At 37.4% G+C, this 72,089-nt stretch overlaps 1 protein-coding gene across 50 annotated transcripts; it reads left to right on the forward strand.

Moving 5' to 3' along the window:
* Positions 1 to 2,892: 2,892 nt before the first annotated feature.
* PWWP3B (PWWP domain containing 3B) lies at positions 2,893 to 35,127 on the forward strand. Of its 50 annotated transcripts, none has more exons than XM_060407894.1 (10): positions 2,893 to 3,017; positions 6,646 to 6,686; positions 7,333 to 7,402; positions 9,133 to 9,212; positions 10,884 to 11,017; positions 11,733 to 11,831; positions 13,183 to 13,375; positions 27,579 to 27,710; positions 30,118 to 30,196; positions 31,208 to 35,127. In XM_060407894.1, exon 10 carries the CDS (start codon positions 31,433 to 31,435, stop codon positions 33,515 to 33,517), a length of 2,085 nt encoding a protein of 694 aa, XP_060263877.1. In that variant the 5' UTR covers positions 2,893 to 3,017; positions 6,646 to 6,686; positions 7,333 to 7,402; positions 9,133 to 9,212; positions 10,884 to 11,017; positions 11,733 to 11,831; positions 13,183 to 13,375; positions 27,579 to 27,710; positions 30,118 to 30,196; positions 31,208 to 31,432; the 3' UTR covers positions 33,518 to 35,127. The 50 variants fall into 50 exon arrangements, with proteins under 50 accessions (XP_060263877.1, XP_060263881.1, XP_060263883.1 ...); XM_060407898.1 differs by having other exon boundaries at positions 10,889 to 11,017; XM_060407900.1 differs by having other exon boundaries at positions 10,912 to 11,017.
* The last annotated feature ends 36,962 nt before the right edge of the window (positions 35,128 to 72,089 follow it).

Consider the following 72,089-nt stretch of genomic DNA (forward strand, 5'->3'; position numbering starts at 1 on the left):
GAGTAGTCTTTTTATGAGATTATAATCCAAAAATATGCAAATCAGAGAGAAGACAAATTGGAGCACTACTTGGACTATGAGACTATAAAGCAGAGATCTCCACATACTTTTTTTGTCATCACTACTGTAAAAGACTCATTGATACCTCCCATAGTTCAATATTTTATAAAGTATGTGATTCTTCAATACAAATAATTTTTAAGAATATTTAAAAATACTTATAAAGTTTTTGAAAGAAAAATGAAAATAAATTAATTTTGATTATATACTTCATATATCCCACTGGATAGTCTTATATGTGCTCTGGAATATGCATAGCTTTCTGTGGGGATCATTTCTCTACTACCAGTTTAGACATGTAACTCTGCTGTTTGAAAACCTGAAATGTTCTCTATCAAACACTTCCCAAAATATTGGTTCCAATTTACATTCTAGTAGTGGATGTTTCTTCAAGTTGTTCTTCATCCCTTAACAACAACTGAAATATTTGATATTTTATATTTTGACATATCTTTTTTCTATATTCCGCTAATTTCTTTTAAAACCATTTTAATGCCAAAGAAAATTAAAATAACAGCAATAAAAGAGCAACCCTCAGAATAAAATCTTTTCATTCTAAATATCAAAGTTTCTCAAGGTCTTACAATTTTAAAGAACAAAGTTTATCCATTCTCTGTTCTCGATATTGTTATATTACAATGAACAATGTTTCTTAGTATTATGTCCTTGATAAAGAGCAGAACTGATCCCACAATTTTGCAGAAATTCTCATGAAAAGAAAGCTGCTTTGATGGAGTGGCAGTATTGAGAAGCCTTGGTTTTTGAAACTGTATCAGAGCACTTGAGAGAATGTGCTGGAGAGAATGTGCTGTTAGAAATCATATTTGACACCAAGAGCCCAAATACATAGACTTTAATCTGGGAGAGCTCAAAATGCCTTGTATGCTGTAAGAGCCTCAGGAAGAGCTGGCCATGCTTAATCTCACTTCTGTTAAAGCTAAACAAAATTTTCTTGCTTGCATACTCGTGTATTTCTATACATTTCTACAGTATTACACATTTTGAGGTTATTTAGTGGGTACACAAAAGTCTACAAAATTGTCATGTCTTGAAAATAATGAACAAATAAAAATAAAACAAATGGAATAGCAAATGAAAGCAAAATGTCAGCTTTATTAAGAAGGGAAAATAAATCGCAGAATATTGCTCATTTTGGGGTTTTTCCAAGTGGCCGCTAGTGGTAAAGAAACTGCTAGTGGTAAAGAACCCATCTGCCAATGTAGGAGATGTAAGAAACACAGATTTGATCCCTGGGTTGGGAAGATCCCCTGAAGGAGGGCATGGCAACCATTCCAGTATTCTTGCCTGGAGAATCCCATGGACAAAGGAGCCTGGCAAGCTACAGTCCCACGGCATCACAAAGAATCAGACATAACTGAAGTGACTTAGCATGCATGCACTCTCATTATGAGAATAAATATGTAATAGAAACACAAATTTAAGCAATTTATTCATCACCTAGAGGCCTTTCTAGTCTAGAAGAATCAAAGAGAACCTAGGAGTTTCACTGCTTGAACTTCTTAATAGGGAAGTAATAGGACCTTCCCAGGTGGCACAGTGGCAAAGAAACCACCTGCCAAAGCTGGAGACGTGGGTTTGATCCCTGGGTCAGGAAGATCCCCTGGAGTAGGAAATGGTAACCCATTCCAGTACTCTTGCCTGGAAAAGTCCATGGACAGAGGTGTCTGGCAGGCTGCAGTGCATGGGGTCGAAAAGAGTCAGACAAGACTGGGCACACAAATATCAGAAGTAAGAAAGAACATCTTACATTGTCTGTGAGTGTTCTTTGCCTGATTCTACTATGTTGATCATTTCTTTCTTATTGAAATATAACAGCTAGTTTAAGGATATTTTTGTTTATCCAGTCACATACATTCAAAGCATCTCTGCTTGTGGTTGATATTTGACTGTGGCTTATTGTGATTTTACCATTCTTTTTTTTTTTTTTCAATTTCAGTATAGTCAGATTTTGTTTGGGGATTTTTCTTCAGAAATGGCCAAAGTAAGGACGTATTCAGTTCAGTTCAGTTCAGTCGCTCAGTTGTGTCGGACTCTTTGCGACCCCATGAATCGAAGCACGCCAGGCCTCCCTGTCCATCAGCAACTCCCAGAGTTCACTCAGATTCATGTCCATCGAGTCAGTAATGCCATCCAGCCATCTCATCCTCTGTCGTCCCCTTCTCTCCTGCCCCCACTCCCTCCCAGCATCAGAGTCTTTTCCAATGAGTCAACTCTTCGCGTGAAGTGGCCAAAGTACTGGAGTTTCAGCTTTAGCATCATTCCTTCCAAAGAAATCCCAGGGTTGATCTCCTTCAGAATGGACTGGTTGGATTAGTAGACGTGAATGAAAGAAGAGACATACTGTAATGTGGTCCAGGTTCAGATTCAAAATTGTAAAAAATTAATTCTATCTAAAATAAAGTTATTAATCCACTACAATCCCAGTCAAGACACTTAGCATGATTTTAGTGAAGCTTGACTATCAGGTCTTAAATTTACCAGAGATAATGTACAAGAGAAAGCCTGAAAAAATATGTAAGGAACATTTAACTGTATCTTTATTATATGAAAAAGAGATTTGCTATCTCTTTTTCTTTCTCCTTTTTTCAGGGAAATACAGACCCTAGGGGTTTGAAAGAAAATTGAACAGGCATATGTTTCCAATACACTTTAAAGTTCTTTAAAATGAACACGTCTTTCCTTTAATTGTATTTCAGTTCAACTTGGAGATTCTCCTCCCTCTAAATGAGGGAAGGACCTCCTGCTTTCCCCATCACAGGCAGGGGGGCGGAGCATCCTCTAGAAGCTTGGAAGAGTGAGCCGGCCCTGGCCAGTCTTGGGGGAGGAGCAGCGTTAGACTTCGGAGGCCTCGCAGAAGAGAGAAGAGAAGCTTGGAGGTAATGGCTGTCGTGGAAAGATAGTTATTTTCGGAGATTTCTGGAGACTTGGCAGTAAAGGTGAGAAAAGAAGGGACTGCTGCTTTGGAGTCGTGGAAAAGGAGCTTTGTTTTGTGAGAGTCGTAGTTTCTTTGAGGGAATTTTGACTGAATTTTGTATTCCTTTGAGATATTTTAAAACTCCACACTTTAAGAGTGGGGGAGGTGATCAGATTACACCTGCGGAAAAAAATACGTCTGGAGGTTGCAAAAGCTGACATTCGAGTAGGGCATTTTATGTTTCAGTCAAAAAGCAGTAGTAACAGGGATAAATGATGAAACAAAACTTGAAAAATTAATCTTCCTTATTTAAAAAAAGAGATTATGCTGTGATAATGCCAAATGAGAGATGAAGTTATTAGTTGGGAGTGTTGGGTTTTTATATTACTTTGTTTGTTGATTGTATTTCCAACAAACCTTGCTGTTTTGGCGGAGTTTGTATAGTAATAATCTGAAATAGTGTATAACTGCGAATTTAAGTACTGAAGACAGTAGGAAGTTTAGTTTATTGTCAGGGAATACTCAGTGTCTTAAAAGAATCACTTTGTTTATGGATGTGTAAAGGATGATCATTGTCTATGTCTCTACTTAGCTATCAAAAGAATGATATATTCCAATTTATACTGTAATACAAAAATATCTGTAAGTTCATGAGCTGAAAAATAATAGGCTTATACTGATATAATAAAACACAATAATATGTCTAGTAATATGTCTAGTAATCTAACAATATATTTAGTAATGATGTCTAAGGAAAAAAAGAGGAAATTTTCCACTACTTTGCCCAGATTTCACTTAGCGTGAGTAGCTATGTCAGCATAAAAAAATTGAGATGAGAATTTAAAAACATGGGGGAAAAAGCTATCTGCCAAAAAAATAAGTAAATATGGAAACAAGGAAAGGTGTTCAAATTTGTTAGTGGAGAAATATAAAGTAGTGTATTCTAATATGTAGAATGAGGAAAAGAATATATATATATATGAATACATTATTTGAAATTACATATGTACACAGACAAACACATATGATGAGGGAAAAATCAAGGGGATTTTGCTCAAATATAAACAGTAAACCAATTCAGGGGTTGGAGTAAGAATGATGTGTATTTTCTTCTTTAGACTTTTATATACCTTTAGTTTTGTTTTTTTGTTTGTTTGTTTTTGGAAGCACGGGATGGAGCTGAAAGAAAAATCCATTTTGTTACAGACATTTAAATACTCAAACATACCCCATTGTCTTTAGCTAAAGGTGGATTTTTCTGTGGGTCTGAGAAAGCTGGTTATCTGGTTGCTTGTGCTTTGCTTGCAGTTCAAATATTTAAACTACTGTCCAGACTTTGGTTCAAGCAGAAGATATTTATTTGTATTTTTATGTACTTTTGAGAAAGAATTAAAAAAATGTTCAAAGCATATTATGGAATAGTCATGTAGGATAGTTCACCATAATTTTGAATACTATGCAGCTATAAAAAGAATAAGCTAATATAGTGAGCTAAGTGCAAAAAATAAAAGATATAGAAGGTATATTCTAAAAATAAGCACGTTGCAGAATGGCCTGTAATAATATTGGTACATTATATGCAAGAAAATTTTGGAAATATGCATGTACTTTATTAATTGGAGATATATAAGTGTAATTGCCATTTCCTTCTCCAGGGGATCTTCCTGACCCAGGAATCGAACCCGGGTCTCCCGCATTGCAGGCAGACGCTTTACCATCTGAGCCACCAGGGAAGCCCCAAGTATAATTGGAAACAGAACATTTCAACTTTTTATATATTACATTTCTCCATTAAAAAAATCTTATTCTGAAAATAGTGAGCTTGAATCAGATTCATTATGAGAAAATGAGATAAAATTTGAGAAATGTAAGATTATCTTGTAGAAGTTATTCACAAAGAGATGATGTGGTGGTGGTGGTGAAGTCACTAAGTCATGTCTGACTCTTGCGACCCCATGGACTGTAGGCCACTAGGCTCCTCCGTCCGTGAGATTCTCCAGGCAAGAATACTGGACTGGGTTGCCATTTCCTTCTCCAGGGGATCTTCCTGATCCAGGAATCGAACCCAGGTCTCCTACATTGCAGACAGGTTCTTTCCCAACTGAGCTATAAGGGAAGCCCAAAAGATGATGTAGAAAATATTTATTGATGTGAGAAGATGTTAAAATATGTTATTAGGAAGGATAAAGGTCTGGTTTCCAAAAACATGCACATTTATTAACATGTTTAAGAAAAATATATAGAGCAAGTCATTATATTTTGACCATTATTGTGAGAACTTGCTTTCTTTCTTGAAAAATCAAAAGATGAAGGAAGATACACAATATGCACGAAGGATATAACAACAAACATTAAAATGAGGAAATATAATCCCACTTTTATATGACATCTACACAACTCTGAAGTTGAGAATGAACAAGTCTAGAAGCAAGAAAACAAAACCAAAAAACCCATCTAGAAGCCTGAGAAGGCTACAGTCTGGTTGGTACAGTTCCTACCCTTCCTGCCCGAAGACCTGAGTGTCTGCAGTAGTTCTGGTTCTAGTCACAAGATGGCACTCACCAGGTGTCCTAAATTTTCTTTCAGGCAACCATATTTATGAAGTGGACAGACAAAGCAATGAGAAATATTTTCCGTTATGAGACAATATGTAGAATGTGATTGCAGTTCGTTGAAAAATTGCACATGTATAAAATAAAAACACACCAAGACTGATATGAGAATTCAAACAGAAAGCATTAAAAAAAGTAGTTACACAGATTAAGCCTATAGAGATGCACAATTCCCTTTTTTCCTGTCCCCAAAGCATACTTTTCATGAGGGAGATTATTTTAGTATCAACCTAATAACATAACTGTGTCACAGAGAACATTTCAAATACCAAGAACAAGAAGGAAAATAAACAAGGCCTCTGCATCACAGTTGAGATTTTTATCTCATTCGTATGTTTCAGAAGAGCATGCCTGCTAACGTTTTGGTAGGGAAGCTTCTTTACAGCTTTTCCATTTAATTGGTATGCTTCCCTGTCTCCTTTTGGACAGCTTAGGTTAATGTCTGAGATGCACATGATCTGGGGAATCTGTGTATGACACCAGTTGAGCTTCAGAAGGGCAGCACGACCACAAAACGGCCAAACAGGGAGAAGGCTCTGCTGGACAAACAGCTGGAGTGAGAATAAAAACAACCAGATCACAGGGGCATACCCTGCACGATCCATGTGATATTGGATAAGGTTCTTCCCATCTCATGAAATATTTCACATTAAAAACGTGTTGAGAACTTGGGGTATAAGAGGTATAGTTTATTTTGTTTGCTGCTCTGTAGCCATAACATTTTAAATTAAAAGACACATTTCATACTAAAATTATGTTAGGTTGATAATTGAGATACAATTCTTTTGCCCCTGTTCTGTAGCCTTAATGTTTTGTAATTAAAAGCCATTGCTTCTAGTTTTGGGGAAAATATCTCATGTGTTTAACCACTATGAAGAAAGAATTGGAGAGGCTATTCAGCTGTCTACCAGAGGTTGCAGCCAGGGACCTGACTCTCTAATCCTTGACAGCTTTGCTCAGTTGTTGTCACCACATACTAGACAGCATGTTGTTGTCATTTAGTTACTATGTTGTGTCTGACTCTTTGTAACCCTGTAGACTGTAGCCCACCAGGCTCCTCTGTCCATGGGATTTTCCAGGTAAGAATACTGGAGTGGGTTGCTATTTGTTTCTCCAAGGGCTTTTCCTGACCCAAGGATTGAACCCACGTCCCCTGCACTGGCAGACAGATTCTTTATCACTGACTCCCCAGGGAAGCACTAGATAACATAGTTACAAGTACTTCTTAAGACCTGCCTAAGGTCTCACAGCCTTCCTCAAATAGACTTCCGTACACTCTCTTGAATAAGGCTATTGATGCCGAACCTCATTATCTGTGTCCATGAGATCTTTGATTGCTTTGGACAGGCAAGGCAGCACTAGCAGCTTTGGAAACATTAAAGCCCAGAATTCTGTTGTGATAACCCTGTGGGATTTAAAAGGCCCAAATTATCCAGGAACACAAATAATGTCCTGCCACTTCCAAAGCCCCTCCCACATGCATTCTTTTCTCAGAGTACAACAGAAATAATAAAGATGTGACATTGGGTTTGTGCTATCATAATTCTTCTTGTTTTTCTTCCCCTCCCCTCCAAAAGATGTCCATGTCTCTAATCTCTTCTCTCTGATATTATTCTTCTGATTTGTAGCTTGTCTCCATCATCATTGTCCATGTTCTTTCTGCTTAGGGTAAACTTCTTATCTGATCCTTTTTTTTTTTTTTTGCCATATTTTAATCTAATCTAGTTGGCGCCTGTTGAAAACACTTTATTCCAGCTACTTTGTGGTTTCAGAGGATAAGAAGAGGCTACAGCAGGTGAGTGCCATTTACTAGCCCTACTGCAGTAGAGTTAAGGGCCCTTCAAAAACTGCTTTTCTAGAAAACTAGGCAGCTAGAACTGGATCAGTGTCCTGAGAAATTTTCCAGGACACTGCATATCTGTTGATTGAGTTCCTGTCTATATCCTGGTGCACTAACTGAGTATGTTGCAAATCCAGTTTCTCTGTGGTTAATAAAGATTTCTTTTACCCGTTTCCATATCCTTCCTGTCTCATCTAGCTCTCACTACACACTTAGCTACTAAATTCTTTTTTTTTAATTATTGTACCTTTAAATGTGGTTTCATATTTAGACAACCTAGGTTATTGTCAGAGATGCTTTTGAGTTATGCGTGTTTCTTTCTTTCTTTTATTTTTTTGAGATACTCAGGCTGAAGACTTTATTTTCCAGGTCTGGGGACCATGGCTCAGCTAATGCCAGTATCCTTGTTGAAAGTCAGTTGCCCATAGAGACGTGGTTTTACTCCTGAACTCTTGGATCTCTTCCATTGATCTGTATTAGTACCACACTCTCTTGATCATTGTTGCTTTCTAGTAAATTTTAAAATCTCAAAATATGTGTCCTCCTACTTTATTTTTTCCTGATTGGGATCTAGTATGGAGACATGACAAGTTAGCATAGTTATCAAGGATTTGAAAATTTTCTCTCCACTCAGCTAGTAAAGGTCTCAAACCCACAACTGTCTGCCTGCTTCCTTGTCATAATGCCTCTGTGACAAACTTAAAGGCTAAACATTGGGTTCTGCTGAGAGAAATCCATACCTCCTCACTAAAGAACCCTTGATGTCCTTTACTCAGATTGCTTAATGAAATAATTTTGATCTAGCCTGACCCTCCTGTTATATGTCTGTGAAAGAATGATGGCTTCTCTCTTTACAGCCCCTGATGCACAGTTTTCTTCCTCTCTGTTTGTTAATCACAGGAAGAGCTGTGTCATACTGCAGCTCTGTTTCTCTAACCTGAATTAGTCAGAGGTGCCAAGAGACAGGGGTCATGTTTACTTGTTCATCGTGATGATGGATGGTGTTGTGAGGGCTTCACCAACTTTACCTACCTTTGATATATATATATATAACTATATATATATAACTATATTTATATATATATATATATATTGTTTTTGAATTAGCAAAACATTATCTTAAGAGAACTAACCCTCAGAATGATCCATTTGGCAGTATATAGGTTTTATCACTTCCTGGGAAATGACACCCTTAGTTTAAAGGCAATAAAAATCTAAATTTAACTCAATTTCTTGAATATTTTGTGAACAAAAATGCTCAGTAAAGAGGATATTGAATTGCAAACAACAAAAGCACAAGAACAAGGAGTTGCCAATTGTAAATGAGGATTGGATGAAATGAACACTTCTCTCCATAACCAATGATTATCAATTGTCATACTGCCAGGTCCCTGTGACACAGAAGAGATATGTTGTAACTAGTCTACGGTTGAGTGAAACTATAATGCAGATATGGTCAGTGTAAGAGCATAGTGCAGAAATATATTTTTTAATTTGTATGAGAATGTGGATGTATGTGAAAGATGGGGAGTTCATAGATAAGTATGGCAATTATTGAAAATTGTTGTGTTTCACCAGCATGTTCACCAAGAAGGACATAGATTAAGTAACACTCACTGGGGGTTGCAGTCATTAATTCCCCTACAATCAGAAAGTGAATGACATAATCTTTTGTTCTACTCCAGAATACTCAAGAGACAGGATTCCAAGTGCAGAAAGCCGTGAGTACTGATCAAGAGAACATATCTTTCTGTGTGGAACTCAGGTAAAACTGGGTTTTGGGTGTTTTGTTTTGTTTTGTTTTGTTTTTTAATTTACCATCTTAACCATCTTTTTAAAAGTCTGTGTTGGATTTGTGACAGCACTCCTTCTGTTTGATGTTTTTGATTTTTGGCCACGAGAGATGTGGTATCTTAGCTGCCTAACCAGGGCTCAAACCTGTGCCTGCACTTAGTCACTCAGTTGTGTCCGACTCGTTGTGACCCTGTGGACTGTAGCCTGCCAGATTCCTCTGTCCATGGGATTTCCCAGGCAACCATACTGGAGTGGGTTGCCATTTCCTTCTCCAGGGGATCTTCCCAACCCAGGGATAGACCCAGGTCTCCTGCACTGTGGATTCTTTACCATCTGAGCCACTAGGGAAGCCCTCAAACCTGTATCCCCTGAATTGAAAGGTGACATCTTAATCACTGACCAACAGGGAAGTCTCTAAGACTTTTGCCTTAATTTTCTTTTGCCCTCTTCCCAGCTTTGTGACCTTGCCCATGAGCAAGAGTACCCATTTTCTGTTTTCAACTCTCCATTGAATCATTTTTCCCCCACTTCATTACAAGTGAAATTTAAATTTCATTGCTGTTTACATTTGCATTTCTTTATTAGGGAAGGTGAATATCTTTATGGATTGTTTAGTTTTAATTTTCATTTTGGATATTTGAGTTTTGAGGAGCCCCATTGAACAGCATATCCCCTTTCTCTGCTGAACAAATTGAACAAACTGATATAAAACAAATGGAATTGCAGATAGAAGCCTAAACATCAGCTTTTGTACAAGGTGAAAGTAAGCTGCAGGGCATTGATTATTGAGGCAAGTGGACTTTAAAACAGCAAATTTAAACAATTTTACCAAACAGCCTGGAGGTTTGCAACTATATGGGAAGGACAGAGGTCCCTGTAGTTGCACTGTATGAGCTTGGTCACAGGGAAGTTAATATTGGGTAAGAATTTTTCCCTCAGAACATTGTGAATTGTCTATTTATGTCTCTTGCTCGTTTTTTTAAACTTCACTCTTTTCCTTATTAATATATAAGAGCTACTTTAGGGCTATTTTTTGATTCAGAACCAGTTTGTCAAATTTATTCTTGTGTTTTCAACTTGCTTTATAGTGTTTTTAAACCATAAATAGTTGTTTTTCTTTTTCAGTTTTAGTATGTTCAGAGATATATTTCTCATCTCTCTCTTCATTAAGGATTTTGGTAGATGTTTATGTTTAAAAAATGACTTGACTTGAAAAACGCTGAAACTTTCTGAAGCATGAATGAGAGAAACTGAGTAACAGAGAAACATATCATGTCCCAGGGCCAGAAGAATTAACACTGTACAGTTTTAATTCTCCACAAAACAGTGTATTCATTCACTGTAATCACAAGCAAGGACTTAGCAGGTCTTTTTAGTGGACCATGACCAGTTGAGTCTTAAAATCTTTTGTAAAAATGTGAACAGAAAGGGCAGGAAAATATGTAAGAGATATTTTCAGCTGGATCTTTACTATATGATAAAGGGATTTGCTGTTTCCCTTTAGGAAGTCATCTACCCTTGTGGTTTGAATGGAAATGAGAGACACAAGTTGCCATTTCTCTTTCAAGTCCTTTAGAAATGAACGTTTTTCTCCTTTAAGTGAATTTCAGTTAACTTGGCTATTCTCCTCCCTCTAATTGAGGAAAGGCCCCCTCCTTTCCCCATCACAGGGAGGGGGCGGAGCATCCTCTGAGAAGCTTGGATTTGAGCTGTGCCTGGCCACTCTTGGGGGAGGGGCTGCATTTCACGAGGCTGCAGCTGACAAGAAGCTTCAAGGTAATGGCTGTCTTAAAGCTAGTTTTTTTCTGGGGATTTCTTTGGGCTTTAGTGTTACGGTGGAAGAAAATAGAGGCTGTTGCCTGGGAGGGGTGGGAATAGAATATATTTGGGGGGAAATTCCCGTTACTGTGACAGAATCAATCCCTTGAAAATTCAGTTTCTCCGATATTTTTTGAAGTCCACAGTGTGGGAATGGGTGATCAGATTACCGCATCTAAATTAAGACTTCAGTGAGGCATGCTGTTCATGTTAATTTTTTACATGGCATTCCATGTTTCTATCTTTGGTACAGATTTTATTGAAGTGTTTATTATTCTACAGAAATAACTGACAGGAAAAATGTAACCATAAAAAGTGCTTGACATGTAAAATATAAATGTACAAGGAACATGGAAAGGATTCAGATATGCTGTTGAGTGATCAACAATTTGTTTTAAAAAAACGTGTTATTAGTAACTAGATTTCCATGTTAATAGTCAGCATCTCTGGAGTATTCAGATTACTGGGGATTTCAAAATACATTTTTAACCAGTTTCAGCATTTTTAGAACTGTTTTATTCCATGATCATTTTTATCATTGATAAATGATTTTTTAAAAAGTAGAGCAAAATGATACTGAAACAAATTTGTACACTTTTGTTTTAGACACATAATCATTCATAAACACACAGACATGCAGCCATAACTAACCCCCCCCATCTTTTGCCGATAGTTGAAATTTTCCTGGACCTGATCAAGTGCGTAGCCTGATTGCTGTGTTGACTACAGCCCTGTCTGTGTCCTCCTTGCAACTCATTCTTTCAGACAACAGGTATGACCATGGTCAGCAATAACCATTTTTCCTTATCTTTAAAGTTGGATTGTTTCTACTAGCCATTTACAAAATATGTGACATGGTACATTCATACAGTTACATTGAACGTTTTATAGCTGACAGAAGTATGAGCATGTTGTGATTTGAAAAGATGTCTGAAAAGTAGTATTAGGTGCAAATGAAAATCGCAGAATGGCAAACACCATACTATGTCATTTAAAGATAGAGGACTGTGTTAATACAATATGTGTAACATCAGGAAAAATAGAAGGGTACCTTCACTAAATGGGATTATTTGTATAGTTTGAGAGACAGTACAGTCCTTACTCTCTCTATTAAAAAACATTTTTTAACAATATCAGAAAAAGAGTTTCAGGTAAAATGTTATAAATTAGGGGGAAATTACATTTGAAGTGATTCAAACAAAATCACTTTGGAAATATTTATAAGGAAAATTATTCAAACTGTGCTTGAGCACAGTAAAAAGCTGGTTTTAAAGTAATATGTATTCACACACACATATATATATATATATAAAGATATTGAAAGATAATTCAGGAAACAATGATATTGATTATTTTTACAGAATTGTACTTTCTTTTAAAAATCATATCTTTTCACTTTTCAGTAACCATGCATATTTTTGTCAGACCATTGCAACTAAATGCATTAGCATTCCATTTTTTGTGATGCATAACGAAACTCTAAATTTTAGTATGGTATATCCTAGAAGCCTGAGAAAACTGCTGGCTTGCCAGGATATAAGTTCCCACCCTTTTGCTCTAAAGATCTAGTAGTAACAGGATGCAACTCTGGTACTGCTCACAAGATGGCGCTTCCAGGATTTTCTAGATTTTCTCCAGGCAACTAATTTTTTGAAGTGAGCAAACAAAGCTGTGAAACGTATTTTATATTAGCAGACTACAAGACAGCTTGTAGAATTTGGTTTTAGTTTCACTGAAAAAATTGTATGTGTCTGGAAGACAAAGCCCCACCTGAGGACTGATATGAGAACTCAAAGCAAAAAAAAAAAAAAAAAAGAGAGAGAGCTACACAGATTTGGCCTATAGAAAAGGATAATGTAGTTGTTACTTTCCTTCTTTCCTGCCCCCAAAGCACAGTTTTCATGAGGGAGATGATTTTAGTATCAACCTAATAACATAACTGTGTCACAGAGAACATTTCAAATACCAAGAACAAGAAGGAAAATAAACAAGGCCTCTACATCACAGTTGATATTTTATATCATTCTTGTTTCAGAAGCACATGCCTGCTAAAGTTTTGGTAGGGAAGCTTCTTTACATCTTTTCCATTTAATTGATTTGCTTCCCTGTCTCCTTTTGGACAGCTTACCTTAATATCTGAGATGCACAAGACCTGGGGAATCTTCAGGAATCTGTGACACCAATTGAACCCCAGAAGAGCAGCGCAACCACAGAAGTGCTGAGCAAGGAGACGGCCCTGAGGTGGACAAGCAGCTAGAGTGAGAATAAAAACAACGGAATCACAGGGGCAACTCTGCATGGTCCATGTGACATTGGGTAAGACTCTGCACATCTCTTGTTAAAACATGGTTAAATTGAGAATATGGAGTGCAGTTTGTTTTGATTCTGTTCAGTGACCATGTTTTAAATGAAAAATCACAAATTATATTCAGTAAAGAATTAGACATATTAAACTCCTGTAAGGAAATTATACAAATGACACAGCCCCAGTCCAGGTCATAACACCCTTGTGTCCCCCAAGGCCTGTGGTGGCCATCTGAGGAGAGCTGCTGGCTGAGATTGATACCAGGTAGAATATTTCTGTGCTTTGAAGTTAAAGTAGGTATCTTCTTTTAAAAAAAAAAAAAAAGAAGAAGAAGAAGAAGTTCTGCAAATGAGTATGATGATGTCTACTTATGGAAGACTTGTAGGTTTCAGCCAGCTGTCTGACTCTCAATAAATTCTTAAAAACCACCCTGTCCAATAAATAGCCCTGACAGTCATTCCAAATATCTGATTCCTAAGCTCATCCTCTTAATGAGATCATTGTGCTGTTGTCTGAATGCAAGAGACACAAACCTCAGGATCTGTGTCTGGCTGCCTTGGGTAGATAGGGCAGTATGATATCTTTAAAAAATTAAAAGATTACCTTAGAATAAACCTCGAGGTCCCAAAATTTCAAAACACCCTGTAAAAGCAATGGTGTCCCTGATGCATTTCATTGTTCAACACTCCCCTTCCTGAAGCTCCTGTCATCACACACTCATTCATTCTTTATATTTAATGGCTATAATATGCCTAAATACAGGGGCATTATAGAGCTATTTCTCTTTTCTTATATTGTTATTTTCCCCAACCACAGTATGTTTCTTTGGTGCCCAGTATTTATTCATCTTTTTGTCTGCTCTATTTTTATTTTCCACCTTCCTTCTCCTTTGACAGGGAAAACCCCTTTGCTTATTCTCTTTCCTTTTTCTTTAAGTGAATATCGCTCATTCAGAATTGTTTGTTTAAGCTTCCTTGCAAGTTTTCAGGAGGATATGTATAAGCACAGACGGAGGAAACTAGTTAGTAGCCCTAAGGCAATGTATGTGCCTTTGTGTGCTCAGGCACTCAGTCGTGTCCAACTCTTTGTGACATATGGACTGTAGCCCACCAGGCTCCTCTGTCCATGGAATTTTCCAGGCAAGAATATTGGAGCAGGCTGCCATTTCCTTCTCCAGGGGATCTTCCCCACCCAGGAATCTAACCCCTATCTTCTGCATCTCCTGCACTGGCTGGTGAGTTCTTTAGCACTGAACCACCTGGAAAGCCCCAGACCTAAGCAATAGATGCCTCTAAAATTACTGTTTTTGTGGTTAACCAGGCACACAGACCAATGACCTAAAGATTTTTCTAGATGATTCGGAGTTCACTGGTTGATTTCCAGTTTATATCTAGATGTACCAATCAATCACATGCACATTAAGATCATCAGTGGCTCATTTTGAACATTTTTTCCCCTTCCTCCTTATGTTCATATCTACTTCTTGCTATGCACTTAGACTGTTAACCGATCTTTTACAAATTATTTTAACCTTGTAATCTGTTTTAATATATGGTAGTACCAGTGGTTTCTTTGGTGAGCTATTAAAGTTAGAACTCAGTCCCAAACCCATGCCTGAATATGTTTGAGAACTTCTAACACATAACAGGAGAAGGCGATGGCACCCCACTCCAGTACTCTTGCCTGGAAAATCCCATGGGCGGAGGAGCCTGGTAGGCTGCAGTCCATGGGGTGGCGAAGAGTCAGACACGACTGAGCAACTTCACTTTCTCTTTTCACTTTCATGCATTGGAGAAGGAAATGGCACCCCACTCCAGTGTTCTTGCCTGGAGAATCCCAGGGACGGGGGAGCCTGGCGGGCTGCCATCTCTGGGGTCGCACAGAGTCGGACACGACTGAAGCGACTTAGCAGCAGCAGCAGCAACACATAACAACCTTGCCATAACACTTGTCTGAGAAACTCTGAAGTTTAGAGAGTATATCTTTAACAGTCTCTCATATCTCCTCAGTAAAGAACTGATAAGTACCTTTATTCAGAGTGCTGACAGGAATGAATTTGGTCCAGCCTGGATCTTTCTTTTACTATGGATTCTCAGAGGATGATGGGGGTGGGGCTCACAGTAAGAAGGGAATTCCCTTTATCTTTAAATCCACCAAGGCAAATCCAATGAAGATCTTTCTCTTTGCTTGATAATCCTGTGTAGAGCACTGCAGCCTAGTTTATCTGCTTAAATACTGAGAGAGTAATAAAATTTATTTGCTGTGTGCTGTGATTATTACATTGTGGGGTCCTCATCTATCTTTCTTTCATTTCATTTCTTTTAATGTTTTCCATCCCATCATCCTAATTTTTGAATTCCTAGTAGCATCATCCATGGGCACTTTGTTAAGTTTTTGTATTACTCGGGAAATAAAAAATTCTCCAAACATGGCAAGTTTATATTTTTGTGATCTCTAGGTCACTGGTTGGTCTTTTTTTCTTTTTTTTTTCCTATCATGTTTACATACATTTGACCAGAAATTATCATGTCCCTTTGGCCCTGGCAGTGATTTTCTGTCTGGCTTGCCTTTTTCATACCTGAAATGCTCACCCTTAGTGAGTTTTCTTCTGATGTCCTTCCCCTTTAGGTGGACTGGCATTTGACCAGTTCAGTTCAGTTCAGTTGCTCAGTCATGTCCGATTCTTTGCCACCCCATGAACTGCAGCATGCCAGGACTCCCTGTCCATCACCAACTCCTGGAGTCCACCCAAACCTATGTCCATCGAGTTGGTGATGCCATCCAACCATCTCATCCTCTCTTGTCCCCTTCTCCTCCTGCCCTCAATCTTTCCCAGCATCAGGGTCTTTTCCAATGAGTCAGCTCTTCGCAGCAGGTGGCCAAAGTATTGGAGTTTCAGCTTTAGCATCATTCCTTCCAAAGAAATCCCAGGGTTGATCTCCTTCAGAATGGACTGGTTGGATCTCCTTGCAGTCCATGGGACTCTCAAGAGTCTTCTCCAACACCACAGTTCAACAGCATCAATTCTTCGGTGCTCAGCTTTCTTTATAGTCCAACTCTCACATCTATACATGACCACTGGAAAACCATAGCCTTGACTAGACGGACCTTTGTTGGCAAAGTAATGTCTATGCTTTTTATTATGCAGTCTAGGCTGGTCATAACTTTCCTTCCAAGGAGTAAGCGTCTTTTAATTTCATGGCTGCAATCACCATCTGCAGTGATTTTGGAGCCCCCAAAAATAAAGTCTGACACTGTTTCTCCATCTATTTCCCGTGAAGTGATGGGACCAGATGCCATGATCTTCGTTTTCTGAATGTTGAGCTTTAAGCCAACTTTTTCACTCTCCTCTTTCACTTTCATCAAGAGGCTCTTTAGTTCTTCTTCACTTTCTGCCAGTGAATATTAATAATAAGAACTTGACTTTGTTTACAGACAGTTGCAACTCTTTGTGCCTGTGCCTTAGCAGTCATTCAGTATTTTGAATATCCATTTAGAATCTAAAATATCTTGCTTTACCTGTGCTCATGGCCCCCTCGTGGTATTTGGTAGTATTCCAAATGTACCATTTCTACTCTTTTACATGGACCTTATAAACTAAAAAATATTGACATCTGTTTATTCTATAGCCATTCTGTCTCTCATATGTTATTTGGCTTCCACTTTCTCACTGGGGATGTATTCTTAACCAGACCTCTGTCTCCAGATTATAGCACTTTGGCTTCTGCTCCTTCCTTTCCTTCTGTTCATATGGTTGAATGGCATGCCAGAATGTCAGTGGAGTTAAAGACTGCCAATAAGGATAAATTTCACAAGCTGTAGAGTACTGGTGTCCTCCAGAGTCTTGACATTTGTCTTGTGTTAACTAACTTAAATGAAAGAGATACTTAGTGGAGATTTGAATTTGTGCAAAGAGTTACAGAACTGCATCAAAAGTCAGGTACCCAACAACATTTTTAAGGCAAATACAAAGATAGAAGTTAATAAAAATCAGTTAACACATGGAAGCAACCTAAATGTCCGTTGACAGAGGGATGAATAAAGAAGATGCAGTCCCTATATACAATGGATTATTACTCACCATTGGAAAGAATGCAATAATGCCATTTGCAGCAGCATGGATGAACCTAGAGATTATCGTACTAAATGAAGTAATTTAGACAAATATCATATGATATCACTTATATGTAGAATCTTTTAAAATAATACAAGTGAACATATATACAAATCAGAAACAGACTCACAGACTTTAAATACAAATATATGGTAAACAAAGGGCAAAGGTGGGGAAGGGGTACCTTAGGAGTTTGGAATTTACATATACACACTACTGTATATACTAATAGATAATCAACAAAGGACCTGCTGTATAGAACATGGATCTCTACTCAGTATTCTTCAGTAATCTATAAGGGAAGAGCATCTGAAAAAGAATGCATACATTAGATGTATAACTGAATCACTTTGCTGTACCCCTGAAACGAACACAACATTGTAAATCAACTGTGTGCTCAGTCGTGTCCGACTCTTTGTGACCCCATGAACTGTAACCCGCCAGGCTCCTTTTTTCATGGGATTTTCCAGGCAGGAATACTGGAGTAGGTCACCATTTCCTCTTCCAGGGGGTAAATCAGCTGTATTTCAGTATAAAAATTAAAAAAAAAATAGGATATTATACATGTTTCAATGCCATTCTTCCAGTGGGAGGGGGGTTCAGGATTGGGAACACGTGTACACCCGTGGCGGATTCATGTTGATGTATGGCAAAACAAATATAGTATTGTAAAATAAAATCTGGAAAAATTAAAATAACAAAAAAAAATTAAAATAAAGATGCTAAGCTAAGTAAGCATAACAAAAAAAATCACTTTAAGAGGTTAAACAAATAGAATATTTAATATGTTCTTTATACACTACAGAGGATATTTTTACACATACCTGTGGTACTCACAACCTCTTTAAGTAATCATTGACCAAAGTACAAACAAAATTCCTGTATATATTCCCGTTATGCTCACTGTAAAACATCAACTTGTTATATAGGTTATATTCTGATTGGACACCTTTTTAAGACTCAGATTTATTAAGGTGTAGTTTACATAGAGTTAAATTCAGTCTTTTTGGTATGCAATTCAGTGAGTTTTGACAAACATATACAGTCATATAATAACCAGTACAGTCAGGCTATAGAATAGTTCCATTACTTCAAAATGTTCCTTACTGCCTCACTGTAGTCAATACTCTCTCTCTACCCCGGTTCCTAGCAACCACTTGTCCGATTTCTGTCCCTATAGTTTTCGTTTTCCAGAATATCATATAAGTGGAATTATATAATATCTACCCTTTTGCATCTATTTCTTTCACTTACCATAATGTTTCTGATAATTTACTCATGTTGGTACATGTATCAGAGGTTTATTTCTTAAATTGGCTTACAGGCATTCTGTTATTTTACAACTTATATATTCACTCACCAGTAGATTTATAGTTTTTGCTGATTATGATTAAAGTTGTTGTATACATTCCAGAGGCCTTCCCCAGTGGCTCAACAATAAGGAATCCGCCTGTGATGCAGGATACATGGGTCTGATCCCTGGGTCAGGAAGATCCCTTGAAGGAGGGCATGGCAACCCACTCCAGTATTCTTGCCTGGAAAATTCCATTTGAGCTAATTCATTTTGAGCTAATTTTTGTGTATGGTCTTATCTAAGGGTTCAGGGTGAACATTCTTGCATATAATGTCTAATTTTATGCCATTATTTGTTGGAAAGACCATTACTTCTCCATTTAATTACCATTGTCATAGACCATATTTGCTGGTCTGTTTCTATTTTATTTATCTATATGTCTATCCTGTGCCATTCAATACACTGTTTTGTTTACTATAGTTTTTAAATCAGGTAGTGTAAGTCTTCCTACTTTGTGTTTTCTTCTCAAAACTACTCCCTTCTCCTAGTTCCTTTGCTTTTCCATATACATCTTAGAGATACCTTCTCAGTTTCTACATAAAGCCTGCTGAGATTTTGATTGAAATTGCAATGATTCTATAGATATGTTTGGGGAGAAGTTATAGCCTAGAAATAGTTCATCTTTTAGTCAATGAACTTGACATCTTTCTCCATTTATTCAGCTCTTCCTTAATTTCTCTTACCATTTTTAAAGTCTTCAGTGTGCAAATCATGCACATATTTGTTAGATTTATTCTAACTTAGTATTTCTTTGGGTTTGATATTATAAATGGTATTTTGTTAACTTTCAACTTCTAATTTTTATTCTATAGAAATAAATTATGTTGGCCTTATAGCTGATGATATTGATAAACAAGTATTAGGTTTAGTAGCTTTTGTTTTCTTTTGTTAAATTCATTGGGATTTTCTGCATAGATTATCATGTTGTCTGCAATTAAAAACAGCTTTATTTCTTCCTTTTCATTCTGCATGTCTTTATTTTTCAGTTGCTATTTATTGTTTAGGATCTCTAATATAATGTAGAATATAAGTGTTGAAAGCAGACATCCTTGTTCCTAATTTTAGGGGAAGAACATTCCATATTTCACTATTAAGTAGGATTTTAACTTCAGGCTCTTTTGTAGATGCCCTTGATCAAGTTGAGGAGATCCCTTTAATTACTGGTATGCCAACATTTTTTTATCATGAATGTCTGTGGAATTATGTCAAATGCTTTTCTGCATCAGTTGAGAGGACCTCTAATATTCTTTATTTAGTCTGTTGATATGGTGAATTACATTGATTTATTGGCAAATGTATAACCATCCTTACGCATCCAAGATAAACACCATTTAGTCATAATATTTTATCCTTATGATTTATCCATAATGATTTTATAATCATTTTCTATGTAATTCTATATCATTTCTGTATCTGTATCATTGGATTTGTGTCTTTGTTTCTGAGGCACAATTGATCTGTAATTTTCTTTCCTTTTATACTTTTTCCTCTAGTATGAGGTTAATACTGGTATCATAAAATAAGCTGGAGATTGTGTCCTCCTTTTCTCATTTCATTACCATCTGACTTGCATAACAAACTTTTTGCTTAGAGTGCAGCCTGAATGCCAGAGGCTTTTTCTCAGTGGTCTTTTTCAATTCTAAATTTTCAATAGTTCCTTTACATCTGTGCCACATGTTGGGGAGGGTGGTGTCTCTCTTCATGCCCTTGCCTGTTTTCCAGCAGTGAGCTGCTGTTATTGTTAGATGCTAGGTTCCTGGTGAGGCAGGGAGTGTTCTTTGTGTGTTTGTGTTTTTTTTTTTTTTTTTTTTTGGTCCAGCTTCAGCTTTAGGGAGGATCTGTGTAGCTAGATCTGATGGTTGCACTTTTCTCAGCATTCTTTCCTCTCCAAATGGCAGCTAACCTCTGATTTATATCTAGTGTTAGTCGCTCACTCATGTCTGACTCTTTGTGACCCCATGGGCTATGTAATCCACCAGGCTTCTCTGTCCATGGAATTCTCCAGGCAAGAATACTGGAGTTGGATTGCCATTCCCTTTTCCAAGGGATCTTCCCGACCCAGGGATTGAACCCAGGTCTCCTGCATTGCAGATAGATTCTTTACCATCTGAGCAACCAGGGATCTAAGGTTGATATCTTGCCCCTTCCTCAGCAGTAGCTGACCACTGCTTTTTATTCATAGAGAATCCTGAATTCAAAGGTTTCTTGCTCCTCCTCAAGGGCAGAGGTTTTTTGCTTTGACTGCTCCCCAGTAGCTATGGATTTCTGCCTTTGTCTTGGGGATAGAAGGGTTTCCTATCTTCCCTTCCCTGGGAAGGTGGCTTTTGATTTTTCCCTGGTGGCTTAAGACTTTTGCTTCCCATCATAGAAGGGTTTGTGTAAGTGTGTGGGGTTTCATGTCTGTCTGCCAGCAACAGTTGATTGCCTGCTGCATACCTGAGCCACTGACATGGGCTCTTTGGGTCTTCTGCATTGTCCACAGTCATGTTTGTGTGCTTCTGGTTAAGGACTGAAAAATAACTTGGCAGTGAATGTATAAGTGTCTTTGGTGCCACATATTCCAAACTACTGAGACACTAGCCCATTAAGAGTTTAAGATTTTAAAAATTCATTAAGTGTTCAGCTGACTTTTTTTTTTTAAACTTGCTTGCATGACAGCTACTTCTGTCTCCATGCTTTGCAAAAGGGGCTGGTTACCCTTTGGAATTCATTTTACCTCAGTTCTGTGATGAGCTCAAGGGATATTATGGTTTTGTGGATTACTTACATTTTTTATCATTAAATTATGGGTGACATTCTCTTATGGCTTATTGTATCTTAAGTCAAAATGGAACTGATGCTTTCTAATAATATGTGTATGGGTGTTATTTTTGTTTTCTTTGTTATGAAATCTGCTTCAGGAAGAAGCATCTTTCTAAGGCATATTTTTATAAATAGTTTATTTTTCTACAATAATTATTAAATTTTTCCACTTAAATTTTTATTTGTTATATATGTTATTATCATATATGTTTTTATATATGTTAAAATCATACTTAAAGCATCATACACAATACATGATTTTTTGTATACACTTCTTTGGATTTTACACATGTGTAAATTCATAAAATCACTGTCACAGCCAGGATGTAGAAGATTCTATCACCCTGACAACTTTCTGTGCCAACCATGTGTAGTCACACCCTCCATCTACCTGTAATCCCTGACAGCCACTGATCATGTCACTGTGTTTTCCTCTTTCTGAAAATGTCACATGAGTGGAATCATACAGTATTGTGGTGGGCACACCCTAAGTGACCCACCCCCTTATGTGATTCCTTCCGCTTAAGTATGGCCAGAACCTATGACTTGCTTCCAATCAGTAGACTATGGCAAAAGTGATGGGATGTCACTCACTCTTATAATTATGTTATAAAAGACTAATTTATGTTAAATTAGATACAGGATTCTCTATTAAGTTTCCATGATTTCTAGTACATAGCTATTTCAAATTCACTGATTAATTCACCATTCATCCAGTTGACGTTTATAGAGCATTCTTCATTTGGATGAGGTAGGTTCAGTGTGTTTTAGTGATTAAAAGCATGGACTCTGAGAGTCAAAGTACCTGGATTCCAATCCTGTGTGCCCAGTAGTCTCTAGGTATCCTTGTAAAAGTTAGTTAACCTCTCTTATGCCTCATCTATAAAGTGGTAATACTCAGAATGCCCACCTAACAAGATTTTGTGAGAACAGAGGGAGATGGCATAAACAGAGCACTTGGCAGAGTGCCTGGCACATGGTAAGAAAACACCTGTGGTCTCTGTCATGCTTTGTCATATTATTAGTAATATTACTACTCATGTTATGCAGAATGACTCGGGCATGGGACTCTCCTACCTGAAATAGCCATCTAATAATTCAATAAAATAATATGTCAAGTACTGGGAACAATACCTGGCACATGGAAAACTATAGATGTTAGATATTATTATATCTGTAGTTATTCTATATCTTCATTAATAGTAGTAGTAGTATTAGCATTAATTATTATTGGTTATCCTTCTTCTCCCACTCCTTCTATAGAACAAAGAAACATAAAATATTATCCAAGGAGTTAATCTTTTCCTTTGTATTTTGTTTGAAAAATGGTGAGGTGTTGTAGTATTTTCTGATTTAACCCAAGTAGCTCAGTGGTAAAGAATCTGTCCCTGCCATTTCAGGTGACACAGGAAATGTGGGTTCAATCTCTGGGTTAAAAAGATCCCCTGGAGAAGGATATGGCAACCCACTCTAGTATTCTTGCCTGGAAAATTTCATGGACAGAGGAGCCTGGCAGGATACAGTCCATGGGGTTGCCAAGAGTCAGACATGACTTAGTGACGGAGCATGCAATATAGAAAATAGAAAAAATAAACACAGAAGAGTATAATTTTAATGTAATGACCATATTTTGTGTGCACTTGACTTTTCTAAAACGTGTGAAATGAGAAGACAGAATGAGAAATATTATTTGTAAAATATATAATTGAATATATCTCTTCATTTAAATAAATTCATATTTATACTAACCTGGTAATCCTCTTTATGTAATAATAATTTGAAAGCTTTGAAAAGATTAATTCTATAATAATATTATTATTTTTGTTGGTAAACATATATAAGATCAACTTTTTTTCCTACTACTAGAGACTAGAAAACACAGTGGCCTAGGTAAGATAGAAACGTATTGTTCCACTGGGTTAAAGTGATTGGAATGGGATGGACCCATTATTCAGGGATTCAGGATCTTTCATCCCTAATGAGTTGCATCCTTTTTCTAAATCACTTCTTGGTCCAGAATGGCTGTCTGAATCCTGTTGTGGTCAAACTCTAATGGGGAGTAAGAGAAAGAGGGAAAGTGAGGGAAAAAGAAAAAGCCCAAGAAGACAGTTTTCCCCTTTGGAGGTACCTTCTCTAGAATCTTCACAACTATTTCTGCTTACATTCTTCGGCAAGAATTCCATCTTGTGGCCAGGGCTTATTTGGAGGTTTATGGGGAAAAAAATATTTTAAGAGTTTACACTGCCACCTTGAATGCAACTGGAGTTCTGTTAATGACAAAGAATGCAAAAAGTGATTGTAGGGTGGGCAAATAGAAATGTCTGACCTGGTCTTTATAAATATGATACACAGCCGAAAAAAAAAGAAAAAAAAAACATTAATCAAACAACAAAAGTTCATAAAAGATGGAAAGGGAAAACTTCCTCTGGCAGAGAGAATGCTACCTGTTCACCAAGTTGTGTTTCATTTTCCTCCTGAGTCATAAGGAGACTACATTCCCCAGTCTCTTTAACGTTTTATCTAGTTGACCGTGGCCAATAGTGATATTTGCCGGTCTTGGCCTCTGAAACCTTTCCTGGGATTCTCCAATGGCCATCTTCATGAGATCCTTTGTAGTTGTTGTTTAGTCACTTTTAAGTCATGTCTGACTCTTTTGTGACTCTCGGTAGTGAGGTGCAAAGACTGTGGAGGACTTAAAGGCCAAAGAAGATGGTAGGGTCATAGAATGGAGGAAGTTTTGAGTCTTTTAATGCCTGCTTAGAATGGAGACTCCTCTCCCTCTCTGGCCGCTTGATAACCTCTGTTGAACTTTGACATCAGCATTAGAAACTCTTTTGGGGCTGAGCCTCTGAGATTTAGGGGTGGTTTATAATACAAACAGAGAAGGCAATGGCACCCCACTCCAGCACTCTTGCCTGGAAAATCCCATGGATGGAGAAGCCTGGTGGGCTGCCGTCCATGGGGTTGCTACAAGTCAGACACAACTGAGTGACTTCACTTTCATTTTTCACTTTCACGCATTGGAGAAGGAAATGGCAACCCACTCCAGTATTCTTGTCCATCCCCCTAGGGACGGGGGAGCCTGGTGGGCTGCCGTCTATGGGGTCGCACAGAGTCGGAGACGACTGAAGCGACTTAGCAGCAGCAGCAGCAGCAGCACAGTACAAAAGATTACATACTGTAATCATTAGAGCCATCAATAAAATACTAGCCTGGGGATTAGCCTCATTATTATCACATATTTTCTAATATTAATGCTTACATAGAGGTGGTTTTACATACAAACACATTTATATATAAAATAAAGTATATAAAATAAAATTTATATATAAATATATATATATTTATATACATTTACATATTATCTAATACAGAGGCCAAATAAAACACTGCATCCCCCAAATTATCACAATGAGATACCACCTCCCACCTGTCAGAATTGCTATTATCAAAAAAGAACACAACAAATTTTGATGAGGATGTGGAAAAAAGAAAACCCTTGTATACTGTTGGTGGGAATGTAAACTAGTGTAGTCTCTTTGGAAAACGGTATGGCAGTTTCTCAAAATAACTAAAAATAGAAGTACCATATGACCCAGTAGTTCTACTCCTGTGTATATATCCAAAAACAAACAAACAAACAAACAAAACAAAACCACTAGTTTGAAAAGTTAAATGGATAAAGAAGGTGTGGTATATGTATAATGAAAATTTTACTCTTTTTTATGGCTGAGTAGTATTTCATTGTATATATACCACACCTTCTTTATCCATTTATTTGTTACGTACAGTTAGGTTGCACTCATATATTGGCAATAGTAAATAATGCTGCTGCTACAAACACTGGAGTGCATGTATCTTTTCAAATTAGTGGGTTTTTTTTTTGTTTTGTTTTTTGGATACATACACAAGAGTAGAACTACTGAGTCATATGGTATGGGACTTCCCTGGTTGCTCAGATGGTAAAGCGTCTGTCTACAGTGCGGGAGACCCAGGTTCGGTCCCTGGGTTGGGAAGATCCCCTGGAGAAGGAAATGGCAATCCACTCCAGGACTATTGCCTGGAAAATCCCATGGACAGAGGAGCCTGGTAGGCTACAGTCCATGGGGTCACAAAGAGTCGGACACAACTGAGCGACTTCACTTCACTTCACTTCATGCTAAATGAAAGACAAATACTGTATAATATCACTTACATGCAGAATCTAAAAAATACCACAAACTAGTAAATATAACAAAAATGAAGCAGACTCACAAGATACAGAGGACAAACTAATGATTACTAGTGGAAATAGAGAAGTGGGAAGGGGCAGTATAGGAGTAGGGGATTATGAGGTATAAACTACTATGTATAAAATAAGCTACAAGGACTATTGTACAACAAAAGGAATATAGCCAGTATTTTATAATAACTGTAGATGGAGTATAATCTTTAAAATTGTGAACCACTATGTGTGAAAGTTGCTCAGTCGTGTCCAACTCTTTGAGACCCCATGGATTATACAGTCCATGGAATTCTCCAGGCCAGAATACTGGAGTGAGAAGCCTTTCCCTTCTCCAGGGGATCTTCCCAACCCAGGGACTGAACCCAGGTCTCCCACATTGCAGGCAGATTCTTTACCAGCTGAGCCACCAGGGAGCCTGTGAACCACTATAGTGTACACTTAACAACAAAAAATGTTTATGTATTTTGAGTGCTAATATAGAGTTGTTTCCATAGATACCTAGTCAAGACTAATAAAAGTGTTTTCTAGACATCTCTAAAAAAGAAATAAAGTAGAACTTACTGCAGATACTCACCAACCACAGAAAACTAAGGCCTTGGCTACTTTGTCAGAGGGATACCTAACATCATCCAAAGTTTGGGAGAACCCTAGAACTGAGGTCTTCACAACCCATCATATCTTGTGTCCCTTTACATCTCACATTCTGGAGTTGAAAGTAGCTTACACATTGAATGCTGTCAGACATTTGTTAAGTATGTGTATTTCTAGATGTTGAATTGGGTTCTAAATTAATCAGGAGCATGTAGTCATTCTCTTAATGTATTAGTTTACTTTTACTACATATATATAGTGTGTGTTTATTTAGTTTATATAAATAAACTTTATATAAAATAAAATATATAACAATAAATTTATATATAAATATGTATTAGATAATACAGAAGGCAAAACACTTCATTCCCAAATATTTTCATTTCCAAAATTATCCCTAGCAATATTTTAAATTAGCTTTCTAAGTTAAATCAGCTGAATTTTAATCTAACACAGGAGAATTTTAATGAACAAAATGTGCAAGATATGTTTCAGACATACAGAAAAACAAATACATGCAAATTTTTAAAAATTAATTTTCCCCACATTGATTTGTGTGAATGAAAAATACTAATAAAATATAAGAAGGAGGATTTGCCAGTTATTGATTAGGGTATATGAAATGGGCATTTGCCTGCAAACCAGTGATTTCCAGCCTCTGGTCAGAAATACCCATGTTCCCTTGAAGATATATCTAGAAATTTCTGAAGCATTTAAGAAAAGAACTGAATAAAAGGAGAGACATACCATGTCCTGAAAACAGATTTAAAAATTACAAGTCATGTTCCCTAAAACGGTGTACAGTTTTAGTGCGATCCAAATAAACATCCTTAGTGAACTATTTTAATGAAGCATGACCAGCTGGGTTTTAAATTGACCTACCAAGGTAAGATGCAGAGAAGGCAAGGAAAAAAAAAAAAAACCATGGTGAAGTAGTTTAAATCAGACTCTTTTTTAAAGTAAAGTGATTTATACCTTTTTTTTTTTTTTCAAGAAATCACCACCCTAAGTAAGGGAAATTAAACAGACACTTGTTGCTAATTCACTTTCAAGTTCTTTAAAAAGGAACATTTCTACCCTTTTATACTTCAGCTATTTAATTTGGCAATTCTCCCTCTCCTAATTCAGAGAAAGACCATCTGTCTTCATCACAGGGAGGGGGCACAGCATTCTCTGAGAAGCTTCAGAGTGAGCTGTACCTGGCCAGTCTTGGGGGAGGAGCAGCATTTCACCAGGCTACAGCTGACAAGAAGCTTCAAGGTAATGGCTGTCTTAAATCTAGGTATTTTATAGGGATTTCTCAGGAACCTAGGATGAAGATGAGAGAAATAGGAACAGTGGTCTTAAAGTGGTGGGAAAGGTGTGTGGATTTGAGATAACTGTTGGCATTTTGAAAGAATTAATCCTTTGGAATTTGTGTATCTCCCAATCCTTTAAAAGTCTACAAGTGTAAGAAGGAGTGATCAGATTACAGCCTCTATATTGACTTCAGTGCAGCACAGGCATTCATGCTAATGTATTGACTTGGCATTCCGTGTTTATATTGCTAGACATTCTGTTACTGTTTGAATGTTTAAGCATTTACTAATTTACACAGAAAATGAGGATAAAAATGTATGGCAGCATGAGGGGAATACTTCTATAATTTGATTGGCACATAGACTATGTGTGTGTCCCCTGTACATGAACATGGAAAGGGGAACAAGTATGTATCTGAGTGAAGACACTTTCACATATATATGCATGTATATTCACATGATTTAAAAAATCTGGGAGAAACTAAGCTCCCATGTTATTCAGCATTTCTGGATAGTCGTTACTATTTTAATATTAATTCTTAGCCAATATCAGCATCTCCCCATGATTACTTTTACAATCATGAAAGAAAAATGAAGCTGACAGCATATCCAGTTTGCTTCAAACACGTAAGGATTCACAGACACACAGAGACATGCAGACATAACCCCCCATCTTTTGACAATAGTGGAAATTTTCCTGGACCTAATCAAGTGCATAGCCTGGTTGCTGTGTTGGCTACTGCCCTCTCTGTATCTTCCTTGCAATTCATTCTTTCAGATCACAGGTATAGCTGTGGTCAGCAATAACCATTTTCTGTATCTTTAAAGTTTTTTTAAGACTGAGACAGAGGATTTGGTTTATTTCTGTTAGCAGTTTTAAAAAATATTATAGGCCATGGTGCATTCATACAGTGGAATACTATGTGTCTGGAAAATAAAAACGTAAATCTCTATATGTAGAGATTTGAAATGTCTGAGAAATAAAGTGAAAAAAGTAAATTGTAGCATACAATTGTAGCATTATCTCACAAAATTAAATATGTGTGTTAGCAGAACATATATATGCTACTATATAGTTCATGCAGCCAATTCTGGGATAACATACCTGCCATACTATTAACATGAATATTTATTTGTGTAGTTGGACAGACAGGACTAGCTTTACTGCCGTCTAATTTTAGAGTATTAATATATTCTTACACATTTACTTGTTTACATCATCAGGAGAAATACTGAGATAAAATGTTACAAATGCGAGAAAAAAACTCATTTAAAGTAATTCGTAAACCATGTGAAAAACACTTAGGTAGAATAATGTTCAGACTGTTCTTATTGAGATCTGATGTTGTGTTGAAATGGTATGCATTTATCTATACATGTAAAAAAAGTCTGGAAAATGGAAAATATTCAGATTATTTATATAGAAGCTTGTACTTAGTTTTACCTACATCTTTTTGCATCTTTTTGATTTTTAATAAGCTTCTGCATGTTTTATAACCAGAAAGATTATAGTTGAAGACATTATGATCCTCTTATCCTACACAGCAAACCCCTTGACATTAGAAAGTTCTATAAGCCTGGAAAGACTCCTGGCTGGCTAAATGTAGTTCCCATCCTTCTCTCATAAGAAAAATCTGGACTTAGCTCTGCATATAGCACCTGCAAAATCTGCAGTTCTGCTTCTGGTCACAAGATGGCGGCGGCCAAATTTCCTAAATTTTCTCCAGGCAACCATTTTTATGAAGTGGACAATAAAGCAATGAAACGTATTTTGTATGAGTGAACTGTGAGACAGCATGTAGAATAAAATTCTGTTGAAAAAATTATATGTGTAAAGGACGAAAAACTCACATAGTGGTTGATTTGAGGATTCAAACAAAACCTGTAGTCTTGTTCATAGTAGTGTGTTATGTGTTTAGTCGCTCAGTCATGTCTGACTCTTTGCGACCAGGTTCCTCTGTCCATGGGATTTTTCAGGAAAGACTAATGGAATGGGTTGCCATTTCCTTCTCCAGGGTATTTTCCCCTGGGATCGATTCCTTGTCTCCTGTGTCTCCATTGCAGGCAGATTCTTTATCCTCTGAGCCATCAGGGAAGGGCATAGTAGACACAAGGCAATTGTTGCTTCCCTTTCTTGTCTTTGCCTCACACTTTTCCTGAGAAATATGATTTAAGCATGAACCAGATATCATAACTGTATCACTGAGAGAGAAGTTAAAATAATATAAACAAGGAGGATAATAGACATCGACATCATAGATAAGATTTCATTTCATTCCTCTGTTTCTAAATGACATGTGTGCTCAAGTTTTGGTAGAAAAGTTTATTTATGCCTTGGCCACTTAATTTAATTCCCTGTTTCCTTTTAGACAGCCTGTCTCCTTTTGGAGTAAGAATCCAGACAGCCAGATCACAGAGCCAGACCCTTCCTGATCCACGTGACATTGGGTAAGGCTCTTTTCATTTTGCAAAATACTTCACGTTAAAAACATGTTGAGAACGCAGGGTATAATTTATTTTGCTTTTTTCTCTAAAGCCTTAGCAGTATTAAAAACTACATTTCATATTAAAATCATGTTAGGATGAGAATTTAAGATGTAATTCATTTTGCTCCCTGTTCCGTAATGTTTTGTAATTAAAAGTAATAGCTTCTACTTTGGGGGAGGAATCTCAGGTGCCAAACTTCTATGAAGAATTCATGCCAGAGACTAATCAGATTTCACCTGAAGTCCTAGCCAGCCACCTGACTCTCAAAAAATCCTTGATAATTACCCCATCCAATATGTGAACCTGACAGCCATTCTGAATCTCTGCCTTTTAAGCTCAGGCTATTCACAAGGTCATTGTGTTGTGGTCTAGGTTCAAGAGATACAGACCTTATTATCTTTGTCTGCCTGCTTTGGGTAGATAGGGAAGCATTTACAGCTTAAAAATTATAAAGCTCTGTGTTTAGCTAGAACAGTGCTTCCAGAGTGTTCTTAGACAAGTAGCCTCAGCATCACTTGATAACTTATTAGAAGTACAAAACTTTGGATCCTGTCCAGAGCATCTGAATACAGTTCTCAGGATAGGGCCTAGAAATCTAGTTTTAATAATTCTCCAGATGAGTTGGATGCACACCAAGTTCAGAGTCCTGCTTCTCTAGGTATAACATTAGGAGCACCAGTCCCAAACATGTTTAATACATAGAGTTCCTGACACACCACTTCTGTCATCATGCACATAGAGTCACATTTTAATAATCATGTGCAATAATGAAAGTAAGTTCTTTGAGATGTTATAAAAACACTTTTCCAGTTCTTATCCTGTACCTTATATTATTCTGCATTTTCCTCCTCCATCTGATGCCCCAATGAGCATTGTCCTTTCATGTGTCTCTTCTCTATTTGCAATTGCTCACCTACTTTGGCAAAATGATTTCATTTGCTGATACTCTTCTTTTCCTTTTTGCTATTTCAGTATCTTCCATATTGTCCATTCAAACGACGTGTTCAAGCATCCTTGGGAAGTTCAGCTGGAGGAGAACAGGCCACACAAGCTATAAACACTTTGTAACTCTTTGTAGTTCTAAAAGGGGCATTGGTCAAAGTATTGTTTGTGGTAGGGACTTCCTTCATAGTAACGAGAATAGCCAGACACGTAAATCTCTGATATTAACCTCTTGGCACATAAATCTAAATCATAATGGATGCTGAGTATGTCTTATGCAATTGGCAAGACCAGTTGTGGCCAGCAAAAGTTTTGTCCAGATCTGAGGCTTCATCAAATAGTAAGAGAAAAAAGGTATTTTTCCTGGAAGTTCAAATACTCTCACTGGATGAAAAAATTCAAATGGAAAGCACAGAAACAAAGATCCTAACTAAATCTCAAGTTGAAGCTATTGCCTCCTCACTAGCCACACAGTCAGAGGTCAGTGACCCACCTGGAGAGGAAACAGCCTATGCCAGGTCACTAAAAATGGCACTAGATATTCTGAATGCGAGAACAAATTTGATTCAAGTAAGCAGTTCAGATGAGGAAGAGACCACTATACTGTCTCAAAACATACCACAAAAGCCATCTGATTCACCCCCTCGTAAAAAGTATCGGAAGCATGAAGGAGAAGGAGACTTACCAAAGTGTCTGGAGGAAAATGAAAATTCAACAACCCTGTTAGTATCATCAGAGAGTGATGATTCCCTGTATGATGATAAATCACAGGTGCATGCAATGATTGATAGTATTCCAGATGAAATGGAAACAAAATCATCACAAAACCTCAGCTGGTGCCAGACTTTCCCTTCACTTTCAGAAGATGAGGATGAAAAAGAGAGCAAGAAAAAGATTGACCTCTCAATTTTGCCTTTGCTTTCCACAATTAAAGAGGAAGATGTGTATGTTAAAGAAGAAAAATTCAGTTCAACTTTACCATCAGATGGCTTCATTGTGCCCAAAGCTTTAAAAGAGGATCCAGAAGACATCTACCCAGAGGCCCCAGCCACTTCCTCTGAATGCTCTGCCCTCTCAGAGAATATTGATGATCCTGGAGAGGGTCCCTCTGATCCATGCTCAGTTGCCAGCCAGAATCAACCTACTGTGGAATCAGAGATGGGTGCTGAGGCATCCCCTCAGCCTTCTTCACGGGAACATCAGGTTTCATTTAGTGCCTCTAGCCATTCCGGGGATTATTCACTCCTCGGGAGTAATGAAAGAAATCTTCAGAGACTGGATTTTGAAGAATTTGAGGAAGAATTTCAAGCTTCTGACAAGTCAGCACGTGCAAGTTCGATTGCTGCATCCATATTAGATGACGATGAAGAAGATGAAGAACTTCCCCGTTTCCTTTTTCATTATGAGCAACGTTCATTTGAAACAGGGATGATTGTCTGGTTTAAGTATCAAAAATATCCATTTTGGCCATCAGTGATAAAAAGCATCAGGCGAAAAGAGAGAAAAGCAAGTGTGATTTTTGTTGAGGCAAATATGAATCCTGAAAAGAGAGGTGTTAGAGTGCCTTTTAGAAGGTTAAAGAAATTTGACTGTAAAGAGAAGCAGGCACTAGTGGAGAAAGCCAGGGAGGAATACAGTGAAAGTATTGACTGGTGCATCTCGCTTATTTGTGACTACAGAGTTAGATTAGGTTGTGGTTCTTTTGCCGGCTCATTTTTTGAGTATTACGCTGCTGACATTAGTTATCCAGTTAGGAAAATAATCAAACAGGATACCTTCAGGAATTTATTTCCAAAGCTGCAAAATGAAAATACTGGGAGATCAATGTCTGTGATTTCCCAGACCAAGAAAATGTCCTTCCAGAAAATTCTTCCAGACCGAATGAAGTCTGCTCGGGACCGAGCCAACAAGAACCTAGTGGACTTCATCGTGAATGCAAAGGGAACAGAGAGCCATCTCTTAGCCATTTTAAATGGCACAAAAGGGTCCAGGTGGCTGAAATCATTCCTGAATGCACATAGATTCACACCCTGTATTGAAACATACTTTGAAGATGAAGATCAGTTGGATGAGGTGGTGAAATATTTGCAAGAAGTCTACAAACAAATAGATGAAAAAATGCTGACTCGGATAAGAGATGATAAAATTAAATTTATCCTGGAAGTTCTTCTGCCAGAAGCAATCATCTGTTCAATTTCTGCTGTTGATGGATTAGATTACCAGGCAGCAGAAGCAAAGTATCTGAAGGGGCCGTCTCTAGGATACAGGGAAAGAGAATTATTTGATTCAAAAATCTTGTTTGAAAAGAGGCGGAAACCGTTAACAAAGGAAGATCATTAAATCTTCTGAGGGTCCAGTAACAGGGAGCTTCCATAGATTCTAGCTTAAAAGAAAAATCTCTGATTTATTCTAACATATTTTTTCCAGAAATGGGAGACTTTAGGTGATATGTTCCCTTCTTTTTGCAGTATCTAGAATCTATGACCTGTTCTGCATCTTCATTTCCTTTTCTTTCAATTCTTCAACATCAAATTATTAACATATTCCAGCAGTTCTACTTTCCTGTGCATTTTTAGAAAGCATAATTCCAATATGATTAATAAAGGAGAGTACTATTTTGTTTTTTGACATTTTTGTGTCTATGCTGTATAGTTAAATATAGTGTGCGCAATTGTTTTAATATTAAAGTTGCACCGGTATGAGATATTAAGCAAGATAATTAGAAAAAAGCATCAATCATATATTTTTGCTTAATTTTTATAAAATATTAGACTTTCTCTTAAGATAGCTGAATTATTTTTCCTGCCAAGCTTATTTATTTTTGGAAAAATATCTCTGAGATATAGAACCAAAGATAGAGATGCTTTGCTATATATTACAACTGAGTGCAATTGCTTTTGCAAGAAAACAATCTGGACTTCAAAAATAAAGTAAATGGATTATCTGCATGCAGTCAGTGTGTGTGTGAATAACATCACAGCATACAGGAAAGAATTTCGGCAGCCTTGAACAGGATTATTCATTCTACAGTTCCATGAAGTTCCATGTGTGGGAGTGTCTATGGTTCAATAGCCAGAACAGTTTCTTAAAACAGACAGGCTTTCGCTTGCCTTCATAACTAACATTGGCTGTATCTTAATATAGCCTTCTGACCACATATAGAAGGCAGTAGAATCATTGTATTCATGGTCTGGCTACTCTAGATGTATGAGTCCAGACTGACTGCTTAAGAGCCCACCTCATTTGATATAAACTGTAGAAAATGCAAGCACTTTGTTCTGAATCTTGTATTTCCAAATACAGACTTGCTTGCTTCAAACCAAGCATTTTTTTATCATCTGGCTTGTTTGTACAGTAGTTCCAGTTGCTTTCAATAATATAAATTCCAACTGGTAAATCATTCCACATTACTAGAAAGAATAGATGGACCAGAATCTGTGAACTTGGAAATGGGTCACATAAAAAGTCTCTGTTTGGACAAATATGACAATTATCCCAACATGTTTAAAAATACACAATTGAAAGTTAAAGTCTGAAGTCAATAAACTTTATTCTAACTTGAAACAAGACTTTTAGAATAAATATTGAGAGCTATTTTATTTTAAAAACTTGATGTAAAATTAAATCCTAAAGGCTTAATATGAACCTGTCTGCATTTTTCAAAGTGAGACAAATGTCACTCCTGGGGTTTTGTTATGTGTTCACATGGCCTTGTGTTTATGTAAAAATTGCAGAAATTTGATGTTTTGCTTTTCAATAAAACTATTATACCTTTCACCTTGGATGTTCACTTCACCATAGTTCAGATTGTGCAGCTACAAAAGTGGTGTCTCTGCATACATGCACACACACACATATGATTTGTTTGGAATTTTTGCTTATTGCAGTTGTCATAATTTTAGTGCTGTTATACATTATCTGTCATTCTAAATAAATACTCACTGTTGTGATTGATTTTGTGTTATTTTAAAAGAAAACCTTCAAAAGTATATAAGCTTCAGATTCCACAGAACCTTTTCTAGACCCTGTCTCCTGCCTGACAATGACCAAGACTCCTCGGGCGTACAGCCTGAACCAATCCACATCGTTTACTCATGATCCTGAGGATCATTTGACAACAGACCATCACCACAGTATATGTGGGCCTTATATCCTGGGAAAACACACACTGTATTTGCTCTATAATATTGTGTTCCTTTGAATATAATATATTACCCACCTTCTGTTTTCTCAGTGGAGCTAACTCTATCTCCTTGGTTCTCATATTTTCTTTACTACCTAGTTTATTTATTCATTCATTTAGTCATACGCTTGTGAGTCAGAAAAAAAGCAATGTGTGGTTTAAAGCTCTGCTCTGGGTATTTAAGATGCCAGATTTAAAGTGAACCAGATGACCTTCAGTTCAGTTCAGTCGCTCAGCTGTGTCCGACTCTGCGATCCCATGAATCCCAGCACACAGGCCTCCCTGTCCATCCCCAACCCCCGGAGTTCACTCAAACTCACGTCCATTGAATCGGTGATGCCATCCAGCCATCCCATCCTCCATCGACCCCTTCTCCTCCTGCCCCCAATCCCTCCCAGCATCAAAGTCTTTTCCAATGAGTCAACACTTCCCATGAGGTGGCCAAAGTACTGAAGTTTCAGCTTCAGCATCATTCCTTCCAAAGGAATCCCAGGGCTGATCTCCTTTAGAATGGATCTCCTTGCAGTCCACGGGACTCTCAAGAGTCCTCCAACACCACAGTTCAACAGCATCAATTCTTCAGCGCTCAGCTTTCTTCACAGTCCAACTCTCACATCCATACATGACTACTGGAAAAACCATAGCCTTGACTAGACGGACCTTTGTTGGCAAAGTAATGTCTCTGCTTTTGAATATGCTATCTGGGTTGGTCATAACTTTCCTTCCAAGGAGTAAGCGTCTTTTAATTTCATGGCTGCAGTCATCATCTGCAGTGATTTTGGAGCCCAGAAAAATAAAGTCTGACACTGTTTCCACTGTTTCCCCATCTATTTCTCATGAAATGATGGGACCAGATGCCATGATCTTCGTTTTCTGAATGTTGAGTTTTAAGCCAACTTTTTCACTTTCCTCTTTCACTTTCATCAAGAGGCTTTTTAGTTCCTCTTCACTTTCTGCCATGAGGGTGGTGTCATCTGCATATCTGAGGTGATTGATATTTCTTCCAGCAATTCCAGCTTGTGCTTCCTCCACCCCAGCGTTTCTCATGATGTACTCTGCATAGAAGTTAAATAAGCAGGGTGACAATATACAGCCTTGAGGTACTCCTTTTCCTATTTGGAACCAGTCTATTGTTCCATGTCCAGTTCTAACTGTTGCTTCCTGACCTGCATATCGGTTTCTCAAGAGGCAGGTCAGGTGGTCTGTATTCCTATCTCTTTCAGAATTTTCCACAGTTTATTGTGATCCACACAGTCAAAGGCTTTGGCATAGTCAATAAAGCAGAAATAGATGTTTTTCTGGAACTCTCTTGCTTTTTACCTTAGTCATCTTAGATCACTTCTTCCTCATAATAGTGATACACTTCATCATAATAGTGGGAAATATTTCTTAACATTATAGACTGTCTCTATTTGAAAAATAGAGCCCAAAGATTCCCCATATTTGTGAGTTCCTGGGTGTCTGGTTTGTGGTAAAGGAAAGTGAAAGAAAGTGAAAGTGAAGTTGCTCAGTAGTGTCCGACTCTTTGCAACCCCATGGACTGTAGCCTACCAGGCTCCTCAGTCCGTGGGATTTCCCAGACAAGAATACTGGAGTGGGTTGACATTTCCTTCTCCAGGGGATCTTCCTGACCCAGGGATCAAACCCAGGTCTCTGGCATTGTAGGCAAATGCTTTACCGTCTGAGCTACCAGGGATTGCACATTGGGATAAAGGAAAGGCACCTAAATAGCTCTTAGGATGTTTTTTATATTGTGGCATATATTGAAGTAAGGGAGATGTGCCTCAAATATACATTTATTTTCCTCCTAAAGGCTATCCACTCCAGTATTCTGCTCTGGAAAATTTCATGGACTGTATAGTCCATGGGGTCACAAACAGTCAGACACAACTGAGCGACTTACACTTTCACTTTTGAGTAAGTTGGCATGAGTTTGACTTCCAGCTCAGAGTGAATTCAGAAATCCCTTTCAGCCTCGAGTGGTTTTTAGAGCAGGCTCTAAGAGTGCCCTAAACTGGATCTGTAATCTAGGTTTGTGTGTCTTAATGGGAATACACAGCCTGTCATTTACCCTAATCCATTGGATTAAGAAAATACTCATCACCAGTCATAAGACAGAATGCTGAATAGCAGACCCTGATTCTAATTGCAAGGTTGCAGACCTGCATGGAAATTGTATTCATAACACTTCAGTTTAGTTCAGTCGCTCAGTCAAGTCCGACTCTTCGTGACCCCATGGGCTGTAGCACGCCAGGCCTTCCTGTCCATCACCAACTCCCGGAGTTTACCCAAACTCATGTGCATTGAGTAGGTGATGCCATCCAGCCATCTCATCCTCTATTGTCCACTTCTCCTCCCACCTTCAACCTTTCCCGGCATCATGGTCTTTTCAAATGAGTCAGCTCTTCACATCAGGTGGCCAAAGTATTGGAGTTTCAGCTTCAACATCAGCCTTTTCAATGAACACTCAGGACTGATCACCTTTAGGGTGGACTGGTTGGATCTCCATGCAGTCCAAGGGACTCTCAAGAGTGTTCTCCAACACCACAGTTCAAAAGCATCAACTCTTCTGCGCTCAGCTTTCTTTATAGTCCAACTCTCACATCCATACATGACTACCGGGAAAACCATAGCCTTGACTAGATGGACTTTTGTTGGGAAAGTAACGTCTCTGCTTTTTAATATGCTGCTTAGGTTGGTCATAACTTTCCTTCCAAGGAGAAGTGCCTTTTAATTTCATGGCTGCAGTCACCATCTGCAGTGATTTTGGAGCAAAAAAAAATAAAGTCTGACACTGTTTCTACCATTTCCCCATCTATTTGCCATGAAGTGATGGGGCTGGATGCCATGATCTTAGTTTTCTGAATGTTGACCTTTAAGCCAACTTTTTCACCCTCCTCTTTCACTTTCATCAAGAGGCTCTTTAATTCTTCTTCACTTTCTGCCATAAGGGTGGTGTCATCTGCATTTCTGAGGTTATTGATATTTCTCCTAGCAATCTTGATTCCAGCTTGTGCTTCATCCAGCCCACTGTTTCTCATGATGTACTCTGCATATAAGTTAAATAAGCAGGGTGACAATATACAGCCTTGACATACTTTCCCGATTTTGAGGCAGTCTGTAGTTCCATACCCAGTTCTAACTGTTGCTTCCTGACAAGCATACAGATTTCTCAAGAGGCAGGTCAGGTGGTCTGGTATTGCTATCTCTTTCAGAATTTTCCACATAACACTTAGATCTCTATGTCAATATATGCATCCTAATAAGGAAAGAGTAGACCTCTGAGACCTGGAATAGTAATGAGTGCAAAAATCTTGAATCCCTATCATCCCCTGTACACTCAGTCTGGCAAAAGTAGCCCCCTAACCCTAACTCTTGGAGAGCAACCTCCCTGTCCCTGGAAAACGGGGCAATAGCCTCATCTAAGGCAGCTGCCTTGAAAAGACTGCTTGTCTTACTCAACAGCCAACACTGATGTTTTTCACTGCTTCCAACTCATGGCAAGGGTAAGGTTATCACAGCACAAAACCAAAATACAGTCTCTCTTCAGGTGGAATATCCAGAATGAGCTCTAGGAAATGGCTAATAGGTGCTTGTGTGAACTGGGATAATACATGTTAGAATGGATTTGAGGACTCACTGACATGGGAGTGCATACTTATGACTCAGAGGTCAATGACCTGGTGCTGCCTTCACATATGCTATTTGGGTGACATCTTGAAGCTTGGGCAACAGACTATGTATGGTGAATGAGATAGAAGATATTAGAACTTGCTTGCCAGAGTACTGAGGAATTGTTGAGAATGTCAAAAGGAATGGAGGCATTAGAAATAATTACCTTCATAACACGAATAACAGGAGACAAGAGGACCTATCTCTAAAGTATATTTCCTTCAGAGGGCAGAGAAGACACTACTATAATAAAGCTGTGAGGAGGAACACTTGACGTTGGTGAAGGGGAACATTTGACATTTTTATAAAAGTCAATGTATGCTCTCCTCTGCAAGTCATCATTAGAAGTAAACTGTGTTCTAATGGAAATAATAAGATTTCAGAACCCAGGTTGCTGCACAAAATCTCAGGGACAAGTATAATTACCATAATGGGAAGCACAGCCAGAGTGGAATCAAACTAGTTTGACTGACAGAAGTCTGTGGTAATGCTTTATTGATAGTATTCCAGGGCTAGATATATGAACAGTTCTTTTGCATGAAAAGAAAAACCTGAGACTTGACAAGTCAAAAAGTCTGATGTTAACAGACTTGGTCCCCTACCACGTTTTCAGATCTGCAGTGCAAGTTCTATTACTCAGGCCATATGCCTCAGTATATCTTATAATGCTTACAGTATCTATGATGGATAAGGAAGCATTATCTAAGTCATTCTAAGCCATAATATGGGAGTTACAACACAGAATCCTGAGGTTCTGAGCAAAATTCATATCTCCTATGTCAGTAAACTACTTGCCAATTAAAACATAGCTCCTTACATGCTATTGAGTTCAGTAGAAATATATAGAGAGTACCTTACCAAGAGATAGCAAGTAAGGTGCTATACGACAGGAGCTGCCCACCACAAGCTGAACGTTATGATACTCACCAAGTGATAAGATCCGGCAAGCTCAATAGCAGTCCATAGTACCATGGACACGCTCCAGGATCCAGCCTGAGAAAGCACAAATAAATTGGCTGACTGCACAAACCCTCATGCCTTTGACTGCTGTTACAATGATGCCCCTCATGAGGCAGGGGGTGGTCTATGAACAACTACTGGAAGAGGAAATTATTAATCTCAAATTTAGGGCACAGATGTGTGAGCATTAAATATCAATGATGGCTGTAAATGGACTGCCGCCACACTTCAGTTTCAGTCAGAGTAGAATAATGTTGAAGCAGGAAACTTCCGGTTGGCAGAACTGTGAGTATTACATCAGGTTCTTCACTCTGTAATTAATGGTCATCCAAGGAACTGACTGTAGAGAAGGCATTTAAAAACCAGGTGTTTCTGATCACACATGTGGATATCAAACAGCTTCTCTCCTCAGTCACCGTGGTTCTGGCACAGTGAGCCCATGAACTATCCTGGTGGCAGGGTTGGAGCCTAAGCTTGAGTTCAACAACACTGGCTCTCTCCATGGGTGATCAAGCTACTCCCACTTCTAAATGTACAACTCCCCAAGAGCAACATCTGATGCTGGGCACTCAGTTCCATCCCTTGCTTCAAGGATATCATCCAGCTACCTCATTCTACATAGAATACACTGCACCCACTCTATCTTAGAGGTGGTAGTTATTCATCATCACAAATACAGATGCCAACTTTAGACCCATAGGGTCAAGCACCACTTGCCTGTAGTGATGTGCAATTTCTAACATACCATTGTTTGACTTTTCCTCCTTCCTTGCTTAACCATGTTGTTGTTGTTCAGTCACTCAGTCATGTCTGACTCTTTGTGACCCCATGGACTGCAGCACACCAGGCTTCGCTGTCCTTCACCATCTCCCGGAATTTGCTCAAACTCATGTCCATTGAGTCGGTGATGCCATCGAACCATCTCATCTTCTCTTGTCCCTTCCTCCTCCTGCCTTCTATCTTTCCTAGCATCAGGGTCTTTTCCAATGAGTTGGCTCTTCACATCAGGTGGCCAAAGTATTGGAGATTCAGCTTCAGCATCAGTACTTCCAAGGAATATTCAGCGTTGATTTCCTTTAGGATTGACTAGTTTGATTTCCCTGTTGTCCAAGGGATTTTCAAGAGTCTTCCAACACCACAGCTCAAAGGCATCAATTCTTTGGCACTCAGCCTTTTTTATTGTCCAGCTCTCACATATGTTTTCCTTACTCTGACTTACTAGAACCACTTTCCAAATGAGCTACTCAAATGAAAACTTTTGTGTCATACTCTGTTTTGTGGACACGCAGGCTAAAATAACCTGCAATAATTAAAATTTTATAAAATACAAGTAGGCATCTTTGGATCAAAGTGTTTATTTACAATTTAAAACTTATTCATATATGAAAACTATTAAAAATTAGCAATTTTCCAGTTCTGGCAACGATAGAGTCCAACATTTCCCCCATCCCCTTTACCAGAAGCAATAACTTATTTTTTCACATTAGAAAACTAGGGAAAGAAGAGCAGCTTAGATCCAAAACAAGTAGAAGAAATCAAATAAATATTAGAGCAGAAATCAATAAAATTGAAAACAAGGAAACAATAGAGTAAATTGATGAAACCTAAATCTGCTTCTTTGAAAAGGTTTTGGTAAGATTTTAGCTTAGATAACCAAGAAAAACAGAGAAGATACAAATGACTAGTATCAGGAATGAAAGAGGGGACATCATTACTGATTTCTTGGATGTTAAAAGAATGATAAAATTGTATCAATAGCACTATAAGCACAAATTCCTCAGGTTTAAAGGAAAATATGTATTTCATTCATGTATACTTAATGCTTTAAAATAAAATTCACATTCTCTTTCTCAACATAAAAAATCATTGGTGTCAGATACTAAGTAACAGTAATTGTTTAAATTTAATGTATATTTTCCCATAACTATAAGTACTGGAGCTTTAGCTTCAGCATCAGTCCTTCCGATGAATATTCAAGACATTTCTTTTAGGATTGACTGGTTCGATCTCCTTGCAGTCCAAGGGACTCTCAAGAATCTTCCCCAACACCACAGTTCAAAAGCATCAATTCTTTGGGGCTCAATTTTCTTTATGGTCCAACTGTCACATCCATACATGACTACTGGAAAAGCCACAGCTTTGACTAGACAGACCTTTGTTGGCAAAGTAACGTCTCAGATTTTTAATACACTGTCTAGGTTTGTCATAGCTTTTCTTTCAAGGAGCAAGCATCTTTTACTTTCATGGCTGCAGTCACCATCTGCAGTGATTTTGGAGCTCAAGAAAATAGTCTGTCACTGTTTCTATTGTTTCCCCATCTATTTGCTATGAACTGACAGGACCACGTGCCATGATCTTCGTGTTTTGTGTTTTTTTTAAAAATATAAATTTATTTATTTTAATTGGAGGTTAATTACTTTACAATATTGTATTGGTTTTGCTATACATCAACATGAATCCGCCACAGGTATACATGTGTTCCCCATCTGAACCCCCCTCCCTCCTCCCTCCCTGTACCATCCCTCTGGGTCATCCCAGTGCACCAGCCCCGAGCATCCAGTATCATGCATCGAACCTGGACTGGTGATTCATCTCATATATGATATTATACATGTTTCAATGCCATTCTCCCAAATCATCCTATCCTCGCCCTCTCCCACAGAGTCTAAAAGACTGTTCTATACATCTGTGTCTCTTTTGCTGTCTCCCATACAGGGTTATCGTTACCATCTTTCTAACTCCATATATATATGCATATATATGCATCTTTCTAAACTCCATATATATGCGTTAATATGCTGTATTAGTGTTTTTCTTTCTGGCTTACTTCACTCTGTATAATAGGCTCCAGTTTCATCCACCTCATTAGAACTGATTCAAATGTATTCTTTTTAATGGCTGAGTATTACACAATGGCTCCATTGTGTATATGTACCACAGCTTTCTTATCCATTCATCTGCTGATGGACATCTAGGTTGCTTCCATGTCCTGGCTATTATAAACAATGCTGTGATGAACATTGGGGTACACATGTCTCTTTCAATTCTGGTTTCCTCAGTGTGTATGCCCAGCAGTGGGATTGCTGGGTCAATGTTGAGTTTTGAGCTAGGTTTTTCACTCTCCTCTTTCACTTTCATCAAGAGGCTCTTTAGTTGCTCTTTGCTTTCTACAGTAAGGATACTGTCATCTGCATATCTGAGGCTGTTATTGATATATCTTTCAGCAATCTTGATTTCAGTTTGTGCTTCATCCAGCCCAGCATTTCACATGATGTATTCTGCATATAAGTTAAATAAGCAGGGTGACAATATACAGCCTTCACGTACTCCTTTCCCAATGTGGAACTAGTCCATTGTTCCATGTCTGGTTCTAACTGTTGCTTCTTGACCTGCATACAGATTTCTCGAGAGGCAGGTAGGATAGCCTGGTATTCCCATCTCTTTAAGAATTTTCCACAGTTCGTTGTGATCCATACAGCCAAAGGCTTTGGCATAGTCAATAAAGCAGAAATAGATGTGTTTCTGGAACTCTGTTGCTTTGCCTATGATCCAATGGATGTTGGCAATTTGATCTCTGGTTCCACTGCCTTTTGTAAAACCAGCTTGAACATCTGTAAGCTCTAAGTTCACATACTATTGAAGCCTAGCTTGGAGAATTTTGAGCATTACTTTGCTAGCCTGTGAGATGAGTGCAATTATGCAGTAATTTGAACATCTTTGGCATTGCCTTTCCTTGGGTGAAAACTGACCTTTTTCCAGTCCTGTGGCCACTGCTGAGTTTTCCAAATTTGCTGACATACGGAGTGCAACATTTTCACAGCATTGTCTTTTAGGATTTGAAATAGCTCAGCTGGAATTCCATCACCTCCACTAGCTTTGTTCATAGCAATGCTTCTTAAGGCCCACTTGACTTCACACTCCAGATGTCTGGCTCTAGGTGAGTGATCACACCATCATGGTTATCTGGGTCATGAAGATCTTTTTTGTATAGTTCTTCTGGTATTCTTGCCATCTCTTCTTAATATCTTCTGCTTCTGTTAGGTCCATACCATTTCTGTCCTTTAATTTGCCCATCTTTGCATGAAATGTTCCCTTGGTATCTCTAATTTTCTTGAAGAAATCTCTAGTCTTTCCCATTCTATTGTTTTCCGCTATTCCTTTGCACTGATCACTTAGGAGGGCTTTCTTATCTCTCCTTACTCTTCTTTGGAACTCTGCGTTCAGATGAGTATATCTTTTCTTTTCTCCTTTACCTTTCACTTCTTTTCTTTCCTCAGCTATTTGTAAGGACTCCTCAGACAACCAGTTTGCATTTTTGTAGTTCTTTTTCTTGGGGATGGTGTTGATCACAGCCTCCTGCACAATATTATGAAACCCCATCCATAGTTTTTCAGGCACTCAGTCTATCAGATCTAATCCCTTGAATCTATTTGTCACTTCCACTGTATAATTTTAAGGGATTTGATTTAGGTCATAGCTGAATGGTCTAGTGGTTTTCCCTACTTTCTTCAGTTTAGGTCTGAATTTTGCAATAAAGAGTTCATGATCTTTATTGTGCCACAGTCATTTCCTTGTCTTGTTTTTGCTGACTGTATATATCTTCTCCGTCTTTGGTTGCAAAGAACATAATCAATCTGATTTTGGTATTGACCATCTGGTGATAGCCATGTGTAGCATCTTCTCTTGTGTTGTTGGAAGAGGGTGTTTGCTATGATCAATGCTTTCTTTCTCTTGGCAAACCTCTGTTAGCCTTTACCCTGCTTCATTTTGTACTCCAAGGCCAAACTTGCCTGTTACTCCATGTATGTCTTGACTTCCTACTTTTTCATTCCAGTCCCTTATGATGAAAAGAACATGTTTTTTTTTTTTTTTGGTGTTTTTAGTTCTAGAAAGTCTTGTAGGTCTTCATAGACCTGTTCACCTTCAGCTTCTTCAGCATTAGTGGTTGGGGCATAGACTTGAATTACTGTGATGTTGAATGGTTTGCCTTGGAAACGAACAGAGACCATTTTGTAGTTTTTGAGATTGCATCCAAGTACAACATTTGGACTCTTGTTGACTAAGAGGGATACTCGATTTCTTCTAAGGGATTCTTGCCCACAGTGGTAGGCATAATTGATATAAATTATTGGATTTCTTTTTAACATAATTCCTAAATTTCCCATTATGACTACTTATTTTTGAAAAACTACCTTTTAGATGTCAAACCAATGGCAGAGATAATATCACTAACTTCAGTCGGTTTTGCAAGAAAACAACTTGTGTTTAAAAAGTAATGTTAATGCAGTCTATATGAAATCTCAACATGTAATAAATCATTTTGGCAGCCTTGAGAAAGATTGTTCACTATATACTTCTCTGAAATTTTATTTATAGGAGTATCACTTCTTCAGTGGCTGGGTAACTTCTTAAAACAGACAGATTTTTGTCTGTCTTTCTAAATGAAAGTGTCTGGGTTTCTTAATATAGCCATCTGACATGTAAAAAGCAGCTAGAATCATTACATTCAACGATTAAGCTACTCTATGAGTAGGAGGCCAGGCTGACTGCTTAAGAGCCCATCTAGTTTGATATAGTCTGTAGGAAATTTAAGTACTTTGTTCTGATGCCTGTATCTCCAAAAACATAGTTATAAGCCAGGCAAGCATTATCACCTGGTCTATTCATAGAGTAGCTCCAATAAGTTTCAGTAATATAAATGCTGACTGGTAAGTCATTCCAAGTTCCTAGAAGGAGTAAATGAACCAGGATTTAAGAATTTAGAAATGTGTTACATAAAAAGGACTCCAGTTAGATAAATATGACAGTTACTCGAATATGGTTAAATACAGGCATACCTCAGAGATATTGCCGGTTCAGTGCCAGACCACCTCAATAAAATAAATATTACACTAAAGATAGTCACACAAATTTTTCTGTTCCCTAAGGCATAGAAAAGTCATATTTACACTACAATGTAGTCTTAAGTGTGCAATAGTCTTGTGTCTAAAAAATGTACATGCCTTAATTTTAAAATATTGTACTGCTAAAAAATGCAAACCATCATCTGAGCCTTCAACGAGCCATAATCTTCTCACTAATAGAGGGTCTTGCCTCGATGTTGATGACTGCTGATTGATCAAGGTGGTGATTGCTGAAGGTTGGGGTGATTGTTGCAATTCCTTAGACTAAGAACAATGAAATTTGCCACATTGATTGACTTTCTTTCAAGAACAGTTTCTCGTTACACATCTCCATCAGAGCTCTTGGATGACCAGGTGCATTGTCAATAGCCATAATATTTTGAAGGGAATCTTTTTTTTTTTTTTTCCTGAGCAGTAGGTCTCAACAGAGGGCTTAAAATATTCACTAAATCATGCAAACAGTTGTGCCATCTTCCAGACTTTGTTGTTCCATTTATATAGAACACAGGCAGATTAGATTTAGCATAATTCTTAAGGGCCCTAGGATTTTCAGAATGGTAAGTGAGCACTGGTTTCAACTTAAAGTCATCAGTTGTGTAAGCCCATAATAAGAGAATTAGTTAGCCTGTCCTTTGAAACTTTGAAGCCAGGTATTGACTTTTCTCTAGCTATGAAAATCCTAGATGGCATCTTCTTCCAACATAAGACTGTTTCCTCTGCATTGAAAATCTGTTGTTTCATGGACCTGCCCTCATTAATTTTCTCAGCTAGATGGTCTGGATAACTTCCTGCAACTTCTGCATCAGGACTTGCTGCTTCACCTTGCACTTTGATGTTACTAAGATGGTTTCTTTCCCTAAACTTCATGAACCAACTTCAAGTTTCAAACTCTTCTTCTACAGTTTCCTCACCTCTCTCAGCCTTCACAAAATTGAAATTAAGACCTTGCTCTGAATTAGGCTTTAGCTTAAGGAAATGTAACTGGTTTGATCTTCCATCCAGACCACTGAAACTTTTTCCGTATCAGTAATAAGCCTGTTTCACTTGCTTCTCATTCATGTGTTCACTGGAGCAGCACTCTTAATTTCCTTCAAAAGTGTTTCCTTTGCACTCACAACTTGGCTAATGTTTGCCACAAGAGGTCTAGCTTTCAGCCTATCTCACCTTTCAAAACACACCTTCCTTACTAAGTTTAATCATTTCTAGCTTTTGATTTAAAGTGAGGGAAAAATCACACCTTTCTCAATAAGCTTAATTATTTCTACCTTTTGATTTAAAGTGAGAGACAAGTGACTTTTCTTTTCACTTGAACACTTTGACACCATTGTAGAATTATTGATTAGCCAAATTTTAAATTGCTGTGTTTCAGAGAGTAGGTAGGCCTAAGAAAAGGGATAGAGACAGAGGAATGACAGGTTGGTCAAGCGATGAGAATGCACACATTTATTAAGATTGCCATCTTCATGAGTTCATGGAGTCCCAAAACAATTACATTAGTAACATCAGAGATCACTGACCACAGATCACCATAGCAAATATCATAATAATTAAAATGTTTGAAATACTGTGAGAATTAACTAGAATGTGACAGAGACACAAAGTGAGCAAATGCTGCTGGAAAAATAGAACTGATAGATTTGCTTGACTCAGGGTTGCTGCAAACCTTCAATTTGTAAAAGATACAATATAATATTTCATTTTCTTACATATCCAAGTATGTTTATAAGGAAAATGGGGCTTCCCAGGTGGCACTAGTGGTAAAGAAACTGCCTGCCAATGCAGGAGACCTAAGCGACATGGGTTCAATCCCTGGATTGGGAAGATTCCCTGGAAAGGGGCATGGCAACCCACTCCAGTATTCTTACCTGGAGAATCTGCTGGACAGAGGAGCCTCGTGGGTTACAGTCCTTTGGGTCATAAAGAGTCAGACATGACTGAAGCGACTTAGCACAATATTTCATTTGCAGCAACATGGATGGACCTAGAGAATATTTTACTTAGTAAAATAAGCTAGTCAAAGACAAATATTATATGGTATCACTTACATGTGGAAGCTAAAAAATAATGCAAATGAATGTGTATGTAAGAAACCTGTGAGTCTGTTTCTGTCACAGAACACAAACTGCCACTGCTGCTGCTGCTAAGTCGCTTCAGTCGTGTCCGACTCTGTGCAACCCCATAGGCGGCAGCCCACCAGGCTCCCCCGTCCCTGGGATTCTCCAGGCAAGAACACTGGAGTGGGTTGCCATTTCCTTCTCCAATGCATGAAAGTGAAAAGTGGAAGTGAAGTCACTCAGTCGTGTCTGACTCTTCGCGACCCCATGGACTGCAGCCTTCCAGGCTCCTCGGTCCGTGGGATTTTCCAGGCAAGAGTACTGGAGTGGGGTGCCACTGCCTTCTCTGGGAACACAAACTAGTGGTTACCAAAGGGGAGAGGGAAGGACAAATGAGGAATTTGGGGTTAGTAGATACAAACTACTACAGATAAAATAAATAAGCAAAAAGGATTTACTGTATAGCACAGATATGGAATTATATTCCATATCTTGTAATAACTTATAATGGTATATAACCTGCAAAAATATCCAAATCACTATGTGTGCACCTAAAACTAAAAATATTTTAAATCAACTATGCTTCAATTAAAAACACAATATCTGCAAAGCACAATAAAATGAAATACAATAAAATGACATATGCCTGCATACACAATTAAAAGTTTAAATCTGAAGCCAATTAATTGTTTATCTTAACTTGAAACAAGATTTTTTTAAAAAGTTAGAAAAATTATTTTTAAAAAAACTTGATATGAAAATAAATACTAAGATCTTAACCTAGGCCTAACTGCATTTTTAAGCTTTATGGTACAGTTAAGCTTTAACTGCCCTCGCATATGATGTCATTTACACATTTTTTTCCACAGTAATGACTGTTGTAACTGAGTTTATCTAAAGAATGAGACCACTTTCTTGATTTCTCCCTCACTTTACAGGAGCTCCTTTAATAAAAATTATATTGTATTTCCTATTCAATGGGTGATTATTCATTTTCCTTCTACTTCATAAGTTAATGTTTTATGAAAAAGATAGACATTTAGGTAAATAGTTGCAAATAAAAATTGTTAAATGTTATACACATTTCATTATTGATTTCAATGTGTAACAGATAATATTTTTAAAATTATTAAGTGGCTTTGCTGAAATTGTGGTGTAGAAAAGTCCAAGGAACTTTCAATCCACTGAAGCAACAAATAAGCTTCCAAAAAACGTGAGAATCAACATTTTTGAAACTATTGAATTTAATCAAACACATTGAACATGAACTCAAATGTCCACTAACAGATGCACAAGTAAACAAAGTGTGGTGTATACATACAATGCACTATTATTCAGCCTTAAAATGGAAAGAAATCCTATCACACATTACCACATAGATGAACCTTGAGGATGCTATGCTAAGTGGAATAAGTGAGTTACCAAAAGACAAATTGCTGTATGATTCCACTTCTACTGTTTTTACTGTTCAGTTGCTAAGTTGTATTTGACTCTTCGTGACCCCATGGACTGTAGCATGTCAGGCTTCCCTGTCCTTCACCATCTCCTGGAGTTTGCTCAAACTCGTGTACACTTAGTCAATGATGCTATCCAATCATCTCATGGTCTTTTCGAATGAGTCAGCTCTTTGCATCAGGTGGCCAATGTATTGGAGCTTCAGCTTCAGCATCAGTCCTTCCAATGAATATTCTGGGTTGATGTCCTTTAAGATTAACTGGTTTGATCTCCTTGCAGTCCAAGGTACTCTCAAGCGTCTTCTTCACTTCGGCTATGTATTTAAAATAGTCAAATTCATAGAAATATAAGTCGAATGGGAGTTACCAGTAGCTACAGGACAAGGCAAAGGGGAATCATTATGTAAGAGATACAGAGTTTCAGTTTGGCAAGATAAAAAAGTTCTGGAAATCTGTTTCACAAGAATATGAATATATGTAGCCCTGCTGAACTATACAATTACCGATAATTCTGATGGTTAACTTTATGTTATATGGCTTTTTTTTACCACAATTTTAAAAACATGACGCTTGGAGAATCCTTAAAGAAGAAAGAAGTTAATAATTGCTGGTAAGAGCGTGTTGAAACACTTTTATTTTCCTGATTATCATCTGCTATTTGTCAGCTCAGAGGTGTCCATAAGGATGATAGTCTACATGTCTGATAGCCATGTTGCCAGAGGAGCAACATGAACCCTGTGTTCAGAGAAATGTGGCTGTGTATTGTGACCTGTCTGGCAGCTCCCTGAAAGCCGTTCTGAGGCTTCCCTTTTTTTGCATCCCTCAGAACCTCCTCAAGGTTTTGAGGAGCCTCTCTGGTGGTATATGTCGAAAACATGTAAAGAAAGGAACAAAGGCTTCTCTTGTGGTTCAGACAGTAAAGAATCTGCCTACAATGGGGGAAACCCAGGTTCAATCCCTGGTTTGGGAAGATCCCCTGGAGAAGGGAATGGCAACCTGCTCCAGTACTCTTGCCTAGAAAATTCCATGGACAGAGGAGCCTGGTGGGCTACAGTCCATGGGGTTGCAAACAGTTGGACATGACTGACAACCAAGCACACATGTAAAGGTATATAAGTCACCATCTGGAGCAAGGAACAACAGACATGGCAAGAAGCAGACAAACTGAAAAGTCTTACAAGGAAGAAAGGGGAAGGAGATATGTGGAGGAATAAGGGTTTTGAAATGCTTTTGTTTATATTGAGGACTCTCAAAGGACACATGCATACCCAAGAATAGATGCATAGTTGCAAAAGACCTAAGAAGGCCAGAGCTTTAACCTCTGCTCAGGCTTAAGCCTCAATATAAGCAGGAAGTAAAACCTAAGGTTGACTTCTCAATGGCCTGGCTAAGCACTAAAAGCATGCCCCAACTCAGTCAGTGCACAAAGAACAGGAGAGATTTTCTTGCTTATTTGTTTATGCTTTGTTCCTTTCCTCTTCCTTCTCTTCCTCCTCCTTCTCCTCATCTCCTTCTTCCTCTTCTCCTTCTTCCTTCCTCCTCCCCCTCTCCTCCTCCTCTTTCTTCTACTTGTACTTTCTCTTTTTCTACTGATTCCAGGCTTTTAAGGAAATCTCTGTCAAATTACTAGCTGGCCACTAGGCTAATGGAACAGAGACTTCAGTGACCACACACAGCAAACAATACACTCTTTGGAAAGACAGAAAAATTAGAAAAGTCACTAAGCAGAAAACTACAATATACAACAGCAGAAAAAAAAATAAAATAAACCTGAGTAGAATAACCAAAAGAGAATTATAATATTAGATTTTTAAAATTAAGATACAAAGAAGGACATTATATATTTATAAAGGGGTCAGGTAAGGAAGAATATTTGACAGTTAAAAACATATACACAGGTAAAAATAAAACCCAAAAATATAGGAAACAGAAATTGATAGAATTTAAGGGGAAAATAGATTCTACAATAATATAGTCTCTATGTCCCACTTTCAATAATGAATAGAATTACAGAAATGATCAGTAAAGAAACAGAAGATCTGAACAATACTATAAACCCAGGTGGCTAAGATAGTAGTGTCTGCCTGCAGTGCGGGAGATTGGGGTTCAATCCCTGGGTCAGGAAGATCCCCTGGAGAAGGAAATGGCAACCCACTCCGTACCCTTGCATGGAAAATTCCATGGACGGAGGAGCCTGGTAGGCTACAGTCCATGGGGTTGCAAAGAGTCGGACACAACTGAGCGACTTCACTCACTATAAACCAACAAAGTATAATATATATTTATATAACACTTTACCATACAACAGTGGAGCACACATTCATCTCAAGTGCACATGGATCCAGGATAAATCATATATTAGACAACAAAACAAGCCTCAATAAATGTAAAAAGATTGAAATTATACAAAGTATATTTTCTGAACATGAAAGAATATAACTAGAAATCAGTAACAGAAATAAAAATTCACAAAGATGAAAATTATGAAACAGACACTTAAACAACCACTGGTTCAAAAAGAAATTTAAAAGTTAAGTTGAGATGAATGAAAAAATGAAAAGCACAATATGTAAAAATCATAAGGTGCAAAACATGCAAGGCTCAAAGAGAAGATTATTATCATAATGGTCTATAATAAAAAGAAAAGTATCAAATCAATAATTTAACTTCATATATTAAAGAACTATAAATAGAAGAGCAAACTAAATATAAGGCTAACAGAAGAAAGAAAATAATAAAACTTACAAGCAGAGATATAAAAATAAAGAATAGAAAAACAATGGAAAGAATCAACAAAGCCAAAATTGGTTCTTTGAAAAGATCAACAGAATTGAGAAACTTTTATGTAGACTGACTAGCAAAAAAAGAAGATAAAAATTGCTAAAACCAGAAATAAAAGCGAGTACATTACTACTGAACTTATAGAAATCAGAAGAGTAATAAGGATACTACGAATAACTGGATGTCAACAAATTGTATGTTACCTGCAATGGACAAATTGTTAGAAATAAACTATCAAAAGTGATTCAGTCTGTACAATAGGCTCTAAGTTCATCCACCTCACTAGAACTGACTCAAGTGCATTCCTTTTGATAGCTGAGTAATATTCCATTGTGTATATATATCACAACTTCCTTATCCATTCATCTGCCAACGGAAATCTATGTTGCTTCCATGTCCTAGGATGGAGGGGACATACATATACCTATGGCTGATTCATATTGATGTATGACAAGAAACATCACAATATTGTAAAGTAATTATCCTCCAATTAAAATAAATAAATATTTTTGAGTGATTCAGGAAGAAGTAGAAAATATGCATAGCTCTGTAATAAATAAGGATATTAAAATAAGTAATAAATCTTTTCTCAAGTAAGAAAAGCCCGTGACCAGCCTTCACTGGTGAATTCTACCAAATTTTTAAAGAAGAATGGACATTTATCCTTCTCAGAATCTTCGTAAAAAGAGGAAATTCTTCCTTCTTCATTTTGTGAAGCTAGCATGACCCTGTACCTAAAGCCAGACAAAAAAAAACACATGAAAACTACAGACTAATATCCCTATGAATATAAATGCAAGCATCTTCCAAAAAAGACTAGCAAACTGAATTTTTGTTCAATCGCTGAGTCATGTCTCTTTGCAACCCCATAAACTGCAGCATGCCAGCCTTCCCTGCCCGTCACTATCTCCTGGAGTTTGCTCAAACTCATGTCCATCGAGTTGGTGATGCCATCTAACCATCTTATCCTATATTGCCCCCTTCTCCTCCTGCCCCCAATCTTTCCCAGCATCAGAGGCTTTTCCAGTGAGTCTGCATTTCATTTCCGGTGGTGAAAATATTGGAGCTTCAGCTTCAGCATCAGTCCTTACAATGAATATTCAGGAAAACTAAATACAACAGCAAATTAAGGAGATTAGACACTATGACCAAATGGAATTTGTCTCAGGAATTCAAGGGCAGTTCATCATATAAAAATCAAGCACTGTAACACATCATCTTAATAGAATAAAGGAAAAAACCCAAATGATCATTTCTACTAATGTAGAAAAAAATTAACAATTTTCAACACCCTATCATGATAAAAACACTCAACAATCTCAGAATAGTAAAGAACTTTCTCAACCTGATAAAAGTCTTCTAAGAAAAATACACACCTAATATATGTCTGATAAAAGACTGAACTCTTTTTCCCTGAGATCAGAAGCCAGATGATAATGTCTGTTTTCACCAGTTCTTTGAAATAGTATGTTGGAAGTTATAGCCTTTCTTACTAAGTATGTAGCAATATCTCATTGTGGTTTTAACTTGCATTTTTCCAATGTTTAAATATATTGAGTACCTTTTCATGCACTTGTTTTGTATCTGTATATTCTGTTTGGTAAAATGTCTATTCATATCTTTGGCCTACTTTCTAGCTTCTATTTACTGTTGAGTTTTCAGAGTTCTCTAATATAATCTAAACACTAGTCCCTCGCTGGATGTGTACTGTGCAAATATTTGTCCAGTTTGTAGCTTTTCTTTTCATCCTCTTCACATGGACTTTCAAGAGCAAAAATTGATCCATTTTTTTTTCCTTTTTTTCACTGTGTTGTTAGTGTAAGAACTAAGAACACTGCTTAGCCTTATTTCCCAAAGATTTTTCCTTATGTTTCATCTTTTTCCAGAGATTTTATAGTTTTGGGTTTTACATTTAAAGCTGTGCTCCATTTTGGGTTAAGCTTTTTAATAAGGTATGATGTTTAGGTGACAGTTTACTTATTTTGCTCCATGCTACTTGTTGAAAAGTGGATTGTTTTGCAACTTTGTAAAAAATCAGTTGGGCATAGTTGTATGAGTCTATTTCTGGGTTGTCAATTCTGTTCCCTTGAACTTTGTATCTATGTCCCCACCAGTACAACAATATCTTCATTATGATATATAGATATAGACACAGACACACTGGATAGAGTGGTGTTATTCTTCTTTACAAAATTGTTTTGGCTCTATTAAATCCTGTGCCTTTAAAGACAAGTGAGATTTTTATAGGAATTGCAAAAAGTCTATAGATAAATTCACATCTTTACTATGTTGAATCATGTAATCCATGGATACCATATTTCTTTCCATTTATGTAGCTCATATTTCTTTCATGAGCACTTTGTAATTATCAGCATACAGATCCTGTTCATGTTTTGAAAAATATATATCTAAGTATTTCACTACACTTGCAATTATAGTAAATTATATACATTTTTTCAATTTTGGTTTCTAAAAATACAATAGATTTTTGTATGTTAGTACTTTATCCTGTGACCTTATTGAACTAATATTTGTTCTGAGCAGATTTCATAGGGCTCTACAATTCCTTTGTATAAATATGTGGTAACAACTATTATCAGTTCAGTTCAGTTGCTCAGTCGTGTCTGATTCTTTGCAACCCCATGGACTGCAGCACGTCAGGCCTCCCTGTCCATCACCAACTCCCAGAGTTTACTCAAACTCATATCCATTGAGTTGGTGATGTCATCCAACCATCTCATTCTCTGTCATCCCTTTCTCCTCCCACCTTCAATCTTTCCCAGCATCAGGGTCTTTTCAAATGAGTCAGTTCTTCACATCAGGTGGCCAGAGTATATGAGTTTCAGCTTCAGCATCAGTGCTTCCAGTGAATATTCGGGACTGATTTCCTTTAAGATGGTGGTGGATTCATGTCAATGTATGGCAAAACCAATGCAGTATCGTAAAGTAAAATAAAGTAAAATTAAAAAAAAAAAAAGATGGACCGGTTGGATCTCCTTGCAGTCCAAGGGACTCTCAAGAGTCTTCTCCAACACCACAGTTCAAAAGCATCAAATCTTCGGCACTCAGCTTTCTTTATAGTCCAACTCTCACATCCATACATGACCACTGGGTAAACCATTGCTTTAACTAGGTGGACCTTTGTTGACAAAGTAATGTCTCTGCTTTTTAATATGCTGTCTAGGTTGGTCATAACTTTTCTTCTAAGGAGTAAGCGTCTTTTAATTACATGGCTACAGCCACCATCTGCAGTGATTTTGGAGCCCAAAAAATAAACTTTGTCACTGTTTCCACTGTTTCCCCATCTATTTCCCATGAAGTGATGGGACCAGATGCCATGATCATAGTTTTCTGAATGTTGAGCTTAAAGCCAACTTTTTAGCTCTCCTCTTTCACTTTCATCAAGAGGCTTTTAGCTCCTCTTCACTTTCTGCCATAAGGGTGGTGTCATCTGCATATTTGAGGTTATTGATATTCCTCCAGACAATCTTGATTCCAGCTTGTGCTTCATCTATCCCAGAGTTTCTCATGATGTACTATGCATATAAGTTAAATAAGCAGGGTGACAATATACAGCCTTGACGTACTCCTTTCCTGATTTGGAAACAGTCTGTTGTTCCATGTCCAGTTTTAACTGTTGCTTCCTGACCTGCATACAGATTTCTCAAGAGGCAGGTCAAGTGGTCTGGTATTCCCATCTCTTTCAGAATTTTCCACAGTTTATTGTGATCCACACAGTCAAAGGCTTTGGCATAGTCAATAAAGCAGAAGTAGATGTTTTTCTGGAACTCTTTTGCTTTTTCCATGATCCAGTGGATGTTGGCAATTTGATCTCTGTCACCCTGCCTTTTCTAAATCCAGCTTGACCATCTGGAAGTTCATGGTTTACGTAATGTTGAAGCCTCTCTTGGAGAATTTTGAGCATTACTTTGCTAGCATGTGAGATGAGTGCAATTGTGCAGTAGTTTGAGCATTCTGTGGCATTGCCTTTCTTTGGGATTGGAATGAAAACTGACCTTTTCCATTCTTGTGGCCACTGCTGGGTTTTCCAAATTTGCTAGCATATTGAGTGTGGCACTTTAACAGCATCATCTTTTAAGATTTGAAATAATCAGCTGGAATTCCATCACCTCCACTAGCTTTGCTCGTAGTAATGCTTCTTAAGGCCCATTTGACTTCACATTCCAGGATGTCTGGCTCTAAGTGAATGATCATACCATCATGATTATCTGGGTCATGAAGATCTTTTTTGTATAGTTCTTCTGTGTATTCTTGCCACCTCTTCTTAATATCTTCTGCTTCTGTTAGGTCCATACCATTTCTGTCCTTTATTGTGCCCATCTTTGCATGAAACATTCCCTTGGTATCTCTAATTTTCTTGAAGAGATCTCTAGTATTTCCCATTCTATTGTTTTCCTCTATTTCTTTGCACTGATCACTGAGGAAAGCTTTCTTATCTCTCTTTGCTATTCTTTGGAACACAGCATTCAAATGGGTGTATCTTTCCTTTTCTTCTTTGTTTTTTATTTCTCTTCTTTTCACAGCTATTTGGAAGACCTCCTCTGACAACCATTTTGCTTTTTTGCATTTCGTTTTCTTAGGGATGGTATTAATCCCTGTCTCCTATACAATGTCATGAACCTCCATCCATAATTCTTCAGGCATTCTTTCTATCAGATCTAATCCCTTGAATCTATTTGTCACTTCCACTGTATAATCATGAGGGATTTGACTTAGGTCATACCTGAATGGTCTAGTGGTTTTTCCCTACTTTCTTCCATATAAGTCTGAATTAGGTAATAAGGAGTTCACGATCTATTATGGCATAGAGTAAAAATCTACACTTATGAAAGAGCCTAGAAACTATGTCACTGAACAAAACCCACATGTACTATGTATCGTCATATGAGAAACATGGAGTAGAAATGGAAATTAAGAAGATGTAAATATACTTAATAACAAAGACATGCACTTCAGGTAAGAACTTGTTATTGAGGCTGCCAATAACTCTAAATTTCTAATCTTAGAAGATAACAGTGTCTCAAATGACACCTCTGATAGAGGAGTCAGAATTCAGTATTCATGAGTAGATCTTTCTTAACCAACCACAGATATTTAAACAATATGGTTCCATATTGACTTTTTTTTTTCATATTGCCTTCTTAAAAGGACATTTCTTTCATTGAATTTACAATTTGGCTTTATCATCTAAACAGGTTACATAAATGATAAAGCTAACATTGTGTCCATGTCCCCTCTTTTCATCAAGTACCATTCAGTTGTTGCTATGGTCCTTGGCAACATCATGTACTGTGCTATGGGAACATAATTTTCCGTGGCATAATTGCCTTAAAAATCTGGACTCTGCTTCTATTTTCTACTTGTACTTATTATGAGCTAGAATGTCAGCTTTAGGACCAGCTTCAAAAGAATTTTTGCTCTTTTATTTCTGCTTAATATCTAATGCTCTGAGCAGTGCCTGGCACATAAGAGGTACCCTCAAAATATTTGTTAAATGAAGGAAATCAAGTCTCTTGAGATCTGCTCTTTATTTGTACTTTTTTCAAAAAGTGAAGCTCCTGAGAAACCTGTCATTCAACTCCTGCGATTTCTGAGGCTTAAAAATACTTTACCAACAGAAAGGTATTAACCAAAAGGTATAAACAGTTATGCAAGATGAATAAGTCCTAGAGGTCTACCATAGAGCATAGTTCCTTTAATACTGAAAATTTTGCTAAGAGGCTAGATCATATGTTAAGTGTTTTTATCACAAAAAATGATAGTAATAAAGAAGACAGGAAAACACTTTTGGAGGTGATGGATATATTTATAACAGATAGTGGCCATGTTTTCATGGCTGTATATATACCTCCAAACTCAAAGTTGTTTATGTGGAAAATGTACAGCTTTTTATATCAATCGTGTCTCAATAGAGTGATTTTAAAAAAAAAGCACTATACTCATTCCAATGAGATATATCGGAGGATGGAGGTTTTGACGGAGGATAAAGCTCAGCATTATCCAAGCATCAGGAACACCTTTGGCAAAAATTAAATAGAAAGTAAAATATGATGGAAGAGCATAATATCTTAGTGCATACATACTAAGTCACTTCAGCTGTGTACAACTCTTCATGACCCTATGGACTATAGCCCACCAGGCTCCTCTGTCCATGGGATTCTCCAGGCAAGAATACTGGAGTGGGTTGCCATGCTCTCCTCCAGGGGATCTTCCTGATCCAGGGCTCGAACCTGTGTCTCTTCCATCTCCTATGTTGGCAGGTGTGTTCTTTACCACTAGCACCACCTGGGGAGCCCCTAAAATCCTTGGATTTTAATTAAATTTGATACAGGAGCAAATTAATTTTTTTATGTTTATTTTTTTAATTTTTATTTTTACTTTATTTTAGTTTACAATACTGTATTGGTTTTATCATACATTGACATGAGTCCGCCACAAGTGTACATGAGTTCCCAATCCTGAACCCCTTCCCACCTCCCACCCCATATCATCTCTCTGGATCATCCCCGTTGTACCAGCCCCAAGCATCCTGTATCCTGCATCGAACATAAACTGGCAATTCGTTTCTTACATGATAGTATACATGTTTCAGTGCAAATTAATTTTCATTAAATTCTTTGGAGTTTATTTATGGGAAATTCATAAAGGGAAAGGAGAGGGTTTTTTGTTTGTTTGTTCGTTTGTTTTCAAATTCAGAGCATCTCTACATTTTGGTCATTTTATTATTGGTCTATCTAAATGTGATCTAATATTAGAATTTCTGATGAACTTTATTACAACATAGGTAGATGTAAAGGAGGATGAGAAATAGGAGAGCAAGACTAGAACTACAGAGAAAGACTATCTTTGTAAATGAATAATTTATTTCTATAGGTGTGGGAAATCTTGCTAATGAGAGCATGTTGGCTAGGTGGCTAGACAAAATCCCGAATGAATCCATAGTACTACTAACTATAGCACCAGGAGCACAGGGCTCAATAGACAATTATTAATAAAAGTTTTCATATGCTGACTGAAAAGACAACTCTAATGAAATCTGGTGATGGGATATGCAGCTACACATTTGACTTACCATAAGTTTAATTAATGATTAAGATATGTGAGTTAAAAGGGCAAAGACCTTATGAAACATTGGAATGAAGGTGGATTAAAGGTCCTCCATTTCCCTGGCTACTTGTTTCCACATTGAAGGATTTCACAATTACACTCCTGATCTCTCTCCCTAAGCTTCCCTCCCTTGGGGAGGATGATTGGTGAGCTTGGGAGAAGAAATTGAGTTCCTAGGTCAGTCTTGTCTTCTGTCTTTGGATCTTACTGTCTACAATGAGGATTCAGTCTGGCTTTCTTTATGCTGTAAGTTAAAATGGACTTGTTCTGTGGTGCTAGGAGATGAGGAAGGCAGCAATTTTCTAGCAGTAACAGAGATTTGATAACTAAATTTGTCTAGCTCAAGGGGGAATTATTTGCAAGCACTTTGGTTAAGTTTCAGGAATAAAGCTAACATTTTGATGTTCACCTCACTGTGTAGACTTCCCTTGTGGCTCAGCTGGTAAAGAATCCCTCTGCAATGTGGGAGACCTGGGTTCTATCCCTGAGTTGGGGAGATCCCCTGGAAAAGGGAAAGGCTACCCACTCCAGTATTCTGGCCTAGAGAATTCCAAGGACTCTATAGTCCATGGGGTTACAAAGAGACACAAATGAGCGACTTTCATTTTGACTATTCTCTGTCACCCAAGTCTTATTTTTTGATTGATTCTAATCTAGGAAACATTTAAAAAGTGCTTAACACATCTGCTGTATTAACCTCAAAAAGAAAAATAAAGCGGTTCAAATCTCATGAGTTTTCCAGGATGACTTAATATAAATATAAATAATCAGGATGACTTAATATAAATATAAATAATTAGCAGGAAGAGAAAAGTGGAAATATTTTTGTGGACTCTTTCATTTCAAGAACTTTGGAAGATATTTCAAGCTTCAAATTTAAAAATCATTGTACTAGACGCTGAGAATACATTTCTTTTTCTGTGAGATTGCTCTTGAAAGGCCTTTGTCACTTCTCTTCTTTGGTGAGCAATATAGAACTTGGACTACAGTCTGAGATACTTCTAATCCCAGAGTATTTTTCAAAAGCAATTGTCTTCAGATGTATTTATATATCATCTTTATATAAACCTGTCTTTGTGTTAAAAGAGAAAATTCAATTATATTTGGAATTTTAGGATAAAAGGAAATATTATACTAAATGAGAAGTTTAAAAAAATCTTCCTTTGAAATTGAGAAGTTTGGGGTAAGTTATTGGCACAGATGGTATGCAACGAGAAAACATTCTGTTTATCCAGATTGAGGGTCCAACAGATATGTATGCAATTGAACTACTTAGCAGAGTAAAATGTACAAATAAAAAAACAACAACAAGGGACAGTTTTGTGTGCACACTTGTGAGAAACAGAATTCTTTCATTGCATTATTGGGGCTTCCCTGATGGCTCAGAAAGTAAAGAATCTGACTGCAATGCAGGAGACATAAGAGACCCGGGTTCAGTCCCTGGGTCAGGAATAAATGGAAATGGGAACCCACTCCAGTATTCTTGCCTGAAAAATCCCATGGACAGAGGAGCCTGGTAGGCTACAGTCCATGGAATCACAAAGAGTCAGACACCACTGAGCAACTAACACTTGCACTTTTCTTTCATGTATACAGGGCTTATTCATTGAACAATAGAGTATATTTTATGCATCTTTACTTTTTGGTGCTTCTGATATCCAAAGCAAGACTTGGCTATTGACTTCTGGACTGATCAACATTTATATTTAGTCGACCAAAGAATCGGGAGTTGTTTTGTAAGCTCTGTGTCTGCTTGTGAGGTGAACATAGTGGTAGAAACATATGGAAATGGGAATGTTGATTCTATTTCAGGTAATACAAAAGGAAAACATGCCACCCATCTCTGACACTGAATACAGCTACAGCTGGGAAAGAATGAGTGGAGAAGCTGAGGACTTTGAAATATAAATAGCAGTGGGCAAATTGAGAAAGGACAACCAAATTCAAAATATCAGGGAACTGACAGTGGTTTAACATAGTTTTTACTTCTTGTACTCTCTGTCTTGAATGTAATACACTCTGAAAGTGAGTACTGCGGTGCAGAAAGTGAGAGTTTAGAGAGCTTAAAATAGTTGGACAAGAAATGCCTAACATTCATTGAGATCACCGATATAGCCCTTTCCTTCCTATCTTTGAAATACGCCTCTCATTGTTAGCACCTCTCATTGCTATGCTGTGTCCGACTTTCTTGCAAACACGTGGACTGCGGGCTCCTCTGTCCATGGGATTTCCCAGGCAAGAATACTGGAGTGGGTTCCCTTGCCTTCCTCCAGAGGATCTTCCCAACCCAGGGATCGAACCTGTGTCTCCTGCATTGCAGTCAGATTCTTTACCATCCGAGACACCTTGGAAGCCCACATCTCACATTAGATACATTTTTTTTCAAAATGCATCATTAAATTAAATACAAAATCTAAAACTATAAAGCATCTGAAATAAAATATAGGGAAAAATATTTTATGACCTTCAGGGAGGCAAAGACTTCTTAGATATGACACCAAAAACATGATTCATGACAACTGGACATTATCAAAATTAAAGCTATTCTCCTTGAAAAACACTGTTAAGAGAATGACAAAAAATAAGCTACAGAGAGAAAATATTTTCATATCACACCTGATAAAGGACATGTATCCAGAAAACATACACACACACACAAACTCAGAACTCAGGAAGCAAATAAACGAACCAACATAAAATAAAATCACAAAACTCAATAATATGATAATAAACATTAAACATCAGATGGGAAAAGAATTTTAACATTTTGTTAAAGAAGATATAGGAATCACAAATTAGTATATCAAAAGATGTTTAACACTATTAATTACCAGGAAAATTCAAATTAAAACCACAATGTGTTAGCATCACACAGATTTCAGAATGAATAAAATTAAAAATATTAACCACACTAAGTACTGGATAGGATGTACAGAAGTATTGAATGGGATGTAGAGAGACTGGAACTGTCATACACTACTGGTGGGAATGTAAAATGTCACAGACACATTAAAAAACAGTTTGGTAGACCACAAGTAACAAATGTCTCTGAGAATGTAGAGAAAAGAGAGCACTGACTCACTGTTGATAGGAATGTAAATTGGTATAGCCACTGTGGAGAACAATATGGAGGTTCCTTAAAAAACTAAACATAGAATCACCAAATGACCCAGCAATTCTACTCCTCTGTATATATCTGAAAAATAAAACATTAATTCAAAAAGGTACAGGCATCCCCAATGTTCATAGCAGCATCTTTACTATTGTCAAGACATGGAAACAATCTAAGTGTCCATCAAAAGATGAATGGATAAAGAAAATTATATATATATATATATGTACATATATAGAAGTGAAGTGAAGCGAAGTCGCTCAGTCGTGTCCGACTCTTTGCAACCCCATGGACTGTAGCCTACAAGGCTCCTCTGTCCATGGGATTTTCCAGGCAATAGTCCTGGAGTGGATTGCTATTTCCTTCTCCAGGGGATCTTCCCAACCCAAGGATCGAACCCGGGTCTCCCGCATTGTAGACAGACACTTTACTGTCTGAGCCACCTTTGCAACCCACTCCAGTATTCTTGCCTGGATGGAGGAGCCTGGTAGGCTACATTCCACAGGGTTGCAAAGAGTCAGACATGACTGAGCGACTTCACCTTCACCTTCAGCCATAAAAAGAATGAAATTTTGCCATTTGCAACAATGTGGATGGACTTGGAAAGTTTTATGCTAAGTGTAATAATTCAGACACACAGAGAGAAATACCATGTAATATCATGTGTGGAATCTAAAAAGTAAAACAAGTTAGTGAACGTAACAAAAACTAAATGGATATCTGTTCACAGATGTAGAGAACAAAGCAGTGGTTATCAGTGGGGAAGGAAAGGGGAAGGGACAAGATAGGGGTGGAGGATTAAGAGGTACAAACCGTCATATATAAAATAAACTACAAGGATATATTATACATCACAGATAATATAGCAAATATTTAATAATAAATATAAATGCAGTATAATTTATGAGAATATTGAATCACTATGCTGTACATCTGTAACTTACGTAATGTTGTACATCAACTATATATTGATAAAAATAAAAATAAAGAGGAAGAAAGAATTCTAAGGGATTGATGCTATGGAAAATGCTTGTCAGCTGGCTTTATGGTCTTCTGTGCCAGCTGAATGGTGAATGGGGCATTTGCTTCCTACCTCCCCCCTTTTTTTTTTCCTCTATTGCTGTTGTGGTCAGTCATGTCTGATTCATTGTGAACCCATGAACTGGAGCCCACCAGCCTCCTCTGTCCATGGAATTTTCCAGGCAAGAATACTGGAGTGGGTTGCCATGCCCTCCTCCAGGAGATCTTCCTGACCCAGGGATCAAACCCACATCTCTTTCATCTCCTGCATTAGTGGGCAGGTGGGTCCTTTATCACTAGTGTCACCAGAGACATCTATATGAAATGAATGGTTATGTATAAATACAAATGTTATGTTTTTGTAGTAGGTGTTTCTTATATTTTTTAATACATTTCTTTTCCTTTGATTTCAACCTCTCTCAAAGGCTTCTAATTGGTCTCTTTCTGATCACAGGTTTATAAATAAACATGATTGCTTGGAAAAAAAAAACAGGTTGGCCGTTTCTTTAAAAATTAAACACATGCCTATCATATTATCTAGACATTTCACTCTTAGATATTTCCCAGGAGAAATGAAACAATACATCCATAGAAAGGTATGTGCATGAATGTTCATAGCAATTTAATTTGAATTAGTAAAAAATACTGTAAACAGGAAAACTCCGAATGTCCACTGAGAAGTAAATAAATATAGCACCACTCTTCACAATAACCAAGACAAGGAAACAACCTAATTGGCCATAAACAGATGAATAGATAAAAAAGATTTGGTACATATATACAATGGAATACTACTCGGCCATAAAAAGAATGTCATTTACAGAAACATGGATGCAACTAGAGACTATCACACTAAGTGAACTAAGTCAGAAAGAGAAAAACAAATACCATATGATATCACTTCTATGTGGATTCTAAAATATGACACAAATGAACAAATGAACTTATCTATGAAACAGAATTGGGATATAGAAAACAGACTGGTGTTGCCAAGGAGAAGGGTGGTGGGGGAGGGATGGAATGAAAGGTTGGGATTATCAGATGCAAACTATTATATCTAGAATGGATAAAGAACAAATTCCTACTGTATATCACAGGGAGCTATATTCAATATCCTGTGATAGACCATAATGGAAAAGTATATTTTTAAAAAATAATGTATATGGGTATATATCTGAATCACTTTGCTGCACAGCAGTAGTTAACACAACACTGTAAATCAACTACACTTCAATTTTTAAAAAGGAAATAAATTAATAAATGACAAACTGTAATATATCCTATACCTGTCCCTCTACCTGGGCTTCCCCAGCGGCTCAGCAGTAAAGATTCTAACTGCAATACAGGAGATGCACCTAGACTCAGGTTAGATCCCTGGGTCAAGAAGATCCCTCGGGGGAGCGCATGGCAACCCACTCCAGTATTCTTGCTTGGAGACTCCCATGGACAGAGGAGTCTAGTGTGCTGTAGTCCATAGGGTCACAAAGAGTCAGACTCGACTGAAGTGACTGAGCATGCGCACACACACCTACATCTATACCTACAGCTACATCTCTATACCTATCTATCCAGATATCTATAGAAATATATCAGTAATGGAAATGAGTTAGTAATATATGCTACAATATACATGAATCTCAAAACAGTTTTCATAGTGAAACAAGACCAGAAAACTATAAGCACACACTGCATTACTGCATTAGTATAAAATCATACAAAATTCAAGACCTATGAGTAACCATGGAACAGGAGGGAGGGTGCAGAAAGTGAGAACAAGAAAGGATTATCAGAGGAATGAAGAAGCTTCTAGGAATCAATAAAGTGAAATGTCATCATCTTGAGAGTGGAGATAGTTTTATGAGCTCGTATATATCAAAAGGCTTCCTGGGTGGCTCAGCAGTAAAGAATGAACCTGCAGCAGGAAACATGGGTTAGACCCCTGGGTCTGGAAGATCCCCTGGAGGAGGGCATGGCAACCCACTCCAGTATTCTTGCTTGAAAATTCCATGGACAGAAGAACCTAGCGGGCTACAGTCCATGGGGTCTCAGAGAGCCAGACAAATCTAAGTGACTGAGTGCACACACACATATATGTTAAAAACTGTACTGTATAGTTTAAATGTGTAACAGCATGTTTTATGTCAAACATACCCTCATACACTCATTTAATAAACTAAAATAATGGAAAAAGACAAACCATGCAAACATTAAACATAATGCTGGAGTGGATATATTACTATGGTAAAAATTATATTTCTTTTTTAAAATTATTTTAATTGGAGGTTAATTACTTTACAATATTGTATTGGTTTTGCCATACATCAACATGAATCCGCCACGGGTATACACGTGTTAACAAGGCTCATTTAAGGGATGAAGAAGGGTATAACAATGCTAAAGGATTCAATTGAAAGACTGAAAATCCCAAATGGATATGTGCCTTGTGTATGTGCTCAGTCTGACTCTGCAGGTCCGAGGCTCCTCTATCCATGGAATTTTCTGGGCAAGAATACTGGAGTGGGTGGCCATTTCCTACTCCAGGGATCGAACATGCCTCTTTTTCATCTTCCACCTTGGCAGGCAGATCTTTTACTACTAGCATCACCTCGGAAGCCCAGATATGTGCTTAAGTGAGCTTCAAAATAACTGAAACAAAAAAGAAGGAAATTAAAAAAGAAATAGAAAATTAGACATTTGTAGTTAGATGTTCTAACACTATTTTCTGAGTAACTCATAAATAGTAAGTTTGAATAAGATTTAGACAAGACTATCAAATAACTGATCTAATTGATATTTATGAAGCACTCCACATGGCACCTGGCATAATAAATATTCTTTTCAAATGCATATGCATCATTTACCAAGATAAACCATATTTTGAACCACTAAAAATCCTCCATAAGATTAAAATGTTAAAAGTATACAATATATCTTCTCTGGCCACAGTGGAATTAAACTAGAAATAAATTATAGAAAAATATTTTTTGAATTCCATTGTTCTAAAATTAAACATCATTCATAAATAATATGTCAAACAGGAAGCCATAAGAAAAGTTAGGAACTATTTTGAAAAGAATAAAAATAAAACACAAGATATCCAAATTTTTGTGATGCTTTTTAAAGTAATGTTTAAAGAGAAATGTATAGCATGAAATGTTTGAAAGAGGAAATAAAGATCCCTAATCAATTCTCTAAACTACCACATTAAAAAATTAGCAAAAAAAAGAGCAAATTATACCCATAGCAAGCAGGAAGAATGAAATCATAAAAATAAGAGTAGAAATCAATGAATTTGAAAGAAGAAAATCAATAAGGAAAATGAATGAAAATACAAGCTGATTCTTTCATTATAAGAAAATTGATAGCACCCTAGCCTGACCGACCAGGAAAAAAAAAAAGAGATCAAAAAAGAAGAAAAAATTGCCAATTGCTAGAAGTTAACGGTAGGATATCACTACAGATACTATAAACATTAAAAATATAATAAGGAAATATTATAAATGTTTTTATGCATAAATTCAACAACATACCTTATATCAACTACTGTCTGAAATAAACCATCAGCAGTCATTCAAGAAGAAATCTACAGCATTCAGTTCAGTTCAGTTCAGTCGCTCAGTTGTGTCCAACTCTTTGCTACCCCGTAGACTGCAGCACGCTGTCCATCACCTGTCCTCCCTGTCCATCACCAACTCCCAGAGTTTACTCAAACTCATGTCCATTGAGTCGCTGATGCCATCCAACCATCTCATTCTCTGTCGTCCCCTTCTCCTCCCACCTTCAATCTTTCCCAGCATCAGGGTCTTTTCAAATGAGTCAGTTCTTTGCATCAGGTGGCCAAAGTATTAGAGTTTCAGCTTCAACATCAGTCCTTCCAATGAATATTCAGGACTGATTTCCTTTAGGATGGACTGGTTGGATCTCCTTGCAGTCCAAGGGACTCTCAAGAGTCTTCTCCAACACCACAGTTCAAAAGCATCAATTCTTCACCGCTCAGCTTTCTTTATAGTCCAACTCTCACATCCATACATGACTACTGGGAAAACCATTGATTTAACTAGATGGACCCTTGTTGGCAAAATAATGTCTCTGCTTTTTAACATGCTGTCTAGGTTGCTCATAAATTTCCTTCCAGGGAGTAAGCATCTTTTAATTTCATGGCTGCAATCACCATCTGCAGTGATTTTGAAGCCCCAAAAAGTAAAGTCTGCCACTGTTTCCACTGTTTCCCCATCTATTTGCCGTGAATTGATGGGACCAGATGCCATGATCTTCATTTTTTGAATGTTGAGCTTTAAGCCAACTTTTTCACTCTCCTCTTTCACTGTCATCAAGAGGCTTTTCAGTTCTTCTTTGCTTTCTGCCATAAGGTGGTGTCATCTGCATATCTGAGGTTATTGATATTTCTCCCAGGAATCTTGATTCCAGCTTGTGCTTCCTCCAGCCCAGCGTTTCTCATGATGTACTCTGCATATAAGTTAAATAAGTAGGGTGACAAAATACAGCCTTGACGTGCTCCTTTTCCTATTTGGAACCAGTCTGTTGTTCCATGTCCAGTTCTAACTGTTGTTCCTGAGCTGCATACCTGTCAAGAGACAGGTCAGGTGGTCTGGTATTCCCATCTCTTTCAGAATTTTCCACAGTTTATTGTGATCCACACAGTCAAAGGCTTTGGCATAGTCAGTAAACCAGAAATAGATGTTTTTCTGGAACTCTCTTGCTTTCTCCATGATCCAGTGGATGTTGGCAATTTTATCTCTGGTTCCTCTAAATTAATAGTTATATGTCTTTTCCAGAAATTATATTCATAGTGAAAATCATTCCAACAGTGAAAACTTCAGAACCAGACTTCACTGGGGAGAATTCTACAAAATGCTTAATATTACCAATTCTGCACAAATTCTTCTATAAAATAGAAAATAAAGGCTTTATTTCATACTCATTTCATGAAAACACAATTTTACTGAAGGCATAAAAAGATAAAAACATGTTAAACAATTGAAACTACAGACTAATGACTCATTAATATAGAGGTAAACATCCTTAACAAAATACTAGCAAATTGAATCTAACAGTACATGGAAAAATGATACTATATCATCACCAAATGGGAAATACTCATTAATTTCAAGTTTGCCTAAACTGAATCTGCCTGCAATGCAGGAGACCAGGGTTCTATTCCTGGGTCAGGAAGATCCCCTGGAGAAGTAAATGGCAAACCACTTCAGCATTCTTGCCTGGGAAATCCCATGGACAGAGGAGGGCTACAGTTTATGGGGTTTCAAAGAGTCAGACACAAGTTAGTAACTAAACAACAACAGCAACAAAAAATTCAAAAATTGATTAATGCAATTCACCATATGAAGACAAAAGAAAAAAAGTATTTTCAATCAATACAGAAACATTTAACAACATTCAATATGAATTTGTCCAAATCAAATGGACAAAAATCATCCAACAACATGTAATAAGTAGAAACTTTCTCAACCTCATGAAAAGTACTAATAAAAAGTTTTTCAGATTTGTTGTTTGTCAGTTGCTTCATTTGCTGTTATTTTCTCCCATTCCGAAGGCTGTCTTTTCACCTTTCTTCTAGTTTCCTTTGTTGTGCAGAAGCTTTTAATTTTAATTAGGTCACATTTTTTTTTTATTTTTGCTTTTATTTCCAGTATTGTGGGAGGTGGGTCATAGAGGATCCTGCTGTGATTTATGTCGGAGATCGTTTTGCCTATGTTCTCCTCTAGGAGTTTTATAGTTGCTGGTCTTACATTTAGATCTTTAATCCATTTTGAGTTTATTTTTGTGTATGGTGTTAGAAAGTGTTCTAGTTCCATTCTTTTACAAGTGGTTGACCAGTTTTCCCAGCACCACTTGTTAAAGAGATTGTCTTTAATCCACTGTATATTCTTGCTGCTTTGTCAAAGATAAGGTGTCCATAGGTGTGTGGGTTTATCTCTGGGCTTTCTATTTTGTTCCACTGATCTATATTTCTGTCTTTGTGCCAGTACCATACTGTCTTGATGGCTGTGGCTTTGTAGTAGAGCCTGAAGTCAGGCAGATTGATTCCTCCAATTCCATTCTCCTTTCTCAAGATTGCTTTGGCTATTCGAGGTTTTTTGTATTTCCATACAAATTGTGAAATTATTTGTTCTAGCTCTGTGAAAAATACCATTGGTAGCTTGATAGGGATTGCATTGAATCTATAGATTGCTTTGGGTAGTATACTCGTTTTCACTATATTGTGCACTGGGACTACCCAGAGGGATGGTACGGGGAGGGAGGAGGGAGGAGGGTTCAGGATGGGGAACACGTGTATACCTGTGGTAGATTCATGTTGATGTATGGCAAAACCAATACAATATTGTAAAGTAATTAACCTCCAATTAAAATAAATAAATTTATATTAAAAATGTGAACAAAATATAAAGAAATAAAGAAATAGGAAATAGGAATAAAAAATTAAATAAACTGCCAATATTCAAAAAAAAAAAAGGTTTTTACACTCAGCATTCTATTTAATGGTGAATGACAATGCTAGTCCCCCTAATTTTGGGAACTAGGCAAAGAAGTGTGCTCTCAACACTCGTCTTTAACATATTGGTGTCCTTTGGTATTAAAATTAAACAAGGAAAAGAGATTTTATAAAACATAAAAAATAAAACTGTCTTTATTTTCAGATGTCATAATTCCTGACATAAAGAATCCCAAAGAATTTACTAAAAAGCCATTCTAATAATTGAGTTTAACAAGGTTGCAGGTTTGTAATATATATAAATCAATCATATTTCTATGCATACATAATCAACAAAAAATGGAAATTGAAATGAACGAAGAGTATTTTTATAGGTGCACCAAAAATTAAAATACATGCAAACCTCACCATAACTCAACCAAGGTTAAAATGGTTAAAACAGAAGGGAGAAAGGGGGAGAGAAAGAAAAGTTTCCCTCTCTGCTTCCCGTTCATAGTGTCATATTAGTAAAGGACCTTCAGCAATGTGCATGCTTCTGTTTAACCTCCAACTCCAAGGCACTCATGACTGCACCAGTCAGAAAGACCAACAGCAAGTCTTCTGGGATCCACTTTCCTCAGAGGTCTGGTTCCCAAGTAGTGTGTGGAGTGGGATCCTCCTCCAAGATTCTGAGACTCAGCACCAGCCTGGAAGCTCCCTCTTCTCAAGCCTGGAAGCTCCCTCTTCTCAAAGATATAATTCCCTGGTGTGTGGTTTCCTTTGCTGAACCATTTTAGGAACCAACACTAGCTATGCAGTCTCTTTTCCTCAGAGGTCCGAGTTCTAGCACTGAGGGAACCATCCTCCCCTCTTACAGTTTTCAGAACACCCAGATCTTCCTTTGGTTTGCCCAGCTTTAGGAGTGGCATTCCTTTTTGTCTCCGTATAAATTTAGTCTTCCTTTTATGTTTATTTAGATGCTCCCAGACTGTTTAGCTTATTTCCTCTATTCAATCTTCACTCTTGTCAACTTGTGTGGTTTCTGTTTCCAGACTACAGTCTAACTGATATGCTTTTTTTTCTGATTGGACCCTGACAAATGTTGAGTCTTTTTTCCTGTGTTGGTTTTTCAGGTTTCCTCTTAGCCTGTGCTTTTCAGGATCACCTCTTGAATCTTGTACTTGATTTATCTCAATACTTTCTGGAGAATTTTTTCCATCTTCTCTTCAAATATTGCTTACTCTTCAGTCTCTCTCACTCTTCTTTGCACTGTGACTTACAAATTTATGTCATTTTCTACACTTTCATTTTGTTGCCTCTGCTTTATCACTAAAAGTTCTTTTTACTTTTTATCCACTTTCTTCTCTTTTCACTCTGACTAATCTGTTTAAAAATTCTTGATTTCTATATTTGAGTAAATTTTGTTTATTGTTGAATTTGTCACTATCTCCAATTCTATTAATTTTTAGTGTTTTTGTTTAGCTTTTTTTCTTAGTTGTACACAATTTCTTATTAAATATAAAATGTCTTCTATGTGTTTTCAAAGCGATTCCCCTTAAATTCTCTTTTATGTTGTATTAATATTGTCCCATTTTTCAATTTTTAAATATATTCTTGACATAAACTTTATATCTTTTCTTTGTTTTATTATTTTTTAGAAAGCATTATTTAGATGCATAAATTAAATAGAAGTACATTCTCCTAGTTAAATCTTACAATATGACTGTAATATTAGTATCTAAACTAGATACTCATTACCTGAGTATACTCTTCTTCCTCCACTTCTTTCAGATCAAATCTATTTTATCAGTTTTGTATATGCCATTAAAGATCTTTTCATCCATAACTATGGATGCCTTTATGTTAAAACAAAATAATATAGAGAATATTGTTTTCCATCTGTATGGGATTTTAAATTAATAGCATGTTATCTTTTTGTATGTAATATGATGCTCTTTCTATATTAATATATTTAAATCCATCTCATTCTTTTGTTGGATGCATAGGGTGGTACAGTGATAAAGAATCCACCTACCAATGCAGGAGATGCAATAGATGCAGGTTCAGTCCCTGGGTTAAAAGGTCCCCTGGAGAAGGAAATGGCAACCCATTCCAGTATTTTTGCCTGGGAAATTCCGTGAACAGAGGAGCCTGGTGGGCTACAGTCCATGGGGTCTTAAAGAGTCAGACACAT

The sequence above is a fragment of the Ovis aries genome, chromosome X, assembly GCF_016772045.2.
Source record: "Ovis aries strain OAR_USU_Benz2616 breed Rambouillet chromosome X, ARS-UI_Ramb_v3.0, whole genome shotgun sequence".
NCBI lineage: Eukaryota > Metazoa > Chordata > Mammalia > Artiodactyla > Bovidae > Ovis > Ovis aries.

Excerpts from the sequence above, each read along its gene's own strand:
- PWWP3B (XM_060407894.1), top strand. The coding sequence starts at position 31,433 with ATGGATGCTGAGTATGTCTTATGCAATTGGCAAGACCAGTTGTGGCCA.